Here is a 60,731-nt window from a genome sequence, read left to right on the forward strand (position 1 = left end):
GAGCCCTTACATTCTCAGTTGGCAAAATTCCATCCAGCGAATGTCTGGGTGGAGGTCAACTGCGCCAGTTTAATTTATTCAGCTCGACGTGCCGCCGCCCGTCCGCTGCGTTCATTTAATTCAACCTGTCTTTCTCCTCGTCTTTCACACAAACAAAAGCAGATTATTTATTACATTTTCTACTATTATTTGTTATCTGATTACAAAAATTATAATAATTTATATAGGTATTATAAGAAAATTGTTTCGTACATATTACATATTGTTTTTTTCCCCACGACTTAGAAGCGAAATACTCGTATTTGCGTTCATGTTCTTGCAAGGATTCTTAGGTAAAGTACTGACAAATAGTTTATTTTTCTAAAACTACAAGGCATTTTTTAAATTGTCATAGCGCTGAATCTAGCCCACATAACCCACAATTGTATTTATGGCCTGAGGTATAGGATTGAAATTATCTTATATAACTTTGCTCAAGTTAAATAATTTCAATAACACTAAGTTTTTCATCAGTAAAAAATACAAGATGTAATAACCAAGAACGATAATCCGATAACGGGCACTTTGTTACGGCAAGTCAAAGCCACTCAGAAAATTAAAGGGAATAAGCACTTGTAGGGAGACTGTCACCTGACTGAACTGTGAGCGACTGAAGGCTTCGGCCTGTCGCCCGAGTTACAATGTTACAGTTACGTCCATCAAATTATTTGAAGCTTTCATCATCTAGAATTTGTAGGCAATCAGTATTCGCTATTTGATGATTACAATTGCAAAATTGAGGTACCCAGAACTAATATAAAAAGAATAGGACCACTCGATTTCTTTTCCATGGGCGTCGTAAAAGGCGACTAAGGGATAGGTTTTTAAAACTAAGGATTCTTCTTTTAGGCGATGGACTTACAACATGTCAATATTTGAATCTCAATTCTTCTTTAAGCCTATCAGCTGAACGTGGAATCTGTCTTTCAAGACAGCAGTCTTGACAGACTGATAGGCCACGTTCATTCACGACAGAGCTAGCAAGCTCTGTTTACCCCGCAAGGGATATAGACGGTTACTATATGTATGTATATAAATGTAAAATTACAAAACAGGCGGTACAAAATGATTTGGTGTTTCCATTACTTATTTAAATAACTGTAAATTTACAAACAATTTTTAATTTAAAAAATTACAAATGTTGTTCCATAAATATAAAAATTAATCTACACACAAGTTGGATACATTCTTTGGAACTAGTTTTAGTTCCTTATCTCCGTATGACCTCGCATGAGGTCAGAGGTCACGGGAGGTGTCCGAATGTCCACAAGGATGTGGTGACGAGGGTCGCCGTGTCGTTAGCACTTGTTGCCGGGATAATCTGTGGGATATTGGAAAGAACTAAATTTATGCGGCGGAAAAGCTTTGCTAGTATAAGATTGCGTTAATCGAAGATGTTTTTGTGTAGTGTTATACATGAAGAATTTGAACAAAACAGTGCCGTGTGGTTCCCAGTACTTTATATAGAATAAAAACACTTCATATGTCGACTAAGGCGACTATTTAAATCTCAATTCCATAAAGCCATACAGCTGAACATGGCTTTTCAGTCTTTTCAAGAATGTTGTCTCTGTCTGCCCCGCAAGGGATATAGACGTGACTATATGTATATATGTATGTAGAGTACCCTGATTTTACCGTATGTTAAATCTCACGTAAAATAAACCCACTTTTTGCTAAATAATAAAACGTATAAATAGGTTGTAACTCGTAGCAGATGTGCTACGAAAGCTCGTAGCAAAGTTCGTAGCTTTAATATTTATGTTAAAATAGCAAGAACTACGTTCAACCATTAAATACGAGTTTAAAGTTAGTTTTGTTTTTGACGCGACAAACAACAGATTTACTTTGTACAAATTATGCTGTTACTATTGTTTTTAGATTCAATTATATTGTGGATTGGCAATATTTTCAATTAAACTCGTAGATTTCTTGTTAACCAATGTTTTATTTATTCACTTTTTGCATTACACTTTACAAAAAAAAAACAGAGAGCAGAGACAAGGAAGGTAGCGCACCTAGTGGCGGAAAAAGGAAATATGTACGTTTACAAAGACAGTTGGTAACGAAATGTTTATAGATACACCTATGAACCACTTTATAAATTTATAATCATTCAACAAATTATTTCATCTTTAACAACTAACTTCTGTGGGAAGATAAATTATATTAATTCACAGATAACAGCGTCGGATATCTTATGACTAAGGCATGATATTATTCAGATCGTCACTATTAACGAGTAATAACAATTCGTTGAAAGAAATTGCTTTCAACTATTGAGACGTCTTAATCGTAATGTTGCCCCGGCTGTTCATGGTTTATCTGGTCCATCAACTATTTTCCTATGTTAAGTGGGAATTATTTATTTAGACAATGAGTGAGTCACCTGTCATTACTTGATTCTCATGTATCTTTACAAGTATTTACTATAAAATATATTATCGTTGGGTTAGTATCTCGTAAAACAAGTCTTGAACTTAGAGGCTAACTTAATGTTTGTACTCCATCCCGTATATATTTATTTATCCTTCATTAATACAGCCATCTAGCTGAACGCGGCCATTCTATCGTTTAGAAACTATTGGCCTTGTCTATCCAATAAGGAAGAAGACTTGATATATGTACGAGTATGTACGTAGTAGGGATTTATGGGTTTATTTTCAGTAATTTCAAACAACAGCTGTACTTGAGTATTTTAAGATTTCATTTTGAGTATCATATAGTATTTAATCTACAACAGAAAATTGGTTCCATAGAGTTCGGCTCCTGTTCGCTCCGTCTCGGTATGTAATTACGCGAGGCAATTAACCAATACTATAAATCTTATATTAACATAGAGTAATAACAATTTGTATCGAGATGCTAGGTATTTTGTCGACTACGGAGGTCGACAAAATACGCAGCATTAAAGCGAGGATCTTGGATTCCATTACAATAGAAGAAAAGTTTTTTTCTTCTATTGTATTTAAAGTTTCTTAGCTAACTTGTTTGTCCACGATTTGTTCACGTTTCGCTGAACTAATTTTGATGCGGTTTGGGGTTAGACTGGAACGCGAGCAGGAATTTATTATTACCTTCCAAAATTTTTTAAATGAAATTAGTAAACATTTATTATTAGTTGCCTGCCGAGAACCCTAATTGAGACAGAATGTTTTATCAAATACATTCACATATTTTTCTTCCATTAATCCGCGGAGGTGAGCGCGGCTCTTTGAACAAACAATTGCTACCTGAATTTGAAACTAATTAATTACCGAAATTAATTACAGAGTTGAGGTATTGCGGAAATTGTACCCTGGAGCAGTTTCCAAGTTAAAGGTGTTGTAATACAGCGTGGATGTTCAATAAATAGTATTCAAAGTTCCCCGTTGAGTTTGATTATGATTAATTATAACACTTTCCAATCTATCTGGTAGTGGTGTTTCGGTGAGGATCGCGAATATTTGGTAAAGTGGCGAGAGTTTGGGATTCCGTTCATATCTAGAGTAACTTCATTCGTTTGCAGGTTTTCCAGAAAATCTACCGATACAAGCCTTCTGGTCTCATGTAACTTTAGTCGTTCATATGCAATAGGAGTTCCGATTACGTCACAGAGGAAAAATTTAATGTCTGAATCAGACGATAGAACCGATGACATATATATTTATACACCGCAATCTTGAAAGAGAACCTAACTTGCCTGAATTTGTTTGTTTTCTGTTATCGTCAGAATATCGTTTAACAATGTAACTGATATACATAATTCTGCCAAGAGTTTAACCCTAATTTCTGCGTATATGTAAAGTATTGAAACTTGTACATCAGTCTTTCTTTAGTCGGGTACCAATTGGATTTTATCCTAAATCCTAGGCTACAATAAATATAAATTATTAAAAAAAACATTTACGCACTCTTCATATATAAAAGAATTCGTAAACACCACAAAATATAAAGGTTCCGAGTACAATTACGTTCGCTTCGTCATGAATATATAAAGTAATCCGGGCTTTGATCTCGGGATTCATAATTCCAGCATCTCTCATCTCCTGGAGATGTGTGTTCGTATCCGACGAAAGCAATCGCAAAGATTTACGAGTATTCTCGCACCTGTGTCGACCAAAAATTCAACAAAGTTTCAACAACTGATATCTGAATTCGAAGTCGAAACAACTCAAATATTTAGGTATGTGCAATGTTTTGTGAATCTTCCTTATTTATGTTATTTTCGTGAGCTTACTTGATCAAATTCTCTCATTACTCGATATTGTTTCAGTACTTTCTCACATACTTAATACCAATAGAAAAAAGAAAAGGACCACTCAGTCTCTTTTCCATGCATGTCGTAAAAGGCAACTAAGGGATAGGCTTATAAACTTGGGATTCTTCTTTTCGGCGATGGGTTAGCAACCTGACACTATTTGAATCTCGAATCTATCATTGAGCCAAAAAGCTAAACGTGGCCTATAAGTCATTACAGACTGTTTTGCTTTGTCCACCTGCAAGGGATATAGACATGATTATATGAATGTATGTAGTAAATATCCCAAACCGGAAAACTTGCATGAAAAAACAAATGTCGATTAATCGAAAGAAATCCGCAGGGAGCGTGCTAAGTGGAAACATATAGATACAGTCTTGGTATGTGATGTTATAAAATGTATATAAGCATCTGAATGTAAATGGGCACTTATCTCTGAAACACGTGTGTGGCCGATTGTATTTGATTCCATCACGGATGTTCTTTACGATCCTTACCGTGGTAATTTGGTATATCATTACTTTTATTACAATGATTTGTCGTGTATTAGAAATAGCTCATCCTACGGGTTCCACTATAGAATATTTTTTTTACACTTCATAATTAAAATGGATACGATCAAATCTATCATTCGTTGCTTATATGGAGTTAGGGAAATTAGTAAATTAAAAACAATTGTTACGCTCATTGTTGTAATTATTAGTTTTTTTGCATGTAAAAAGGAATTCTCGAGCACACAATGTTAAAAAGTTTCTGATGAGTTCATCCTTCTTCCTTTTGCTGCATTTTATTTTAAGTTTATTATGTTTCTTTATTGTTTCTTTACTGATTATAATTTATTGTCCATCATACAAGACTTTGCCTAGTTAAATATTTTCAGACAGATAGTTCCCGTTAAACATACATCAATAGGTATCCTCGTGTGAGCCCCGAGGACCCTCGTCTCCACCAACGTCAAGTTATTGTCCACCGGATATGAGATATCTGTGTAACAATCTGAAAATCCGTATAAAACAGTTTTACATAGCTGGGTTATCGTTAGTTCCTTGATTTTCTTTTCACAAACAGACCGACTAGGCGACAATATTCAAGAATTTGATAAACTTCTATTAGGTCTCCCAGTTCTTAAAAAAATTCCTTAGTACTTACGTCGTCAAAACTATCGACATTTAGCCAAGTTTCATCAGTATCCATTAGATGGTGGCGACTTTGGTGTTACTATGCAAATGGGTGCAAATGTCGCTTTTATACTGAACTAACAGCTTAATAAAATTATTAAACAATGCAAATGTTTTGAACACGAAATTACGGATGTATTTCCCACAGCTGTGGCGGCCCACATACGAGTAAATAATATTTGTTTACCATTAAGCGTGCGCATTATAAGCATTTATTGAGACGAGTACACAACGTTTTAACGTAATGTTGAAATAATAATTAACGCATAAAACGTTCATTTGTCAACTCAATTAAACAGTATACAGTACGTTGTCTAATTGCTATTCAGCCCGAACAACCGGCGAATTACGCGAAATATTCAAGAAGTTTTAAATTATTCGTGTCGTGGCCGGCTGCTGCGGGCGGGTCTCGGAGTCTTACAAACTGTATAAATGGATACACCAAATCTCAATAAAACTATTAAGCCAAGAAAATAAAGTGCCGTGAGGTTCCCGGCACCAATACAAAAAAGAATAGGACCACTCCATCTCTTTCTCATGGATGTCGTAAAAGGCGACTAAGGGATAGGCTTATAAAATTGCGATCCTATTTTTAGGCGATGGGCTAACAACCTGTCACTATTTGGATCTCAATTCCATCATTAAGTCGAGCAGCTGAACGTGGCCATTCAGTTTTTCGGGACTATTGGCTCTGCCTACCCCGTAAGGGATATAGACGTGACTATATGTATGTATGTATGTACTAAGAAAATAAACACGAGCGATTAACCCACGCTATACGTCATGAAGCTATACTTTTTATTTGCAATCTAAAGGAACTACAAAACTAATATTGTTTTTATTGAAGCAGACTAGAACAGAAAAGAACCCCTTCATAACCATGAATGGGAAAGATCGGCATGGACATGGAATTATTAATGGAAAAATGATAAGAGGGAGACCAAAAACAAAATATATTAATCGGAGTAAAACTAGATGTTCAGACTTACAGAACAAAATAAGAAAAGTATGAATAAAGGTCTACTAAACTCCACGCTGGATTCCTAAATCTCATAAAAACTAATCACTTGTAGGTAATAAATAAAAGAAAGACAAAATTATAATAAGGCAATATTCGATAGATATTTTTCTTCACGTTTAGATTTGTGAAAAATACAACATCGCTTCAAACAATGCCATTTGTCATACAGCGTGCGACTGCCGCGGACAGAACTACGATTCCCGGCTGATTGATGAGCGCTGTCCGTCTATTGTTATCGTTTCTGATAAGTATTATGTTTCAGCGGCTAATGAACCGGCGGCAATGGACGGATTGTTATACATATACATACTTAGTATCGTACCACGTGGTTTTCGACACTTACGAATATAGAACCATTTCAAATATTTCCCATGAATGTCGTAAAAGGCGATTAAGGGATAGGCTAATAGACTTGGGATTCCTCTTGTAGGCGATTGGCTAGCGACATGTCAATATTTGAAACTCAATTCCATCATAAAGCCCTACAGCTGAACATGGTCTTGAATGGTCTGAACATGGACGTGACTAAATGTATGTATACTTAGTACTACGCCTCTTTAGGCAGAGATAGGCTGACTACATCTTCCAATTTGCCATGATCCCCGCATAATTTTATCGCTTCATTCACATAAATCTCTTTCTTTAATCGTTTTTGACCTGACCTTTTGCTAGGACGTTCTCGATATAATTAAAATACATTTAAAGGCTTTCTTTTGCTAGGCCTTTCCATTCACACTCACCTTGTAAACCTAATTTTTGTTTAAAGATAAGCTGCTTTCGTTCATCATCGCCACGTGACCAAACCTTCTAAGCATTCTCTTACAGAACTCTCTATTCATGTTACTGTATCTTCTTTCATATTTATAACTTACCAGAGGCCGCCCGCGACTTCGTCCGCGTGGAATCATTCCCGTGGAGACTCCGGGTTAAAAAGTAGCCTATACCTGTATACCTACATAACAAATTTCATCGTAATCGGTTCAGTCGTTTTTGCGTGAAAGAGTAACAAACATCCATACTGACATGCTCACAAACTTTCGCATTTATAATATTAATATAAATAGTAACCACGTTATATCTCTTTTCAGTTAAAATTAAAATTTTAACGAAAGTTAATCCAATGTCGCATCTATATTGCTACAATGTTTATTAAAAATCCGTTTTGTGGTGAAGAGTAATAAACATACAAGCATCCTTTTAAAAAATATTTTTAGCTTTTTTTTACAAAATTCTTTCTAACGGAGAAGTAAGCGACGACCAAATGAAAATGTAATTCCCAACAAGGATTAACATAATTACGGTTTATTTAAATAAAGGTAATCATCCTGAATTGAAATGGGCTTCATTAGAAGAAAGGAAATCTTTAAATGCTCTATGGACGTTTTAAAATACTAATGGAATCTGCCATTTGGTGACAACAGATAATTCACAAATACATATGTAGATCTTCTCTATCCCCACACATCTCTGGAGAGAATCCCGTTGTGCACCTTTACGACCTCTGACCCTGGATTGAGTGAGTCAGGTTTACACACGAACTAACTCCCATCCAACCCCAGCAACAATTGCCTGAAATCTAACGCATTTTGAATCATGCTGCAAAATGTAATTAGATGAATATGCCTATTTCCTTAGTCGCCTTTTACAACTTCAATAAGAAAGAGATGGAAAGACTTTATAAAGTGAGCCACGTGGCGCATAGTTTTAGATCTACATATACCATTTGAATTATATGACGATGATGCGATTAAATCTTTAACGTGAGCGAAACCGCATGATTAAACGAGCATTTAAGAAATAACAGTTATTTCTGACAGTCGTAATAACTGCGCGGAAATATCTCTGCAGACGTGGTCCGATGCGAGCTGGGAATTCTGACGTCATCCCGAATTATTACCCCACTTTTATGTTCAAGTGGGTTTTGGAATATTTTTGAAAGTAAACAGAGACATCAAGACTTGCGCAATCGTTATAATTTTAGTAAAGAACTTAGCATGTGTTCGTGCCGTGTGGTTTACGGCATTACCTTATTTAAAAAAGAATAGGTCCACTGTATCTCTTTCTTATTTTCGATATTGTAAAAGGCGACTTATGAACTTGGGATTTTTTTTTTAGGCGATGGGCTGGTAATCTGTCACTATTTGAATCTGAATTCTATCATTAAGCCCAACAGCTGAACGTGGCCTATTAGTTTTTTAAAACCGCTGGCTCTGTCTACCCCGCAAGGGATAAACATGTGATTATATGTATGAGACCAGTTGTGTCGATTACAATGTAAACTTACAACAGTTACAACTCAACAGCATAATTTATTTTCTTTTTACTAACAACAAAATATAACAATCATTCTTCTATCACGTATCGCCGTGAGAGCAAATCGGTGTCACCGTGCATTTACACTGAGTGCATGCGATCGACTGCGTTTAGCCACAGAGCCTGGCAGCCCGCGCGCGCTGCGGTGTTCAGTGCTCTGTGCTAGCAGCGGCGAGCGCCTCGGAGAATACATTAAGAGCTTTAATAGCTCGCTTGGGTGCTGTTGCACATTGTAGTGGCGAGTGTAGATTTAAGCGGACCCTAGGCCCGCTCGCACTGTGGACTGTGTGTTCAAGTAAGTATACTTCACTTCACTTTTTAATATTAAGGCTTCGTCGTTCAACAAAACGATGATTTTGGCAATATTAAGGTTGAAAAATACACGATGAACCTGACAAGTGACGATATCGTTGATCCGTATGTAACCTTATATACATATATATGTACATGGACATCATTATAAGGACAGGTGGACAATATTAACGACAGAGTTCTATAACATCAGAGAAGAATAGAGGGGAGGAAAAGCAGAACAAAGTAGAGGTGAAAACAGGCTAATCGTGAAAGGGGACTTATAAGAATATATTAATAAATTTTGCAAGGATAGATACAAACGGGGTAAAGACTAGTGTAAGTAGGAACGGCACATTAACAGGACGAGATAAAATTGGCGCCTTATCTAGTATTCTCAAATGTCAGTGTCACTGCACTGTTTGTAATTGTCGATATTACTTCCGTTTCAATTATTGAACATTCATCTTGTTCGTTAAACATAGTACTCTCTCAATAGATTGTTAAGATGCAGTTTGTACGACTTCTGCATTAAATAGAAGCAATATATGCCGTGTGGTTCCCGGTATCAATAGAAAAAAAGAATAGGGCCACTCCCTAAGGATAGGCTTATAATTTTCTTTTAGGCGATGGGCTAGCAACTTGTCACTATTTAAATCTCAATTCCATCATGAAGACATACAGCTGAACGTGATCCTTTAGTATTTTTGAGACTGCTGGCTCTATCTGCCCCGCAAGGGATATGATGTTATCTAATATATAATACAATATTAACATACATTAAACATAGAAGCTGCAACTATTACGAGCGAAGAAATAATGGAAAATGTGAAAAAAATCTGGGAAGGAGCATCCTTGAGGGCTTCAATGATGCCCAAAATAACTATTCCACGCGGACGAAGTCGCGGGCACAACTAATTGAACATATGAATAGAAGTATCCACTAAGAGTAGTTTCGTAAGTACCTTATTTATATTAATATTAGAATTTAAATTAGTTAGTCCAACACAACCACAGACATTTCCGGCTGTCGGTCATCACTCACCACTCATCCGCTCGGACCTTGATTTCTGCCAATAATAATGCACGCACCACGATTTATGAACTTTTATTTATATAAAATCTTCAATGGACTGAAATTTATAGTTGATTAATTCAAAGATAGAAAAAGGTACATTTATTTTGAACTTTATTTCTTATCTATTTACGAAATATTCTCGTAAGAGTCAAATTGTAATTGTTTCTATTATCATTTTTAAAACTTTATAACACATAGCAATGGACTCAGTTTTCAAAGGGAATACATAAATAACGCCTGTTTCCCGGAGGGGTAGGCAGAGACTACATCTTTCCACTCGTCACGATCCCTGCATACTTCTTTCGCTTCGTCCACATTCATAACTCTCATCATGCAAGCTCGAAGGTTTCGGGTTCTTTGACCTGATCTTTTGATTCGTTCCTCTGGACCTTCTCATTATCATTGATAAATCATCATTTTCATTTATAAATTATAACATACAGCTTCATTGTATGTAGTTAAACAAAGTTTGTTGTAAGCCTGTGTCACTGTACCTTATGATCAATAGAACCTCTCTGACTCACAAACAATCAGAGTTTGCAGCCGGCCTTATCCGGCGATAATCATTAAATCTCTGAGTGCTGAATTACTCTAAAAGCTTCTTAATGTAGGCAAGGTCTTCTGAAAACAATTTTCTTTTATTTGACACTGTCCTTTTTCGCTTTGCGTACCTAAATATAATCAAATAGTTATCATATTTTTTGTAAGAACGTTTTTAAGAATTGTCAGAATTGTTCAAGGATTGATTTTCAAAGATGTTGTCAGTCCCAATTATTAAGTACAACAAATCAACCTTCAATATAAAAAAAACCTTCATCGTAAAATTCAATGCTTACATTTAGCTTATTAGAGAAAATGTTCAGATATATTTTCAAAATGTAAAAAAAGCCGAATTCCTGAATATTTTCAGGTGTAGAAAATGCCGTGTGATTCCCGGCACCAATAGAAAAAAGAATTGTCGTTAAACGCGACTAAGGAACAGGCTTATAATACTTGGGATTCTTCGTTTAGGCGACGGGCTAGCAACCTTTCGCTATATGAATCTCAATTCTATCATAAAGCCAAACAGCTGAAAGTGGCCTATCTATCTTATGAGAACTGTTGGCTCTGTCTACCCCGCAAGGGATATAGACGTGATTTTGTGTATGTACAATGTATGCAAACCTGTTATACTATATTAGGGTATTTCGGTGGGTATTTCTTTTTTTTCAGACCGCCCAAACTGAGGTCAAACAGTTTGACATTCAAGGTAAGAATAGTAGGAAAATAATGATTTTTAATTTAAACGCAATGAATACGTGTTGCATTATGTTGTTTCTATTATTAAGACTGCGATAACTCTGTGATACTCTGCAGCTCGCGTAGCATCGCTAGATAACACGCGCGACGTCGTTTTCATCGCGCGAAAAACTATCGCTGTCCCATTTCATGTCATAACAAAAAGAGAAACAGTGTACAATAACAGATAACAACGGCGTCGCGCGTGTAATACTCCAGGAGCTAGTGTCATAAAAATATGAATGTAATAGCTAGTGAGCAATATTTAAAGTGTAAATGTGTAAAAGAGTATTAAATAATGTACATTGGGCTTAAAACTCGACCCTCGATACAATAACGCAATACGATCTTTTAAAGGTTTTGTAGACATTTTGTTAGATATTTTGTTTTAAGTACGTATTAAGTAAGTACGATTATCTTAAAATTAAAGCTAGATTTTTATACGTTTTTTTCGACTATATGCTAAAACACTCATTGTTCCAAGTCTCCGCCATCTTTTGGCGTTTGTCCAAGTGGCGTCATCCCCCGGAAGCCCACAGTGTGAACTATCCAGGAGCAGATGACTCAGATATTATAGTCAATCAATGATTGAATACTTATAGGATTATACCCTAAGTCAGATATAGGGTTGTCTTATTGAAAGTGTCACAAACCACACGGCCATAATAGTTAAATATGCTATCCATCCATATCCACACTATAATAGAGAGAAAAGTTGTCATATTCATAACGAATAAATCAAAAACTGCTGAACCGATTTTGATGAAATTTGGTACACAGATAGAATAGACTAGATAAGATTAGTATAGTAATCCTATAATATAATGTTGAGCGGAGACAAATTTAGTACAGTTTTTAAAAATTTAATTCGAATTTGTACTGAATTTTACACAAGATATCGCTTGTACAAAATAAACTATTTCTTTCTTTCTTTCTTACTAGTACATGGGTGCAAAGGTGGTATATATATGAAAAGCAGATATGACATACGAGCTTGGTGCTTTTTGTGGAGCTTTCTGCCGGCGGTTCGTGACAAATGTAGCCTCGGAGCGAGAGCCGCATTACCATACCGACTTCAAGTCATTTTGACGAATCATTATTATAATTTATTGTTGTTAATTCAAATTATATAACGGAAATAAAAAAAAATAATACTGCTTAGTTTTTATTTATTTACTAGTTTCCGCCCGTGGCATTGTTGCCTATATATTGTTTTGATATATTCTATTTAACTCAATCAGTGTAATTTGTCTCTAAAAAAACATATATCTGCAAAGTTTCGTTCAAATCCATTACGTAGATTCGCATTTTTAATATCTCTCCAATTAATTCCACTTTATAAATACTTTATTTTGTATAAAACGTGCCAATGCACAAACGGAAAAATTCGAAATTGGATATTTATTATGTGCCTTATGAAATGTAGGGCGAGCACTCAGAGTTTCGAAATAATGAAAACTTGAGTACACCTTGACGAAACAAAAACATTACGTAGGAATGAAAAAAAATATTCACCTATCCCTTTCGAGAAATCACTGTGATATGTATGTAACATTAAACCACAATGTAAGAAATTAACGACGTAGCTCGTAGACCGTGCTACGCCGTAGCACTCACTGGCTGCATAATACACCGAGCTACGCCGTAGCACTCGAGGGCTGCTCAGCTATGTATGAATAGCTCAACTATTTATTGTGACTTTGAAAGCTATAACGTGCTGGTTGATATACACATACACATACTGTTAATGCAATAATTATTACAGTTGGTTTCTAAAAATGTTTTTCATTTTTCTAAACAAAAAAAGACTTGGAATGTAGACTAAGGAAGGTAAGGTGGAATATGTTTTCCATATTATTTTTTTTCAATTTTGCAACATAACATACATACGGTATCACATTTAGCCTCGTCTCGAATTGCATTCTTGTTTTTTCTGGGATTAGACTGTTAGGCAAAAAAAGATAGAAAATATAATTTATTATGACATCACACACAGAATTGACACAAATATACACAAAAAGGCAAGTAATTAATTTTTAACATGTGTTAACATACTTAAAAACCTAATGACATAAGTATATAAAGGGAGAAATACCTAGAGCAAGCTCAAAGGGACAAGTAAATAAGGCCTTAGATGTCTAGGACCTGATCCCCGCCAGCGTCCATTAAAAACGTTTACGTTCCAAAAACAATAAACTCCATCATTAAACGTTCAGCTCGTAAACTACGCCGCTAATCACCGTTTTTAATTAATAAGACCACCGTTAAAGTTAGTGTTTTAAGTTAATTAAGAAGTCAGGATTACTGGAAAGACTTTATGGACGGTGAGACAATTGCTCTATGGGGTTTTGAATACCTTTTTTCTTAACATTGCGTATTTTCAAAAGCACTTCAGATTTTTGTTTTTAAATCTATGGATCTACTGAAGAGATAAAGACGTGAATATATGTATGTATCTATAGAAAAATCCTTTTTCATTCTGCCAGTATCCAACTTAATAATATTAAAAACTATTAGCCAACATTTTCTTTTCAAGACTTTTTCTCTCCATAACTCCGAACGGCGAAGTCAGTTGTTAATATCCGACGAGTACCGGATTGTATTGCTTCTATTATATTGGTATTTCCCCGTCGACATTCTTCAAGGAACTGGAGGCACTGAGAGGAAAAGCCAATAAATTTGTTTATAGCCGGCTTTCGTCGTGATTGATTCCGTTGTGTTTGAATGAATTATTATCCTTGGAACATTATTAGCTGACTGAATAAAAATGTTTGTATTTTTGTGTTTAAATTTAATAATGAAAAAATCTAATCTGGTAAAGTTAGTTCACTTGTATGAAGAATATAAAATTGTGTTTCTCTTGATTTTCTCTCTATTTACTTCTTCTTCTTAAATTCAAGAGCTAACTTCTTGTCGGCGGAGTTAAGTGGAGCTTCCTCCATTCATCTCTTTTCTTTATAATTTTACTTGCTGGTATTTTGTAACATTTACTCTTTGCTTTATTTGATCAAACTATTTTATTCCGGGGTTTCCTTTTCACACTTCCCATAAATTTATTCTTATTATTAAAAAAAAATTCGTCAATGCGGATTAAATGGCCTTTCATTTACTTATTTACCACTAATTATAAAATTATTACGTTTTAAGTAAAAGTTGATTATCCATCAACTGAAAATTCGACAACTTATTATTCAGATGAACTAGTTTAACTTAGTACCTTCAATTTAGTACCTAGCTGATGAAAAATTATGAAAATAAAATAAAATCGTTATTTAGATTTGAAAATATTACTCCTTCTACGTGAACAGTTTTCCAAACAACGTGTGTCACTTCACCACGTTAGTTCTCTTATTAATTCTGTGTCACTAGCTACATTATAAAAAACTACTCAGTATGTCTGTCTGTACATAGCACTGTACACCGCCAACAAATTGGTCAAAGGCAGTAATGTGCAGCGCAGTGGAAAATCAGGCTTCATTGTCAAAGCCTAACCTAAAGTTGTTATGTGTAACTTCGAACCAATAACTAACTACATTGGGTACGTTGCTGGTGTCGCAATGATTACAAGTGGAGTTACAACTCTACTAAGATATTTCAAATTTATGGACGAGTTTTTCGTTTCACGTGAAAAGAGCGCCAGGAACAAGCTATATGCTTTTGCCCACGGCTTTGTTCGGGCACGTAGTCGTTTAACGCAGATACTTTTTCCTATGCTGGGATGTCCTAAAGATGAGTCCTTCTAATGGGTAAAAAGCTATTTACAAAGTTCGCTTTAAGTGCTTTGTAAAACGTTTGTATGCGCAATAACACGTTTAGAATTGCAGGAAATCTAAGTAGGTAGTAGTATTTAACACTGTCTAGCAAACATCATGCCATATTTATTTAAAAACGCATTCATCTTTGGCTATATTAAGTATCTTCTATTAATAATTCTGTGGTTTAATACAAATTACAACAAATCAATTAAAAGTTCCCCGCAGAAGCTCGCGGATTATGGCTAAGATTAATTTGTGTAAAGTTCGCAAGATATTTCAGGTATGTTTTAATCTCCCTGGAAGATCCACGCTGTAATTACATTATCCACGGGATGTTTAGAAATCTCAACTTATATTATAAATGCGAAAGTAAGTTTGTCTGTTGTCTCTTCACACGTTTGCTACTGAACTAATCCTCTTTAAATTTTGCGTAGGTTTGTATAATTAGGAGTCTGGAGAAGGCATAATTCCCGTGGGATTGTGTGTGTGTGTTCAGTGGGATTCAGTATTTTCGAAAATGTAAGCTCTGTGCATCCCATAAAGTATAATGACGTGATATATCAAAAATTCATAAAAATCGGTGAACTCGCGGGTAAAAACTAGTCAATGCAGTGAACCAATGAAATGGTAGTCCCGAACATATTTGCTCAATCGGTCTCTATCAATACAGCCATGCCGGACGCGACACTACAAATAGATTACCGTGTTTGTCCTTTACTGCTATCCAGAATCTGTGCTCATTAACTTGTGGAGCGGTGACCCGTGCAGACTCCCGGCCCCCGGACGCGCCCCGGTCCGGCCCGGACGCGGCAAACGGATGCGAACGCAGGAACAAACATAGATAATGTCATGACATTTTGCTATTGTGCTGCTAACGAGCAAAATCATGTTTATCTATACTTATAATAAATCTGTAGAGAGGTCAATTCTGTACATGGAATATATTTTCAAAATAACTATCAGGGGGTGATTACTGATCTATACTGATGCCAAAAATTCAATCAGTAAATTTTTTGTCTGTCTGTCTGTCTGTCTGTCTGTCTGTCTGTCTGTCTGTCTGTCTGTCTGTCTGTCTGTATGTTCTTTATAGAAACAAAAACTACTTGACGGATTTTAACAAAACTTGGTACAGTTATTCTTCGTACTCCTGAGCAGGTTATAGTATACTTTTCATTACGATACAATTAGTAGGAGCAGAGCAGTGAAAGGAAATGTTGGGAAAACGGGAGAAGTTACTTGATTTTTTAAGCTTCCGTCGCGTGTGCAGCCTTAATGGTTAAAGCTACAGCGAAACCATGTATTACGAAAATATTCTACATAAAATTATTAAAAAAATATCCCAAGACAGCATAAGTCTATCTTTTATGGTTGACTCACAATAACTCCTAATAGCTTAGCAGTTCGGAGATTTCTGATTATATTTCTTTACTCTGACGTTTATAATACCAATAACACTCACACTCATTCGTAATTCTTAAAAATAAATAGTACCTATTCAATAAAAAAAGAATCATCGAAGTCGGTATAGAAACACCAAACTTATACATGAAATTAAAAACGCTAACAAGCCATCGCGTAAATGTAAATGCTGAATTATGCTATAAGGTTTATTTTTGCGCAACGGTTGCCGCGCTCGACGCGGCTCGCGGCGGCAGGGTAGAAAAGAGGCGGGAGGCGAGCGCAAGCTTCATCCATGCGCTCGCTGTACGCTGTTAAGAGGCTGCAGCCCAAACTGGATGCTCTACCGGGCTGGCTCTCCAAATGGAGGCTCTCGGTAAACGTCGGCAAGACTCAAGCAATCGTGACGGGGACAAGACCCCAGCCGCCTCCTCTGCGACTGCTCGGCGAATCGGTGCCGTGGCGGCCGCACGACAAATACCTGGGAGTGACCATCAACCGGCGTCTCACTTTCAAGCAACATGTTGGAGACGTCGTGGCGAATTCCAAGGCAGCCAGGGGGAGACTTTACGCAGTTCTCTCCTCCAGCCTCCCCCCGAGGACGAAGCTCGGGATCTACCAAACGTACTTCAGATCCTGTCTCACGTACGCGGCCCCGGCGTGGTACGCATACTGCTCTGAGAAGACTCAGAGCCCAAGAGAACCAAAGTCTCAGAGCAGTCGTCGGAGCTCCGCGCTACGTGAGGAACTCGACGATCCTCAGGGACCTGAAGTGGGAGAGCCTAGACGACTTCGTGGCCCGGCTGGCCACGAAGATGTTTGAGAGCGCAAGGTCATCATGCAGTCACGTACCGTACCCACCGCCGCCGATGGGAACTCCCAGTGAAGTCGTGAAGACCCAGGCCGCCACGGCCGCCCCATCGACCTGCCTACAGTCGTAGGCAGCGATGATGCCATTGAAGAAGGCCAAAAGCCCTGACTAATCTACTCCGACTTCCCCCAGGGAGTATGGGAAGACCCGAAGATGATGCAAGCTTCATTCAATATTTGGCTGTTGATGCGTTCAGAGTGTTCGACTTTATTGACAGATAATAATTGATATTATTATTATAAACCGTGCTTATCAGCGCGACTTTTAGTCTTTAAATACATACATACATAAAATCACGCCTCTTTTCCGGAGGGGTGGACAGAGACTACCTCTTTCTGTCTTTAAATATATTAGGGAATATTGATGATTTGATCAAGAGTATTCTTAGCTTAACCCTCGATGCAAAAAAAGAGATGAATAAGTAAAATTTTTATCGGGGTTTTTCTAAAATTTTAAATCTTTACTGATATTATAAAGCTGAAGAGTTTCAATGATGCCCAAAATAACTATTCCACGCGGACGAAGTTGCGGGCACAGCTAGTAGTCCATAATAGTACATTTCTCTCTTTTAAATTTTATTACTTTGTTACAGCTTTATCTTAATGTAACCCCTTAGGATCTTAAACAAGAAGCGTACATTTCAAAGAGTTTTGAATATTGTCCACTAAAATTAAATTGAATTCATAAATACATTTTAAAATTAGGTATTTACTATAAGCATAAATTACAAAGAGGTTTGAACAGTAACCACAAAAATAAACTTTTTCAATAACGTAATTTAAAAATTTAAAAAAACATTTTGCAGTGTATAAGTGTAACTATATGTCGAGGGAGGAAAGGCAGGTGTCTGTTTACACACGAGTCCTGCTTGTTGAGATAACTTGTAATAAACGAACGTAGGCACGTCATTGTCTCCGCTCGGAGATAATCCGAGGACGTTAAGCAAAACAATTAAGAATTTGTTTTTGTTCCTCAAATGTATGGCACTTTTGTTTTATATACACTGAAGCATATACTATACATATATACAAATATACATACAATCACATCTGTATCCCTAGCGGTGTATGCAGAGCCTAGTCTTGAAATGACTGATCACGTTCAGCTGTTTGGCTTAGTAAAGTAAAAAAGGCTGACAATTAAAAAGAACATCTTCACAATAATATTAGTCGTCATCATAGATCTAATGCGAATATAGTTATAATTTACAACGCGACGCTCTCCTCTGTTTACGTAAAATGGAAGAACATTATTTATTACACCTCAAGTTACCACAACTTTCCCGGTCTGATCATGACATATACAAACCGACCAAGTTCAAACTACAGTTACCACCTCGATGCTGACTACTTGCGAACTACTTCTTAAACTGGTCACGTCACTTGAGAAACTTTTAAGATCAAAATACACTTTTGTTACAATTCCAGAGTTCTGAGTTTGTAGCAACTTTGTGCTACCTTAATAGCATGTTGTAATTATCCTAATGCACAACAGCACTTACTGAAATGAGAACGTAAAATGGCAATATGAATTAAAACTTGTACGGAGAACTCGTAACTTTTCGTGATTTTCTTTCGTGTATTGGGTTTTTATTTTGGCCGCGCTGGAAACATTTGGGATTTTCTTCTAAGCAATTAAATAATTCAGCTGATTATTGAGTATTGTGTTACTAAAAAAGCGTGAAGAGTTGATAAACAAACACACTTACCAATATCGTACCTTCATATTATAGCCTGGATATTAGAAATTGTAGGATGAACTATGAGAAGATAAAGTAAGGGTCTGTCATTTTATCTTCTAGTTTTACTTCCCCATAAATGATGCTTACCAGTAAGAATTGCCAACAATTCATCTTTGGCAAATTTCTATAGTGTAAGTTTCGGTTTACATAAAAAAATATATAAAAATGAATGAAAAATATGAAAATGATCAAATGGAAAGTTTAACAATACTTTCACCGTTCAAACACAAAAAGAATAGCTTTGTACGAAAAATGTGGAGCGTAGCGTTGTTCCAAGTTATTACAAAGGATGGAATTTGCCTGTTTATGTGCCGAGGTAAGCCTTTGCTTCCCACACTCATTGAGTGTTGTAAAGGTAGAGTATAACCAACACATTCTATGGGATATAAAGCCAAAAATAAGTTTATTTTGATGAACCAATTGAACAGCAATAATTTAGACACTATGTTTTACTGCTAGATAATGTTTATAGCAGTAAGTCCGCTTATTGTGCTATATATACCTGTATTTTCTATATGTATACATACATATAGTCACATCGTTTTCCCTTGCGGGATAGACCTACATTTTGAAGCATTTATTTTTTATTGTAATATTGGGTAAACTTTATGCCTACCTGAAAACAAAAACGATATTCTAAAAACCATTAAACCACAGGTTTATACTTCGCATTGCATTATTAAAATATGACAAAAGAAAATTGTCTCGAATGCTAACTGGCGACCATAACTTTATTCGTACATCAAACACGGCGGTGTGTCCGCACCCTTACAACCGTTTAGGAACCTTATCAAACCTTTTCCGCTCGGTGATTTCATATTAGACATTCTCTTAAGAATATTGATGTAAGGGTTCAGTTTCTTTGCGTTCTGTTGGTATTCCAATTACAATTGTTTACTTTCTCCGTGTTTTTATTGATCAGGGATTTCCGAAGGTTGCGGAAGTAATTTCGTTTTACCTTGTTAATTACGAGTATCCTCGTAATTAAGATGCGCACATGCTGACACGGACATTTCTCGCCGGAGTCAAGATGCAGAAGCAAGTGAACCTTGAGGTGATACTATGATAGACTTAGCAAAGTCAGTAAATCATTTATGGGGAACTGTATACGATTTTATAATAGGTTGCCGGAGTCTGGTCTTGATATGCCCAACCGAAAATTCAAAGAGTATGTAAAGAAAGTACTTTGTGAGAAGGCTTATTATAGGACTGATTACCTTAATGATTACCTTAATGATAAAAACATCTGGCACGAGTTTGGCACAGGAACCTCGTAATTAATTGTAGTTTAATTTGAACTTAAATCAAAATTCAGTACACTCTGTACATAAATCTTTTTAAAATTGGCAATCCATAAAATATATATATATTTTTCTTTTTTCAATATTAAATCTCATAAATATATAAATCTGAACAATGTATTCTCTCGTCCACATTCTATTCTAAGTATAATTAATATTGTGAAGTTGACGTTGTTGAAGAAAATGCTGCAGTGCAGTCTGTTACCGCTTCTTCTGCACTGACGCCTTGGAAGCGGCAGTAAACTTAGTTTTTAAGTAATTTATTTGACGTCAACCAATGTTGTTAAACCATACGTTTTGACAATTATTAAGCGATATATAGTATCCTATAATAATGAATAAAAATTTTGAATTTAAATTTTTTTGAATTATGAGACTATAAATGTCATATAAGTAAATCAAATTTGTTATTCAATACTTAATCAATATATTTTTCGTCGAATCGTTATTCTATCATTAAGGCAAATTGCTGAACGTGGCCTTTCAGTCTTTTCAAGACTTTTAGCTCTGTCTACTTTATATGTTTGTGTGTATTTTTGTCGAAAATGTAAAGAAATAAATGCACAGCAAGGAATATGTTATAGACTAGATGCGTTCGGGGCTTCGCTACCGTTTGTAACTTGGAGGTTTTTCTATTTCTCTATCAAATATCAACAAAATCTAATAAATAGGCTTTAAAATTATTCGATACAAAATACAAAGAATCTAGATCCAACAACGACGCAACTGAACAATTTAGCTTTAACAACATATTTTACGTGTTTTGCGTTGGTGGCAAAAATGTAAAAACTATGATATGAAATTATGTACATTAGTTTGAATGCTAACCGATGCTCTTGTGAAAACATCGTGAGCAAACCTGCACATTCAAGCAACTGGATGTGTAACCGTGATCGATCCAATACGGGTCCGGTTCCCCTGCAAAGTTTGCGGAGGTCAGATGGTAGACGCTTCGTGTAAAAACCTGACTCACCCAATACAGGATCCATGGTCAAAGGCATACGCCAGGCTCCTGTCCAGAGAGGTGACGACTCAGCCGGGACTAAAGCCAGGAGAAAGTCACACAAACCTTGTGCAACTCTAAATCAAACACAAAATATTTGGAGTCTCATTACAGTCTACAAATCTAAGTTATCAGTACAGCATTTATCAAAAGCCTGCGCTGCCGACTGCTCTCCGCCGCCTCACGCGCGACACTCGCCGCCATTACACGTTTCGCTGGTTACTTTGTCAATTTCAAACGCTTTGTACATTTTGTGAAGCGTTTGGCAGTTGCTTGTGCAGGTACTACGTCGGGTGTGTTCTCAAAATATTGAATTTCAGCTAATATTGCCACATATCGGAAGTTACTTTGAATCTCGTGAACATACAAAATACCTAGTTACTTTTTGACTCATACATACATATAATCACATCCATATCCCTTGCGGGGTAGACAGAGCCAAGAGTCTTAATAAGACTGATAGGCCACGTTTAACTGTTTTGCTTTATGATAGAATTGAGATTCAAATAGTGACATCTTGCTAGTCTGTCGCCTAAAAGAAGAATCCCAAGTTTATAAGCCTATCCCTTAGCTTATACCTTTTTGACTCATGTGCCCCTTTAATGCAGTTGTTCAATCAATCTATTCCCACTACTCCATGCACACCCTATTAAGTAGGATGAACACCGGTACGACAGATGCCACCCAATCATAATTTGCGGTAGTGAAGTTAGTCTGACCTAGAAACATTATCTCGAATGCAGATAGTACGTTCCTTAGGTCACCTGGCCTCTGGAAGATCTATAAGGCATCTTGTGAAGCGACTGAAATCACTCTAATATATGCTACTTTTGTGTGGTGTATTTATTCAAATTAAAATTTTTTGTTCATTATTATGGGACACTTCATATCACTTAATAATTGCCATATCTTTTGGATTCACATTATTGGTTGATGTAAAATAAATTATTTAAACTAAGATTACTTCCGTTTCCAAATCGTCAGTGCAGAAGATGAGGTAACAAACTGCACTGCAGCATTTTCTTCAATATCGTCAACTTCAAAATTATCAAAACTTAGAATAGAAATGTGGACGAAAGAATACAATGATTCATTCATTTAATTGAAATTGAAATAATGAAAAATCGAAATTAGGTTGATACCTACCTACCCTCGATTTCAGAAATTATGTGGCAAATTTATTTCCAGAAATTTTATTATCATGAAAATTGCCGATTTATTTTCTTTACAATATTATTACGAACTCTACCTCTGTACCTTCGATCGTTCGTGACTTGTGACCCTCGTCACCGCTAATACGCCATTACAACCGTGGAAAGTGACGTCACACGCACGTCACCACACCTCAATGTCTTCTTGAATCGGAACTAGTGCCACAACACGTGTATATTAGCTTAGATCACAGAAACTTTCAGACAAAATCAATTAAGACCGCTTTCAGTGAACTGAGATTGTAAAACGATTTTATTGAAATACAAGAAAATTATAATAAACTTTTGCCACAGGCTTAGCTTTGAGTACCAGAGAGAGCTAATGAATACCATAGGTATTTCTATGTATTGATAGAATTTTGTCAACTACAAACATTAGATTTTCTTATAATACATTCATATTTTATATGATTAGATACAATAAGAATCCTAACATAAATGATACTTTTAACATTACGATATAGTTTAACATGCATGTTAACTACTACCCCCCCGGAAATAATATAACGATAAATAACAATAAAACGGAAAAATAAACTTATATATCGCCTTATTTCCCTGATCTACTCCACACGATCCTATTCAGTCTGAATACAATCCAAGTGATTCAATACAAACTCCAAGTCATTGTGGTCGATTGACGCCACTTTGTTGCTTCAAAATTCCGTAGTCTTGTTTCCTGATGTAGCATTATTCAAATATTACAAATAGTTTATTTATTGTCTATATTTTATCTCATTGTGTGTAGCAATTTGTATCCACTGTTTCTATTTAGGTTATCTAAACTATATTTTTTTATTATATATTGTAAAATATTTTGTACCCACGTATACCTGTGGTTAAAACGGACAAATCCAAAACGCAAATTTTATTGTGCCTGTTGAAGGCATAGTTTATTCCTGGAAATTAATAATATAAAGCTCATCAGTGCCTCGGATTTTATTGTATCCCCACATCTATTTGTTAACAAACGTCTATTATAAATTAATTACAGTTTTTGCCTCTGTATAGTTGATTCCCAGCTGTCTGCGAGGACCGCCTGTGTTTGTAATCGCTTCAGCTCGCTTAGTTGCACTAAATTAGGTGTTTAACTTCACTTTAGCAACAAAGTTGAAAATTTGCTTTCCGAGATCAACGACCTATCAGAACCACACGGGTAAACAGTCGACTGCGAGCTCGCTACAACAAAACTCGCAACTTTAAAGTTAATAAGCACATAATGTGAGGTAGATTTGTGCTTCGTATTTGCATTATAATGCTTGTACATTTATTAATAGGTTTAAAAGATAACTTAAAATTACGAATAATTTCTGTCTTAAAATAGAAATGCGTCAGTAGTAAGTAGCGTCGTTCACAACATTTTAAAAGAAAAGGTTTTTTTCAGAACTTGAGTAACAATAGACGGGTTTCAAAGTTGTCGGCGCGAGCTTCGTGAACTTACTCGGCGTAAATAGGATGTTGTCACATAAAGACACTACTAAGTTTTTCAATTTACACAGCGTTGAAGATAAAAATAAATATTGTAATACTGTTAAACTCATAATATATATACAAAAGTAACGACGTATCTTATTTTCCGTCTCTTTTTTACTTTAAGTTTACCTCGAAAAATAAAGATGAGAACAGGAGGCTTAGACAATGTAGTATCGCTTCTTAACGAAACGATGTCGAAGTTCTTCTTCGTCGTAGAGATAACGATAAACATTTCCTAGCCAATGTAACGCAATTGTCGCGATCGTTGTGTCGAACGGATCGTTCGATAAACAAACGAATATTGGCTATGGTAACGAAAATTTAGCTGTCAGTTTCAAATTGGAACAAACAAAGCGGGATTATTCTAAAGTTTAAGTGAGTGTTTACTGTGAGTGTGGTGAGTCGTTTTTAATTGATATTATTAATTCTTGACGCTTTTTAATAATCTTATAGCAAAACTTTGATAGTGTTAAATTATTAGAGTGTTTTTACATAGTTTTTACGTAGATTTCTTCAAAATTAAATAGAATCATCGTGATTGTAACTGTTCAAAATAAATATAGTTATTTTTTTTATTTTTAGTGTTAAAGAATGGATTCTAGGGTAAGGGCAAGTCCCGAACAACTCTCAACTCTACTGGAGTATATGGAAAGGTAGGTAAATCCAAGTTATTTTCCATTTCTTTTAAATTCAATCGTACAAAACTTTGGTACCACTTCAATCGCTAATGTAAACAATGACGCGATAATAACAATGAAGCATTTGTGTATTGAACCGTTGCTTATGTTACAGTCATGGGGACCTGGCTAGGCCTGTTGCAGGGGCACAAGGTCGAGTACGGTCAGACCAATTATGGTCTGATCTTACTAATATATTAAATTCCGTTGGTGGTGGTGTCAACAAAACAACAGACAAGTGGCAAAAAGTAAGTAATGACTAGCAATTCTATTCCAATAGCCGTATTTGAAGAGTCTTTGTGATTATAAGTTCTTTCTATGGAAATTACTCAGATATTTAGTTATATTTAATAATCTTTTCTACATATTACATGCCAAGCAATTTGGATGTGGATCTGGTATAGATAAAGTCACAAGTTACAATCTGCTTTGATGTGCAAATCAAGCACCTAGAATATCATATATTATTATCACATATGTGCAAGAAGAGGTAACAGGGATGTTAGGAATTTTTCGGTCCAGTGGAGTTACCAATTTTCAACTTATGTGGTTGTATGCATACTTATGACTGATAATTCCAAAAAGGTATGGGCCGATTTAAAATCCAAGACTAAGAAAAAAGGTCTGACCTTGTGGCAACATGCCAGAGGGACTGGAGGTGGACCGGCTAGCCAGAAATCCTTGTCGCATTTGGAGGAAAGGGTTCTGGCTATTATCGGCCCAACAGCAGTGGAAGGACAAGACTATACAAGAGCTTGGATTTAGTGTATGTATTAACCTTATTTTCCAGTACCTCATGTAACAAAATTATTAGCTAAAAATCAATACTAACTAGGTAAATCTTGTTGAATAAATATTGTACTTGAATATTAGAAATTAAAAATTTTAGCCATTACACATATATAATTAGATAAAACAGTATACTATTTAATTAAGTATCTACATATTCAATAAATATCACCATAATAACTTTTTCAGAGACCTCAATCTTCTGCACCTGCACCCTCTCAATCATCTGCAGTTGTTGCCCAAGAAGATGATCCAGTATATGTGGACTATGGTGGTGGTGTGGTTAAATATTAAAATAAGTAGATAAGTATATTGATAAGTTAAAAGACTGGATACTTATTAAAATTGTTATATTATTATTATTATTTTCTTTTTCATTTGATACTAACTTAAAAAAATATACTTAAGCTTAAATAAAATGAAACTATAAATTATATACAGACAGAATTATCTAGTCAGTAGAATGCTGCATTCTACTGACTAGATAATTTCACATAGCCCTTCCTCGAATTAACTCGTTTTGATTAGTGTTGGTTGTAGAGGTGTTATGCTGTATACTTTGATCTTCACTACCATCAAGAGCCTCAGCTGGCATATCTGTTGGAGCAGGTAGTTTAGCATGTATTGCAATATTATGCAATACACAACATGCGTTAATAATTCTGCTAGCCACGTAAGGCTGATAGTGAAGAACACGGTGTCAAAGCATACACCTCCAACGAGCCTTCAGTAATCCAAAACATCGTTCTATGCGAGATCTGGCTTGCACATGACGTCTGGTATATATTTCTTCTTGGGACCCTTGTTCAGCATCTAGTATAAGCGTCATCAACCAAGGTCGCTGTGGATATCCAGAATCCCCTGAAATTACATACTCAATAAATATTTTATCCTACTACTATTATAAAGGCGAAAGTTTGTATGGATGTTTGTTACTCTTTCACGCAAAAACTACTGAACCGATTACCATGAAATTTGGTATGTAGGTAGCTGAAGACCCAGAATAACACATAGGCTACTTTTTATCCCAGAATTCCCGCGGGATTGATAGGGTTTCCATGCGGACGAAGTCGCGGGCGGCCTCTAGTTCAAAATAAATTGAAGAACTATAATGTATACTTGGGTGGCAAACAATGAATACTAATTTAATTTAGTTGATTTCCAATAGTTTATAGAAGTTGATGTATGATTTAAATGAAATACTTTACATATGTTTATTCCATATAAGTTTTTTATCTATTATGGTTTGCAATGAAATATAAGAAAAAATGTCTTACATACCTAATAACCAAACATGTTCACCACTTTCATGAAGCCCTCGCATGAAAGTCTCTACATGACTAGCGGACCATATGTGGGAGTCATGTGTAGCACCACCAAATTTTGAATTGACATTAACTATTTTTAAATCGAAATCGCATATCTGGGGAAAAAATATACAAAACAATTTGTTTTGGGGATATAACAATTGATAAAAAGTTATATAATACTCAATCTGTGTGATTTGTCCCTATATATTTATTTACATGTGATACCTTTGACAGGTATATTCAGGCCATTTGAATTGAATTAACACTTTATTGCACAACATATAAAGAGTAGTATATTTAGGTCTTTTGATAATAAAAATTAAGTCTAGTTTCTTACCACTTGAACATTTAATTAATGATATCCTTTTCTATTAAAAAATGAATATTCATCCTCCTCTGGTCTTACTATAGCTATATGGGTACAATTAATGCACCCAATAATTCCAGGCAAATTATGTCTTATATGGAATCTGGAAATGTTAACAATTTTATAACAAATACTGGCTGTAGGCCTAGGTGACAAATATTAAGAAAGGTTTTATATCTTTATAATTACTTCTCTTTGATTAAAGATCTCTCATGTGGTGTTTGTGGAAACACTATCCACCTGCTGACCATCCAATTGTGATTTAAAGAATTCACAACCTCCCTGACACAGCGACTTGTAGTCCGCTGTGTCATATATTGTCCCACACCTACAATTGTCTGGTATGACCCTGTGGCTAAAAAGCTTAGAGTACACAGCACCTGAAAAACAGTAATGTCTCTGCATACTCGTGTGGTTTTCTTTATAGGATTAGACTATAGAAATTTCTATAAGTATTCTAAGTTTAGAGATGAGAAGTATACTTATTTCCCTATGAGGTTAATCCTTATGAAAGTTCTTACCTTCACTTCCAGGAAAATTTCATTGGATCCTTTCAATCCAGTATATCTTTTTAGTTCGTCGCATAATCGTCGAAAAGTTTTTTTATCAAGCCTGAAATGTTGTTTAAACAACAATTCCGGCATATCTTCAATCGTTTCCATATGTCTTCTTGATGAAAATCGCCTTTGACGCCTCACCCAGGTATTCTCATTATGTGCAGCCCACAATAAACGTAAAGAATGCATTTTTATATAAATAAAACTGTATTAACGCAACGTAGCCCTTGTACACAAATCACAGCTGACTGTAATTTTCGGCCATTTTGTAGCGATATCGACAGCCCCCAAGCTTTCGTTATTATGGCGAACACATGTCGAATCGAATGATCGCTCCCGAAGAGAAAGCGAACGTCAAAAGTGCCTCTTGGCTACGCATTTGTATTGAAATAGGCGAATAAACAATTCGCTAATTGACGATTTCGTTTCGTTTTCGACATGAATGTAAACATTGTCTACCAATTTTGTTATCGATCTCGATCGATCACGTGATTTAGCGAAGGCTTATGTCATCCCATACATTTTTTTATTGCCGAACTTCGTCATCGTTTTCAAAATGTTACTTTGTCTAAGCCCCCAGGTAAGACACAAACAGAACTCGTCGCAATAAAGATCAAAAAAATTCAGTAGGCGCCACAATTTTGGGAAATCCAATCTTAGTTACTCCTAGATCATCTAAGTAACATATAATGCTAAATTTCAAATCTCCTGACTGTGCGTTAGTATGTCAGCCAATCAGACAGCTGGCTGTACAGTATCGGGTCGTCTAACGCCCACTCGATAAAAAGGAGGAAGGATATCCACAAAAATCGACATAACATTTCCACGAAATCGACAATGTGTATTGATCTATCTATCTATACTCCTTTCAAAAACCAACCAATTACGAGGAAATTTATCGAGTTTGTAATCAAGAATTCATATCGAATTAGCCTGTTTGAAAATAGTTCCGGTCCACACTACACGGCTAATGACGCGGTGAACGGTGAATACGTGATGAGAAGCACGTTTCGGGGATTAACCCCCGGGATTATTACGTATCTTTCAATGCGAACGGCGAAACACGATTGTTCAGGCTGGAGTGGACATTAAGGTTGCTGTACAACACCGGATTAAGTAAGGGTCGTAAAAATGTGTGGACAAATCCCTTATGTGAAAAGTTTACACCATTCAATAACATTTTCTTCTTTCTATGGCCTTGTAATAGCAAATCTGTAAATCTCAAAATTACATTATTATATTTTGAGTTTGCCAGCTATAAGGCCGGTTCCACATAACAGCCACGCGTTAGATCAGCGTCGACCACACGCGCGATTTTCAATAGATATAACCCCGATTGATAATAACGCAGTCCCTAGTAAGATACGCGGCGTCGGCTAGCGCTATCAAAGCAGATATTGTGCATATACATATATACTTTCACTCGTCAGCGGCGCGTCTCGCCAGCGTCGCCCTAAAACTTATATGTGACCTCTCTAGTCACAAACTAAACTTTAAATTATAAAGCGTGCAATAATTACATGCTAACTTGTAATTGCTCTCATTACGGAATCAACCTGCGGCTACATCAGGATTCGGCCAACCGGAGTAATCCGGGCCCTTTAAATATTAAACGGGACTCCAGTCTATTACACATTTATCATCCTTTTTACCCAATTAAGGCATGTTTCGGAAAAGATTAATTACTTTAGCACCCTAATTCTTCATCGAAATTTCAAATTCAGATACATCATGAAATGCCTCCTTCCGGAGGTGTAGGCAGAGACGACATTACGAGTATTATCCACCTGTGCCTACATACTTTTTTGTTCGAACTCTTATTTTTTTATTGTTTTCAACATTCAATTCAAAAAGTCATTTTTCTTGAAGTCTAGAATGTTCGTTATGACGCAAAGAAATCGTTTATAGAACTCTCGAGAGCCATAAAACGATACAAGACGCAGTCTGCATTATGTAAAATTTATTTTAACCTGCTGTGACTAAGAATAGGAGATATGAGGCCCTCGGGTGTGAGAATGCTACGAGGAGCGGCCGTAGTGGGCGGGCCCCGGGTCCCGGGACGATGGAGCTTATCATTTAAACATTTTACGACCACGCGCCCTTCATGCGGGAAGCCACGTGAAGGGTACGCTATGCATAGGTTTCCTGGTAATTGCAGACTAAATAATGCTCAAAGCCGGGTATGCCGAATGATCCCATTCACAAATTAACGTGTACATACATTCAAAACTAAAAGTAAAACTATAAGAATCCGTAGAAATAAGTCATACATATTGTGTTTTTCACCCTTAAGTGTTCCATGTGTAAAAACAAACATATAAATGCCGGGTATTTAATTATTTTTTTCTTTGTTTTCTTCGTTGGAGCAATCAAACTTCTTCATAAACTTATTCTGCCTGTGTCAAGTTTTTTGGTCACAACAAGCTTGTGCCGTGTGGTTCCCGGCACCAATATAAAAAGAATAAGACCACTCCATCTCTTCCATGGATGTCGTATAAGGCGACTAAGGGATAGGCTTATAAACTTGGGATTCTTCTTTTAGGCGATGGGCTAGCAACCTATCGCTATTTGAATCTCAATTCGAACATTCAGTCTTTTCAAGACTATTGGCTCTGTCTACCCCGCAAGTGATAAAGACGTGACCATATGTATGAATGTATGTTGACGTTATTGAATAAAATGTTGCAATGCAGTTTGTTGCCGCTTCTAAAGCGGCACTGAATTTAAGCAATGTGAACCAATGTTGTGAATCCAAATGATATGACAATAATTAACTGATGTTCCAGATGTCTCATAACAATGAATAACAATTTTGAATTTGAATCATCACAAACTGTACCTATTTCCATTCATAAAATCCGGAGCAAAAAAGAGGGTAGGATTAACATCCAGGGCGCATTATCATTTTAATTTGGCGGTCGGGCCCGGCGTAATTAACGCTGCTTGCCTTGGAGTCGCTACCCTTGATAAAAATGTTTTATTTGTAGTTAAGACACGTTTAACAATAGCTATGCAAAAAAGGAAAAGAATTCTCCGGCCAGCATTTTAAGTGTCTTTATATTGTCAATCGTTTCAGCTACTACTATAAAAAAATCCTTTACTATGATGTATTGTCGGTTTCGCGAACTTAGCAATTGTGAATACATCCTTAGGGTGCTAAGTTAGAATACCATTAATTAGTAATGAAACCATGTAATATTATTAATTACCGTCGGTTGAGGTGCCTTTTTTTATAAAATAAAAAAAATATAGGTATATATATTTATATAGTTTCACTCTTAACCTTTACGGAGCGCTGGGGTCCGCTTTCCTCTTTCCACTTTGTCCAATGTAAAATCTGCAGCATTTTCACTTTTAAAACTATTGATACGCGTTTTTTTATCGACGTTAGGCCAAGTATTTTTCTGTCTACACTTTTCTATATGCGCCCAGCAGAAACGGCCTGGACAGCTCACTGTCATCCCTGTCAGTAATTCTTAGTTATAAGCTTCAAACCTCAAGAGCCGGCGGGAAAAATACTATTGTAAATATAGTGCAGCTTTGAGATAACTTTGTGACCATCCGTGAAATTCCATACATGGTGTTTACCTATTAGAAAGTTGACAGATGTCCTTATAGCACAGTGTGACTAAGTCGGGTGGTCGTACCGTGCTCTGTGTGTACCGGCCACTTGAAATTGATTGGGGTGCGACCAATAAACGTCAATGGGCTCTCGTCCGCATATTTTCGAGCTGTCGCGCGCAACCTCACTGCCCGTGTTGACATTCAATGGCTGCCTCGTCTCTGTCACATGTTTAATTGAACGTAATGAACTAGATCGTTTACGAGCGAAAATCTAATTATTCAGTTGATGACCTTTAGGTACTCTCAAATTAACATCTTTTATTGTATTTGGAATTATATTGACAAAATGTGACTATTATATTTCTAAACTAAAGTAATTATAAATCTATGTATCTAATTAAAATAAAGTAAAATTCCAAAACTACATTGGTGTCTACAGTGGTCCCACCACGCAGGCAGAATTCCCGCGCTGTATTGCAATACGCTGCTATACGCTGTGCAAGAAAGCCGCGACAGTCACCCGTCGCCTCTCATTTTTTATCACGAGATAGCAATACGATAACGTATTAAAATATAATACTAGGCCAACAACATAGGCATAAGACACGTCAGGTAATTTATCGTGGTTTTTAAAACACCAGTAACAATTAACAAAATATCAAAATGCAAGCAATAGATCCCATGAAAAAATAGAAATGTAATTAACCGAAAAATGGAAGAATTATAGACGCGAAACCTTTCCTCAATAATATTTCTACGACTGAGCCTAAGCTTGTCACTGACATAGTCGCACAATAAATTAAGTATAATTCTACCCGCAACCACAATTACCCCCACTCCCGCCGCCGGCCATCAATTGATCAGCTACAATTAGTCAGACGTCGCCGCGGCGCACTCGGGGGCGGACGTCATTGCATTACAGACCCTAATGACTGAAGTGGACTGCTGATGCCAATAAATTTACATTTGTGTCGGACGGATACGAAGAAGATCAAATACAATTTCAAGTGTATGGACCGACACAAATGAATCTATTGGTATCTGCAGTCCACTTGATTTTACTTCGATATTTTATTTGGTTTGTCGTGTTGCTCTCAAAAGAATTTCAATCTTAAATCTATTATGCCATATTGATTTATTTGCCTACTAAATGTAAGTACCATTGGTCTTTAAAATTAGGAATCCATCCAGCCAAACATGGCTTTCAAGTTTTTCGAGACTCAAGATTTGTCTATCATATATACCAGCAAACTTATCATACGAATACTCTAATATATTGCAGCACATTAATTACCAAGCGGGGGTCGAGGCTCGTCTCTCAGGTAACTCGAGTGTGAGAGTCGGAAATTGACTGCTTCCGACGTGATGGCATTTCATATCGTTGAATACGCTTCATAAAATATAATTGTAAACATTTTATGTTTTGGTAGGAGTGATTTTTTTTAATGTCATTAAAAAAACGGTTCTAATACAAGTAAAGAGATATTTATTGTAATTCCCAATTTCTTTTTTCAAAAAAATTTTTAACACCGGTCAAGTGGGTGTCGGGCCATGCGCATTGTAGGGTTCCGTTGTTGCGAATACCAATTTTGAGTTCGCACTCATAAACATTTAAAAAGAGCTCACCAGAAAGGGATAAAACCGGGATAAACGAGGTGGAGGAATATGGTAGAATTATAATATCGTTGAGTGAGAAGTGTTAGGTGAATTTCAGTAATTTGTCACGTACATATATATTCGTCAAGCATTTAGCCCGGCCAATTCTGCACTTCGAAGCCAGCTCCGGAATGCGTTGATGAAGAAAATAAAGACAAGTAAACATGCAAACAGACAAGTGTACATTAAGTTGTTGTCCCTCAGGAACACCGCAGGGGGATTACGGATGTAGCAATAAGTTCTCGCAATTAAAGCTGTCGTGTAGGAGTAGAACATAAATGGACATTCCTTGAGCTTTGAACAGTGTTTGAAAAGTTACAAACTTACGCAATATAGCTCGGTCCAGGCAGGCAAATACTAAGTTTGCGGCTAGGTAATGCGCACGAGATTTGCAGGTAACTGTAAGAGCGGAAATAGTTGTTTGTTGAATTTACAGGGTATTTAACCGTCTTGTATGCATATTTTTATGAATGTATGTTTGACGAACGTATCTTGATCAAATTAAGGACGTCCTGGTAAAGGGTCAGGTCAAAAGTACCCGAAACCGCCGAGCTTGCATGAAGAGAGTTATGAATGTGGATGAAGCGAAGGAAATATGCAGAGATCGTGGCAAGTGGAAAGAGGTAGTCTCTGCCTACCCCTCCGGGAAAGAGGCGTGATTTTATGTATGTATGTATGTTTGTACGTTTGAATGTTTGACCGCGATTATCCCGCGTTTCGCTGAACCGATTTTGATGCGGTTTTCAGGAAAGTGTTTGTTACACTTAGGAGAAGGGTTTTGAACTATTGCCGACTTCAAAATAGGAGGATATCAGGCGGTTCTCTTTTTACAAAAGTTATCGAACTGTATCTACATATTTATGAGTCATGAACGCAGTGCGCAACGCAACTCGTGAGAGTATTGCATGAGACGGAAACACGAGACAAAAGAAGAAAATGATACCAGCTGCTTCTTTTTCCGCACCAATTGTAAAAGTGCCGTGCCGTGCCGTGTGGTTCCAGCACCAATAAAAAAAAGAATAGGACCACTCCATCTCGTTCCCATGGATGTCGTAAAAGGCGACTAAGGGATTAGGCCTATAAACTTGGGATTCTTCTTTTAGGCGATGGGCTAGCAACCTGTCACTATTTGAATCTCAATTCCGTCATAAAGACAAACAGCTGAACGTGGCCTATCAGTCTTTTCAAGACTGTTGGCTCTGTCTACCCCGCAAGGGATATAGACGTGATTATGTGTATTGTAAAAGTCACTCTGGTTGGTGGTGTCGTGTGGTGAGTTCTTCTTGTTCAGGAGGCGACGGGCTAGCAACCTATCACTATTTCAATTACAACTTCATCATTCATGATAACGCGATTAGGAGACGGGCGTCAAAATGTACTATACAGTTGAACGTGACCTTTCAGTCTTTTCAAGACTGTTGGCTGTTTACTCCGTACAACAAACATACATATAGTCACGTCTTTATCCCTTGCGGGGTAGACAGAGTCAATAGACGTAAAAAGACTGATAGCCTACGTTCAGCTGCTTGGCTTAACGATGGAATTGAGATTCAAAAAGTGACAGGTTGCTAGCTCATCGCCTAAAAAGAATCTCAAGTTTTTAAGCCTGTTCCTTAGTCGCCATTAACGACATCCAAAGCAACGAGATGGACTGGTCGTATTTTTTTTTTTTATTGACGTTTATTTTATGAACGTATTGTAAAATTCAATCAAGATGAAGGCTTATAAACTTAGGATTAGTATTTTCTATGCAAAACTGAAACTCGGTCAAAAAACGCCGAGAATCACCAGACTCGTGACAAGAAAATAGACAGTACGGCATACATAAATGAACATTTATCAGTACAACAAACAATAAAAGGCTTCAATGAAAACACCATCTATCATTTGATGAAGAACTTTTACAAAGCTGAATAAACTTTCATCTCAGTAGCCATTACATGCTTCCGTCGAGGTTATCGATCAATCAATATAATGTCTCATTGTATTTCCGGAGAGATATGACCAAAAAGTAATGCTTTATTGCTCTACTAGTTGTTGCCCGCGACATCGTTCACCATAAATGTGTGGCGAAATATAAATGCCGCAAGTCACAAAAATAAAAAATAGAATCACGCGACGCTATCAGTCATAAACAGCGAAAAACCTAAATCGCGCAAGCAAAGATTTCATGGATTGGAGCTATATATACTCGTACAACCTCCGACACAACATCGTAGAAGCCGCGGTTCCCCAGGCATAACACCTAGCCTGGCGGAAGATCTTGCCTTTGGTGGCGGTCAAGCCGAATCATCGCTCCCGCTACAAATGTGCACTGACAGTCCTTAATACATAAAGCTGACCCCCATTTTAAAATAACAGTATTTAAGTTGGACAAAGCCTTAAAAGCGTTAACATACCTGAAAATACAGCATTCAAATCGTAGCAGTAGTTTTCGCGTGATACGACTACAAACATACAGACAGACAGGAATTCAAAAAATGTCCCCGACATTGATTTATGACATTATCTTTTAACTACAGACATCGGCCGGTTGCAATTTTTTTTATGTATAGATTATTATACTGACTTAAACATGACTCGCTTAATTACCCAAAACCGACGAGCTTGCATGAAAAGAGTGTCGAATATAAATACCGCAGAATGTAGGAATGCAGGGATCAAAGTATGTGTATGTTTTGGCAATATCACATTATATTGGAAATACAAATAAATATTTTGCATGCAAGATCACACGCAGGATCATGTATCTGTGCTCATTCGAGAAATAGGAGTGATTTCGTCTGTATATTTTGAGAAGTCCTTATCCCATCAATGGGCCATTCAGCTAAAAAATTCTTTAAGTCTTTTAAGACTATCGCTTCTGTCGGCTCGGTGAGGGATCAAGATGTAATATGTAGGTTAGTATATAAGAATACTCTTTTTTACCCAATTCAGAGTGACAAAAATGAACAGCCGACGATACGAGGATGATTTGTCAACGCCGGCGCGACGGTGTTTTGTGGGTCGAGAAAAATAAGACGCATTAGAGCCATCGTATTAAAATATGTTAATACGTCGACCTCGCCGGGTCCATATCGGGCGCAGTCACTTTGAGACTAATTTTCTCTTACAAACGCTGAAGTGGGGGCACTGAGTTTCTTAGATAATTCATAAAACATACAGACAGACATAAAATAACATCTCTTCTATTCGGGTTTATGCTATAATTCCTCCACTTACTACGATCTCCCATATTTGTTTTACTTGATTTACACTCACAAGCAAGTTAATCGATTCAGGGTTGGATACCTTTGGTCAAAAAGGTGTCTTAATAGAATTTGGTATCCATGATTATGACAGCAAATAAGACGCGAATTAATATAATATATGTACCCAATTGCATTGACTTTACGTAACGATCTCATACCATTCTGTAATATTACGACTGTCAAGTCAAAAGTCGTAGAGGCTCGTAAACATATGCTACGAAAACAAAGCTACGCCGTAGCACGAGCTACGAGAGTTTCCTACTACAGATAGTCGAAAGATTTTAGTGACAAAGTACACGAGGTACGATTTGTTTAAAGTAAACTAGTGTTTTATTTTACTTTATGATTTAACGCCCCTGTAAATATACTGAACATTTACAAGAGTGTGAATAAATTTGTAAAGGCTTTATTGCTCATATTTATATTTTAGATCTTTCAATGTTGAAATATTTTTGTATACATCTGACGTCAGATATCAATTTTTTGTGAAATACTCGTATAATACCAGCATCACCATCAACCAACAATACTAATATATACAATTGAAAATTCAATCCATGAATTTGTATGCGTGATAATGTTACAGAGATCAATCGTCTAACTAAACTTTCACGCAACGGTAGAATCATTTGAATTGTATTGGCTATGTCGGACAAGCAATGAATCAACTAGCCAGGGACGGGGGGTCGGTGGTGAGGGGTGAGGGGTGAGGGGTGAGGGGGGGGGGGGACAATTAACAAAACAATATAACTTGATGAGCGGCCGCAAGCCGGCCTGATGACAGCTTTATTGGTTTATTTTAATCTCTTTGTTTTAAACTTTGTGAGAAATATCAAGAGAAATAGATCACAAAGAAGTATTTAAAAGTTTGTTTTTATGATTCCTTAGACTGTACAATAGGAACATTATAAATCTCTTTACACTTCAATTTGGATATACCCAACGCACGCAGTATTCAAAACTGAAACAGTTTCACCTTAAAATTGTTATCATGAGTTCTATTCCAGGTTAGGTTACGAAATAGTTTTTGTTTCTGTGGCACGTGACGGGACCGGGACCTTGCAACTAATAATGTAATTTGATAAGAGGTCGTCACGTCGGCAATATTGTACGATAGGATATTGACGACATCAGAGTGAGGCCTAGGCTTTTAGGACGTTTCGCGAGGTCTGTGGTTACCTAGCTTTAGTCAACTAATTGTCGACAACCTAATTAAGTTTTCAGTTACTATGTATTGAAATTATTTATTTACCTATATAATTTTTTTCATAAGTAAGTGCATCACTACACAATTTTACATAAATACTTATTTATAATTGTGAAAGTGTTTCTATTTACCTTTTATCTCATTAATCAATCGTAACAAAATTTTCTATAAATAATTAACAGGGCCGCGGCTTCGCCCTCGTAATATTCCGTTAAAGGGAATCTTCCATTCCCATGGGCATACCGAGATATTCTCTCTTAGGGGTGCACCTAATTTAAATTCTCTAGACACAGCTGTCTGGGCTGTACGTTGATATGTCAGTCAAACAGTCAGTCAAGAGGATAATATACAATACATCACTTACATGAGATCACTGGTCACATGTATTGGTATTACTCGTCGTCCGCATATCGAAGCCCGCACTAAACTTAACACATTTGCACACATTTCGTCTGTCTACACATCTGCAGCTGCACTAAACCAAACTTCATAATATTTTACGATGTTCTGTGCACGTTTTGCAATGAATGCTTTACGTATAAGATTCAATATTTTTTATTTGCGGGTAGGTGATTTAAAGTTATGCGTTATATTATTATTGTTTTTCCCGTAGTTGATATAAATTGGTACTAACTTCAATTTGGCTATGCCACTGAAATAAACTAGACTTAATAATGTTCATACGAATCGTGTGCTGTGGTCAATGTGAGCGGCCCGCCATTGCCCAAAGAAGGCATAACTTATCTGGCAAATCCTGAAGAGTTAGCATTTTTAATGTGCTAAATATAGACATTTATACCACTTCCAACCATTTATTTTAATTCTGGCAGTAAATGAGCTGACAAAATTAAAATAACTGGTTAGACAAGGCATGGATAGTTCACTAAGTTCTTACATATGTTTGCGATTAAGTAGAATTAATACATTTGTATTTACCACTTATTTATAGCGACATTAGAAAAAACTATATTTGTTTCATGTGTAGTCACGCCTTGTTTTATCTATAGGTACGATATCTATGGTAAGATCTCTACCGATAGGCTGTAACTGCCCACAGTATCGTTACTACTAATCAATAGGTCTATCGATGAGGTCTATCGAGCGGCAATTCCAACCGTTAGCTTTAAGTAAGATATGATAAAATAACAATGACGTATTACTCTAGGTAGACAATAACTTACAAAAACGAATTATGTTCTTATTTAAATAATCCTTTAATTAAAATGGAGCAGACGGCCATCTTTGTGAGCTCAGCTGTTAATGAACGGGCTTTATGTTAGCACTTTAGTTCGCGATCATTTCACAAGACTATGAAAGTAACTCGTTGACAGAATTAATTCAAATGGGATTACATCTGAATAACAAAAGAGCATATTTTTGTTGTGTTTTAGTTAAAACACCCCGTGTCGGAGTGTCTCAGACGTGATTCTAATTAAGACTAACAACCCCGTAACAAAAACAGAAACTCGGTTCATTAGTGAAGAACGAAATAAAAATGGCGGGATGAATGCTGAGAGTCGGATTAACCAAATTAATTTGAACTTCTCACAGTTTCAGAGGCTTAAGAATCATTTGTACAAACTCTGTCTCGAGATAATTTTAATCTCTCAACTTGATTGCACTGAACAGATAATGAATTTCATAAAGTCGCCCAACCAATGCCGACCCACAAATCTCACAGTCCAAAATGCCTGCAGTTGATGATTTATTTTTTTGTACTCTGTAAGACTTTCATTGAGATTTAGAAATCCTATACTTTTAAATGAGCAATTTTGTTATATATGTATATTGATATATTTTTATATTAACGCGTTTATATACACGCGTTCTCGAAAACGGCTTTAACGATTTCGTTAAAATTTGAAATATTCTCTAGCGATTTTGACCTAAAAATTGCTAGGTTCCATGTGTATGAAAATTCGTTTTCCTTATATTTTCACTCAAATTATTTTCCAATATAAGTTATTATATATTTTTTTATTATTTTTTTGAGGTTCTTTGTGGTTTTTTTTTTTTATTTAACTAAGTTTTATGATGTTTCTGACGTCTACCGAGCACATCTCGATCACCCAGGTACTGTATATTTTAATGCGGATTCTTTTATATTTAATTTTCACGAAAAACCTTCTGAATTAAATAGTTTGAAAATATGCTGTTTTAGCTTTCAACCTCCAAATAAAACGTAACAGGTATGCTCCGTTTACATGCGAGCACAGCCAATGTAGATTTTAAAAGAAGGAAGAGGAATTTAATAAAAAAAAATCACAGTTAAAAATTAATATTTTATTTTATTTACGACGAAACGCGCAGATATCGAATGTCAACGACTAAGTGACAAGTGATTCTGATTTTTTATTCATTATTTACTGTACGAAATGTCTACCGTCCAAATATTCCTAGTAGAGTAACGAGAAAATGCTGTACGTCGACTTTACAATCTGCAACGAAATTAACACAATGTTATACATTTTTATTAACATTTAGCAACAATGTGGTGTCATAGGTGGTGGTAAATAAAATAGTACTTACCGAAACAAAGGATTCATAAGACATCGGTATTAGACGCAGTGCCCATAAAATTTCAGGTTTCTGAAATTGAAACCATGTTATTGTTTATTCGCTTTGGAAGCGGAAGTAAATTAAGTCTTTAAACGTCATTATGTGACACACTGTCCTGTATCCTGTTTTGTATACATACATACATATAATCACGTCTATATCCCTTGCGGGGTAGACAGAGCCAACAGTCTTGTATTTGGCTTTCAGATAGAATTGAGATTCAAATAGTGACAGGTTGCTAGCCCATCGCCTAAAAAAAGAATCCAAAATATGTAAGCCTATCCCTTAGTCGCCTTTTACGACATCCATGGGAAAGAGATGGAGTGGTCTTATTCTTTTTTGTATTGGTGCCGGGAACCACACGGCACAGCTCAGTTCCTGTTTTGTAAATAAATCTATTTCTATTAATTGGTAGATACCTGTCCCTTCATCATGGCGCAGACCAGCAACTTGCGGACCCTGGGAGAGGAACCGGCGCAGTTCTCCCAGCCGGAGTGGTATATCGCGGTCGAAATCTCTCGAGCCTGGCGATTGACAAAGGAAAAGGGTGAAAATTACAAAAAATCACATACAACTGACAACGCATAGGCCAAATCGCTTTGTCTTAAGATGTAAAATTTGGTATCCAAAACAATACAATACAAATCATCTTTATTGCCCATAAAAAATACATATGTAGTAGAAACGTACATTATGAATATGTTGAGCAAAGGCGAACTTATCGCTAAGCAATCTCTTCCAGCCAACCTTTGGGTATATAGGGTGCTTAGGAAGAACTTCCCAAAATTCCCGCAAGATATAAACGGGATTTTTCGCTTTATGCATGTGGAGTCGCGGGCGCAATTTTTGTAACATATAACTCACTTGGTCAACTGGCGGACATAGTATATGAGCCTGCTCGTAATCATTTTGTTTGTAGAAGTTAATAAACAGTTATGATTTATACTCGTAACTACAGCAACTTGATCACGGAGTGTATTTTCAAGAGAGATGCAACTTAGCTAGTGAAATTACAAAACTATAGTAATGATTTTCAGTACCTAACATACTCGCAGACCAGACATATGCAGATCAATTGCATGTTGTACCCGTGGTCTGTCTGTCCACTGATGGTACCACGACTACAGTGTAGTTTGGTAAATACTGCAGTGTAGTTTGTTCCTCCGTATCTACTACACATGCATTTTGGAAGTGGTAGTAGTTATAATTAGATTTAATTGATGTTATGTCAATTAGTGATCCCTTGTATCCGATTTTGAAAACAAATCTTTTCTGTTCTATTCTGTATCTACTCTACTACGGGATATTACCACGTAAAGGCGTATTTTCACTACATAGGCTGACCGAGAATTCGCTTGACTTGAGGGCTTCTTGCAAGTATTATCATTGCCATTCAAGGTGGTATAATGCTATAGCCTCGAAGTTTTGTTTGTGGGAAATTATTCATGCACAATAAATAAATACCTACTGCGTAAATACCAAGATGTTCTACCTCTACAGTGACGTCTCCCGCGTTCAGCATGAGCAGGCCGGTGCTAGACAGGATCGTGCCAATCGTGAAGAGGCTGGCGATCAGCGACGCCAAAGACCGCTCCTGAAAGATGCATTCACTAAATATAATATTACATACATACATACATACATGGTCACGTCTATATACATTGCGTAGACAGAGCCAATAGCCTTGAAAAGACTGAATGACCACGTTCAGCTATTTGGCTTAATGATAGAATTGAGATTCAAATAGTGACAGGTTGCTAGCCCATCGCCTAAAGAAGAATCGCCTTAGTCTTAGTCGCCTTTTACTACCTACATCCATGGGAAAGAGATGGAGTGGTCCAATTCTTTTTTGCATTGGTGCCGGGAACCACACGGCACAATATAATATTACTGGCATTCATTCCAGTTAATTTAAAGACGAGCATTTGCTATCCGTATTATGGATCATGATCGGTAGTCGTCTCCTTCAGTTAGATCAAAACGAATAAACTAAAGACACGGATCATCATATTGACGGTGTAGCTAAAGCTAGTTATGGTCCCTCGGATTACAGTCACTTTATATATGATAAACAAAGTCAAAGTCGCTGGAGTGCTTTTAAAAAAGTTCCCAGATCGACGAAATTTTTCACAAACACTGAGACGACTGGGTAACAGAGTTAGTCATATTATTACTTTACGTTCTATCATCAAGCTTTTATTACAACTTGGTAATATAACGATCATTGACAGTATAACAGGTATTAATGTTATAAAAGATATAAAAGAATCTCTATTTGTTTACCATATTTGATGCCTAAGTGACATACATACAATCATGTCTTTCCCATAACGGGGTAGACAGAGCCAACAGTCTCGAAAAGGCTACGTTTAGCTGTATGGCATTCAGATTCAAGCAACAACAAGGTTACAGCCCCTCTAACAACATGCCTGACCATGCTCTGCCAAGAATACTGTAAAATTATCCCTAAACCTGCACTAGCACCTAGGTCATAACTGAAAATCAGCGTATTGCTCTACAGCAATAAATTCGTTGAGTTGTGACCTTTTTGTATTGCTGCAACTCACACCCTATTAATTTGTATTCCATATGAAATTGTAAATCGTGTGTAGCAAATCAAATAAATGAATTATCTATCTATCTAATGGCCGTGTGGTTCCCGGCACCATTACAAAAGAATAGGACCACTCCATCTCTTTCCCACGGATGTCGTAAGAGCCGACTAAGGGATAGACTTGGGATTCCTCTTTAATGTAAATCCCTGCCAATCTAAGGTCTGCCGCGCCGATGGATGCATGGCTAGGGGCGAGCCTAGTCTCGAGCGTGCCACTTCCGCCATGGGGTTGGGCGACCCCCAGGTAATGGCTAGCCTTACCCTGGCATGCGGGGCTCTGCTGGGGCGGACAAAATTTTTCCCTAGCGTCTCGTGGGAATCGCATTATGAACCTTAAAAAGCATATAAATGGCGGCGATGGTGTCCGCACCCCATCACGTCTCGTTCCCGGCGGGAGCGGTATGCGGTCTGCTGAAAGCCGCTTTGCGACGATGAATGTAAGAGGAGGAATGAAGGATAAGATTGAGGAAGTATGCCAGATGATGGATGAAAGACGTTTGGATGTGTTGTGCGTGAATGAAACGAAGCGGAAAGGATGCGACGCGACGCAGCACGGCCCTTACACGGCGTATTGGTCTGGAATATCCAGTACCAGCCGAGGCTGTCAAGGGGTCGGTCTAATTCTTTCTGCACGAATGGCTGAGTGCGTGAATGAGTATGAGTGTGTCAGCCCTCGTCTTCTATGGATTAGGCTGAAAGTTGGAATCACTCGGATCTTCGTTCTAGGTGTTTATGCACCTTGGGATGTGGGTTCGAGGGGTACAACATCAGCAAAAAGCGAAAACGAGGAGTTCTGGAATAGTGTAAGAGAAGTATTGAAAGTTACCAAGCCAAATGAGAAGATTATTATGTTAGGTGATTTTAATGGATGGGTGGGTGTAAAGCGTGATGGATATGAAAAGGTGCTTGGTGCGTTTGGTGACGAAAAGGTGAATGATAATGGAAGAAGTGTATTAGAAATTTGTCTAGAGTGGGATCTTTTTGTGTCAAACTCAATGTTTCAACATAAAGAGATCCACACCTACACAAGAGTGGAAGGTATTTTAAAAAGTATGATAGACTTTGTGATTGTAGATGAAAGATTGAAGAACAAAGTGCTGGATACCCGTGCATATCGCGGTGCTGGCATTGACTCGGACCATTTACTGGTGATATCCCGGATAAGGGGTATCTTCAATCGCTGGCGGCACAGGGTAAGGGAGCAAACCAGCGCTTTGGAAAGAGTAAAAGTGGAAAATTTGCAAGATATGGATGTAGGTAAGAAGTATATTAATAGACTGAAGGATGAATTTGAAGATTTAGATGAAATGAGCGATATTGAAGATGGATGGAAGGAACTTAAAGAAAGAATTGTGAAAGTAGCTGTTGAAGTGTGTGGTGTAAGTAGAAGAAGGAAAGGAAAAAATCACAAAAATGCGTGGATGAGTAAAGATGTGCAAGAACTTGTGCGATTAAAGAAGAAAGCATGGCTGGATTTGTTAGCAGCAAAAGCTAACTTAAGAATGCAAGAGGTTATAGATGAAGATGTGAATGAAGCACGTAAGGAATATAAGAAAATGAAAGATTTGGTTAAGAAAGCTGTGATTAGAAAGAAAGAAGAGTATAAAGAGGATTTTGATAAAAGGCTATCAGAAGACTTTCAGTCAAATCTGAAAGTATTCTGGAAATCCGTAAGGTCAGCCCGAGGAAATACTATAACCAGAGAGCTGACTAGGATCAGATGCCAGGATGGTAGCGTTGAGAAAGGAGAAGAATGTGTACTAAAGATATGGAAGGACTATTTTGAAAGTTTATGTGAAAAAAAGGAAGGAAATAAGAAAGATTTCTGCTATAGCGAAGAAAAAGAGAATGAGATGGAAGGCGAAATTGAAATGTTCGAAATTGTGGAAGCACTTAAGAGTATGAAAGCGGGAAAGGCTGCTGGGTGTGATAGAGTGTCGGTCGAGATGCTTAAAGCAGGAAAAGGCGTAGTAGCTAGTCAGTTGTACTGCCTTTTCAATTTGTGTTGGAGAAGCGGCCGAGTACCAAAAGATTGGTGTAAGGCTGTTATCGTGCCACTTTACAAAGGAAAAGGGTCACAGCTGGACTGCAAAAATTATCGTGGTATAAGCCTGCTTAGCGTCGTCGGCAAATTGTATGCTAAGGTATTGATTAATAGAGTCAGGAATGAAACTGATGACAAAATATGGGATGCTCAAGCGGGATTTCGAAAGGGAATGGGATGTACTGATCAGGTCTTTTCCTTGCGGTGCATAGCCGAAAAGTTTTTGGCCAAGAGTCAAAAAGTCTATTGCACATTCGTAGATCTGGAAAAGGCCTATGACAGAGTTGAGAGGAATGAATTGTGGTCAGCACTTTCTATGCATGGGGTGAGCAGTCTCTTAATACGAGCACTGAAATCCTTATATGAGGATTCGAGTGCTTGTGTCAGGATAAACGGAGCGCACACTGAGTGGTTTAAGATTGAGAAAGGCGTTAGGCAAGGATGTGTTGCGTCACCGTGGCTGTTCAACCTATTTATGGATAGCTGTTTGACAGATTTGAAAGAGTCTAAAAGTGGATTAAGGATGAATGAGTTACTCGTCAAATGTCTGCTCTATGCCGACGACCAAGTTATACTGGCGTCATCAGCGGAGGAGTTACAGGACATGGTAAACTGTATGCACGAAGCTTTAAAAGAGAAAGGAATGAAAGTGAACGTAAGTAAAACTAAAACACTGGTTTTTGAAATGGAGAAAGAAATGACAGCATGTAATATTTTGATTGGAGGAGAAAAAGTGGAGCAAGTGAAAGAGTTTGTATATCTAGGATCAAAGTTTACATCAGATGGCAAGTATGATAGTGATATTGAAAGGAGAGTGAACGCGGGGAACATGGTGAATGGAGCTTTGCATGCCTTTATGAGCAGTCAGAAACTATCCAAAAAGGCTCGACTGGCTGTGCACAGGGGCGTGTTGGTCCCGACATTAATGTATGGGAGTGAAAGTTGGGTATGGCAAAAGAAGCATGAAAGCAGAATAAATGCAGTGGAAATGAGAGCGTTAAGGAGTATGATGGGTGTGAAATTGAGTGACAGGATAAGGAACAGCGTGATAAGGGAATGTTGTGATGTGAAAGAAGATGTAGTTACAGGAATAGAAAAGGGTATGTTAAGATGGTTCGGTCATGTGGAGAGGATGAATGAAAGCAGGTTGACTAAGCAGATATACAAGGAGAGTGTGGAGGGAAAGGTCGGAGTGGGAAGACCTAGACGAACGTATCTTGATCAAATTAAGGACGTCCTGGTAAAGGGTCAGGTCAAAAGTACCCGAAACCGCCGAGCTTGTATGAAGAGAGTTATGAATGTGGACGAAGCGAAAGAAGTATGCAGAGATCGTGGCAAGTGGAAAGAGGTAGTCTCTGCCTACCCCTCCGGGAAAGAGGCGTGATTTTATGTATGTATGTATGTATCTAATGGAAGGTTGAGCTGAACCACCTCGCTCAGGACGAGCTGCGCCAGCATGAGGATGAGGATGCCGATGTTGAGCACGACCTGGAAGCTGAAGATCACGTTGCAGATAGCCTGCCACTCTTGTTTGCACCTGGAGCATTTGTTATACCATATGTAGAAATGGAAAATTCATAATTTAGTTAGTTCCTTTTCTTCGAGTTTCTTCAACTCTAATTGATACTTTTTATCAAACTATATAAAGCACTGACTGTTTTATCAACGAACAGCTGTAAACGCTGGATCGAGAGATTTTAATTTTGGCATGTACGTTATGACCTTTTGGTCTAAGGGAGTCAATAATGGAGATTCTCAGGCGGGCAGTGTGACGTGCGTACTAACATATTAACGTAAAATAATAAAGGAATAAGATAGTATAAGTAAAAAGAAAGGACGGATAATACATAACTGTAGACATCACTCGAAGAGTAACTAGAGCTGGAACATAGAAAATAAAACCACATAACAAAACCAACCATGACGTCTTTGCGTGCAATCTGATACCCAGTTTGAAATTTTCTTCATATTTGCTTTCTTTCTGCTCCTGAGTCATATTATCCTCTTTAAATAAATCCGCCAACTTGTAGAAGTAACTCTGCAAACATTTGACTTTTTAAGAACTCTAGAATGATATTTGGATATTGGTATATAAAGAAACAAGATATGTGATGCAATTTACGAATATAATATCTCATATCTGGCCCTAATGGCTGCTCTTAATAAATTTTCCTTCATTTGTATATAGGTATATAAACTTATGGACAATTAAATTTCTAAATTGACGTTATGAATTATATCTTTAACCTGCATGTTTTTAAACTGGCTGCTGAGACAGATGGTGATAGAGATGTTGACCATGTAGGTGATGCCCAGGAGAAGCATGAAGTTCAGGAAGATGAGGTAGAAGAAGACGCGGGCGAGGTCGGCGGCGGGCGACCGGTGGTGCGTCTGCGGCCACGCCAGGATCACTGTGGTGAACGTCGCGCCTTCGGCAAACAAACATATGGAATTCACTTCATGTGGTACAAAGCTCACCCGTTTTATGATGAGATTTCGTCAAAGTGGACCGTAAACTTTCATTCCTCAATTTTACAGAATAAATCTCCTAACGACAGTTATCAAATTTACTGCTTATTATTGACAAGACTACACCCAAATTATTCTGCCAGGCTTTTAAGCTCGGATGTTAATTAGCTTAATTGACTTCGGTTATTCTGTATCATAATTTCTAAATATATCATCTTCAACCGCTTACCGTACCAAACTACATTCACCAGCGCATCGACTCCATAGAAAAATATAGCGGTCGCGAAAATCCAGACGAACGCCCGTGACAACACCTTCATCTTCTGCACCGTCACCGCCTCGATATCCTCGTCGTTGTAAACCGATTTCAGCCCCACAGCGAGGTCGTACAACAAGCGTTTGGTTCTCTTCTCGAAATATAACGAATTCATTATGAAGATTATCACTAAAGGGTGACAGAGCACGAAAAGGACCATGTTCGCGTGCTGGCGATCCGACAACTCCTGCTCAGTAAATAATGCTCCATATTCGAAGACTACTAGTAATGAAATTAGAATGACACACGTATAGCAATACGCGTCATGTATTCGGACAATTCTCTTTGGTCTGGCCACTTCTTGTATCCAAATATCAGGCATTCCCAGCCAGTAGGCGAATTGAGCTAGATTGATGAAATACTGCGCTGTTTTGTTCGGGGTGTCCGCCATTTTGATGTTAATTTCTGTTCTTTACATGAACGATTAGCGATTGTGTAATGCCGAGCTTTACTGCTTAATTGTTCCGTGTCGAGTGAGCATTCATTTATAATGAGCACACTGGGCTACAGGTTCGCATTCAGTACCTAATTATGTAAGTTGTTATTATTGTTTCAAAAAGTAATGTCTGAGGTGGAAAAATAGTCATTATAGAAAGTACCTAGGTATTTAAACAGATATAATTCTTAATTAATAATCATAATTTTTATTAATATTTTTTATTTTCAAATTTAAGATTCCGTGTGGTTTCAGGCACTATAGAATAGAACCACTCCATATCTTCCCCATGGATGTCGTAAAAGACTACTAAGGGAAACTTGGGATTCCTCTTGTAGGCGATGGGCTGGCAATCTGTCACTATTTGAATCCCAATTCCATCATAAAGCCATACCACTGAAAGTGGCTTTTCAGTCTTTTTAAGACTGTTGGCTCGGCATAACTCGCAAGGGATATAGATGAGACTATATGTATATGTGGATACAGATAATTATTAGGAACTAAGCTTCGGCCAAAATTTAGCAGCATTAATTATTGAGTGGAATGTTTTGTAAAGTAATAATTAGTTGAAATCCTATTAGGGGGCTGCTGAATCCGACCCCAATTAATTGCGTCAATTTGTTTCATTAATTATACTTTGTTAATGACTGTGTATCATAGAAACGAAATAATAGGTAATATCTTCAAAAAAGTAGATAATAGTCACGTTTTAAATTTTAATTTATGAATGTTACGAGATACTAACTCAACAAAACTATATTTTATCATAAATACTTAGATAGATGAACATTCAAGACCCAGAACAATCAGAGAAAGTTCGTTTCTCATCATGCCCTGACCGGGATTCGAACCTGTACTAAAAAGCATGTTGCAATGATCTCAACTATATTTTTATTAAAAGACAACGTTTTTTTCTTTAATAAAATTATTGATTGTTACATTTTAAATTAAAATTTAACGTAGGTTTTATAGATAGAAGCAAAATTTACGAAAGTGTTTCAGGAAACATACAATTAAGATTCTACATTTCACAGCGAGAGGACGTCACACTAATTGTACCGTGAAATCATGTTAAAATGAAAGACGGAGATTCGTTAAAGCCGCGGAATGCCCATCCATAATTAGCCCTCCGCCGGCGTAATCCGCTAAATACCGGACGTTTTGCCGAATTGTATGGATTATCAACGGAAACTGAATGTCCCAGCTGTAGTCCTCAATTTAGATACATGCAGACTATCTATCCATTGCAGCCATGATAATACCCTGAGGTAGTTCCCTTCCATGATCTTTCATTTTTATTTCTCCTTATAAAATATTACACCACATCCACATTTCCACACATTTATATTCTTAGTTAGGATAGTTGTAAAGTAGACGTTGCTGAAGTAAATGCTGCAGTGCAGTTTGTTGCCGCTTCTTCTGCACTGACGCTTTGGAAGCGGCAGTAAACTTAGTTTTAAGTAAGTATATTTGACATCAACCAATGTTGTGAACATAAAAGATATGACAATTATTAAGTGATGTTGAATTGTCCTACTCGTATAATGAAGAATAAAAATTTGGAATTTTTTGAATAACTTTCATATTTATTTATAATGTAATTGGTATATAATGCTTTGAGAATATTTTAAAAAAGCATACGTAAACAGCCTTTAAAAAACATGGCGGACTGCCTTGGGCTTCTGATCAAATTATAAATAAGCTTTCTCGTCTCAGTAGAGATCAAAGCGCCATTATTTTATGAATTCACGGAGCTTTCCACGCGAGTAATTGATATGCTCGTACGACATCTCGTTTCATGTTCCATTACCTGCCTTCGCGTACTTTTGCAAGTCACGAACCAAAAAAATGGGTGTTATTAGATCGATGTGTAATTGAGCACCATATTTGTCATTGCAATAAAGTAAGTGGGTTAACTGTTTTAAATTAGTAGTATTTTTTACCGCTAACTTAAAATGTTTCTTGGTGACGGGTCTATTTTGATGGTACAAAAACACAGCTGAGGCCTTATTGCATTCCAATAGCTTTGGAATATCATAAAAAATAAAAAGCTAAAAATAACAGTATATTTATCTTAAGAACACACCGTACAGAGCAGAGGCATAAAAAATAATAAAAGATAAACACAATTTGTATGACAATGGTGACCTAAAAAGGTCCCAACTCAACATAAAGCTAGCTGTAAACAGCCAACCCGTCCGCTATTTAACGCTACGAATATACAAACAAAATGAATAATAATATGAATGAAGACCCTGTTTACATCCGAAGTCAACAGTGACTACCATGAAAATTGTGAAATGCGCTACGAGTGCTACAACTCTCAATAGTGGCTTTTTAAGCTGTCTCTTCCAACAGAAATTCGGCAACTCTCTCGCCGACTGCCAAGGCAGAGGCTTCAGTGTTCCCGCGGACCAGCCCCGGCAGCACCCCGAGGTCGGCCACCCGCAGCCGCTGCACGCCGAGCACGCGCAGCCTCTCGTCCACCACGCGCCCGATCGCCGTCGTGCCCACCGCGTGGTAAATCAACTGCGTCATATGCCTCGCGTAACATTCCCAGTAATCCGCACCGTCAGAACAACCCTTCAATCGAAAACGCACTATAGAAGCATTGTTTCTTTTGAACGGTCTCGTCTCCATCAGATCTTCCACGATACGAATCGCACGAATCATCTCCTCTAAATCTTCATCCCTTGATAACAGATTCGGGAAAATAGCCGGCGTGTCCAGCGGGTCATTACTCGCCAGCCTGACGTTACCTGCCGACAAGGGCTGGAGAACAAGAGGAGACACCACAAGTAAATCGTGATTTGCGTTAGCTTCCGCCAGTTGTTTATATACTTCATCGTTAACATTCAAATTGTGTTGAGCAACAGTAAAAATAGTAAGTGCAGCTTTGGGTATAAAAGAATGAATCACTTGCATCGTCGGTAGATCGCATTCAGAACTATTATGTAGAAGTTGACGATTTTCATAATCATAGCATAAAGTGTTTGCGAAAACACTCACGTCGAGTACACCCATGGATGCTAGCGGTCCGGTTCTTGACGTGACAAATTTAATTAATGAATCAACCGAATCTATCACATTTGTTAAAGTAGCCGCTACACCACTTTCACTGTCTACTTGGACAAAAATCAACGGTAACATATGATCGGTCATGTCATCGCCAACGGACAAATCTTTGACGACCGGTATTTTCATTTCATTCAAGTGGTCGGCATGCCCTATACCTGACATCATGAGTATCTGAGGTGTCGCTATTGCTCCAGCACTTAAAATGACTTCACGAGTTGCAAATAATTTCAATTTAGTTTTGAACAAGCCGGTTACGACGGTGATTCCCTTGGCGACGTTATTGTCATCTATGATTACCCCTGTGCATCTCGTCAACTTGGCTATTTTCAATGACTTCTTCACGTCACTCCTGCTGAGGTAACCTCGCGCGGTGCTCATTCGCTCACCGCCATACATGTAGCCGACAATCTGCGTCACGCCGATCTGAGACGCAGCGTTCACATCTGGATTGTAAGGGAAATTCAGCAGTAGATATCCTTCGACAATCCTCGAATGCCAAGGATTACCAGATTCGCCTAAAAGTTGAACCTTCATTGTTCCGCTTGTGTTGTGATACGGTATTGACGAAACTGGTAACAAATCCAGATCTTTGAATCCTTCGTATCGCAAAAAGAAGGGCCTTACATCATTCCATGCCCACCCAGAGATGTTGAAGGAGTCCCAGTCGTGAGGACTTCCTCTGGTGTAGATCATGTCGTTGATGCTAGTGGAGCCTCCGAGACACCGCCCGCGGCTGGCCCGGCACTGCTCCCCGCGGAAGGATAGACAGGATTTGTGGTTAGGGATAGTTTCGTACTGCCAGTCTGTGGGCGTTCCCTGCAGAAACACTGACGCGATGGGCACCTGAAAGTTGACACTAGATTAAACTATCATTACAAATATTGATAACAGTTTATTACATTTAAAGTTATTATTATTAAACGGTTTTATTTAGCTCACCCCGTTTGTTTTATTTATTCTTGGGTCAAATTTAGTAATTCAAATTTCACCCCCTTCCTGTCAACCGATTAATCTGAAATTTTGTATACACTTTGGATTTTGGTGACAATATAATTATGTTTATTCATTATCATTATAAATTCAAGATGGCCGCCGTTACAAAATGGCGGATATTTTAGGTTTCATTAATCCCATCAATATGGGTATCAAATGAAAGGGCTCAACAAGCAGAATACAATATACTATAAAAAATTGAAATCCAAGATGGCGGCCTCTACAAAATGGCGGATAACTTAGGTTTTATCAATCCCATCAACATGGGTATCAAATGAAAGGTCTCAACAAGTAGAATACAATTTACTATTCAAAATTAAAATCTAAGCAGTGGGATAAAATGTAGCCTATGTAACTCCTGAAGGTTAAGTCTATCCCTGTGCCAAATTTCATTCAAATCGGTCCAGTAGTTTTTGAGTTTATTCGTTACAAAAACAAAAAACTAGAAAATAAAAATAGGTAAAAAAATTTTTTAAGTTAAACGGTTTTATGTTAAACATACATTGCAATGTTTAATATAAATGTACTAAAAACCAAAAAATAATAAAATAGATACAGTCGTGGGAATTATAAACATATGCATAGACTAGACTAAAATAAAACCGTGGGGCACGTCAATTATCTACAATCGTTGATTAAAATGTTTGTTTTGTAATGTTACACTATAATTAGGCAGTTGTTCAACCGACAACGATGGACGTGTGATAAGTAGGGCTAGAATGTGGAAACAAGTTAGCAAGCTCGATTAAGCGAGTTTTAGGGTTTCATAATAGAGCGAGTAGTACTTTTATCATAAGTTTTGTCGATTAAAGACAAACTACGAGCAGTGAAACGATTCCTCGCTAGCCAGCAAAATAGTAAGTAATTTGCGCACCGTCTGCGGGCCAACTGCCTAACGACGAATTAAACGATTCTTCTATCGCACATTAAGTCTATAATTTGTAGACAATTGACGTGCCCCACGGTTTTATTTTAGTCTAGTCTATGCATATGTTTATAATTCCCACGACTGTATCTATTTTATTATTTTTTGGTTTTTAGTACATTTATATTAAACATTGCAATGTATGTTTAACATAAAACCGTTTAACTTAAAAAGTTTTTTTACCTATTTTTTTTTTCTTATTTAGATAACTTCGGAAATATTAACTAACTCATATAGAGATATAATTCAGTCACGTCCTCCTTTGGACTTATAAATTTGATTTTAATTATAGGTTTATTGGATTTTTCTTTAAGATTCCTAACATCAATACACAATATTCACAGAATTACCCAGGACAGCGGGTCGGGATCCGCGCCGGCCTCCACCAGCAGCACGGAGGCGCCGGCCAGCGCGAGCCGCGCCGCCGCCGCAGACCCGCCTGCGCCTGCGCCCACTACTATGTACTCGAACTCCTGCCCGTCTAAAAATTATAAATGTAACTCATAACTTATTTAAAATATCATGAAACATAAAACTTGACAGTAAAATAAAACTTTAATTGTAAAATTCCATACTGGTCTGGTAGCCAAGAAAAAAAGGAAAACGTAGCATAGTGTGAGCCAGCTTCTTCTCTTCCCGTTTCGATTGCAAAAGTCAATCAAGGGAAAGGCTTAATTAACTAGCTAGCACTAGGCTAGCAACCTGTCACTATTTCAATCGCATTTCCATCTTGTGACATACAGTTGAACGTGACCTTTTCAATTTTTTTTTCACTAGTGTAAAACGACGTACATTTTTCATACAATTTTATGGTTTTATTAGAGACTTACGATGCCATGCGACCGATAAGAAACTGATATTTGAAAAGACTGGTTGGCTCTGACTTCCCTTCACGGGATAAAGACGTGATAATATGTATGTATGTATAATAATAAGTTCACCTTTAAGAGTCACTCCTTTAGGAAGGTCATGCTGACTGCTCTTCTGAAATATTGCATCAACAGGTACCCCACCAGTTAAGGTTAGGAATAGCAGAAGCGGTGAGGAAACCCTGCAAATTTAAAACAAGTAACAAGCATTGAATTACTCTTAGATCGATAGCTGCAGAAGTAGGAGACAGTACAGAGAGACAGAGAGTTAAAACCTTGCATAGGTGCTTTTCCTTTAACACTGAAATAAAAATTAGAAAAGAAATATTCAGACTAATTCTAATATACTCTGAATATTTATTTTCAAGTTTTTATTTCTTTGCCTGTTTTTTACTTTCCGAACGCGAGACTGTAACTTTTAATGCATTAGCGTTACTTATTTTGTATTAATACTAATTTTGTAGGTAAGGAATGTAAAAATGTAATCGTAGTAAGGTCTTTTTGTGCATTTTAATAAAAGAATTCTTGACGGGTTAAATACAATGTTGGAAATATAAGTGAAAAACCGACAAAAGTTAGTTAATGAACTGGTCCGGCCGAGATAGGGCCGCTTCAGGGCTGCCAGCACTCGTGTTTTTTTTTTTTCAATTTATAAGAAACCACTAAAAGATGAACTAGAATAGAACTAGACACATAAGAAGAATGTAGAGATAGTAACAGGTGGCAATAAAGACGTGGAGTGTGCGTATCCCACCGATAAAAAGACATGAATGAAGGATGTCTTTCCTCTTTTTGTTAATGCTAACTACTGCTCTAATGTTAGGCAGATACTACATGTTTCCACCTACCAAGATCCTGGCATAAGGCCTGGTTTCCATCAAAGCGAAGAGAGAAGAGATGGGGAGGGAACCGTTTCCACCGAAGCTAAGCAGTAAAGATATGTGGAATTTTCGAAAACTGTGTGTGATTCGAAACACATCACATCGCGTCTCCTCTCCCGTCCACTTTAGTGGAAACCGAGCCTAAATCCTTATCTCTTTTCATTCAGATCAGTTTAGGACACTTTCGACTTAACCTTACCAGAACATCCCAGGTTTGATCATGATGTGTTTTATTGACAAGAAATTTCAAACAAAACAAGATCGTCGTCCAGATATATTCTGCGTTCAGATTATTCTGATAATTCTGCGTTATATTTCAGTAAGTTTCGGGTCAACCCTTTGAAAGTGAAAGCCAAGCGCCGAGTCTGATCTCGGGAGACAAGAGTTATCGAAGTGTAGGAAAGTTGGGAACTCTGCGGGCGTCCGCGGGGACGTCGCGCGTCTATTATGTTGTGAAAAGCGCCGATTGATTGATAGACAACTTGAAACTCATCTATAATGCTTATCTTTATAAAAAACCAAGTTTGTTAAATTCAAAATGTTTCTTCATTATTAAGGGACATTTCAGACATCTTTTTATAATTGTAAAGTTAAAGTAAAAAGAATTTATACATAAAACACCATAACAAAAAGACAAAAATGGAAACAATAATATGTACAAAAATAGACATGTAGTATGGTGCTCCCGAAAGGGTACCCCCTCAGCATAATGCTGGCTGTAAACAATATGCTACACGGCCAGCGCTGATCTTCCGGGGGTGCCCGGGTAGGCATCACGGACATACGTACAATGAAAACAAAAAAAGAAATATGTATATCGTCATATCTTTTGGTTTCACAACATTGGTTGTCGTCGAATAAATTGCTTAAAATTTAGTTGACTGCCGCTTCCAGTGCAGAAGAAGCGGTAACAAACAGCACTGTAGCATTTTCTTCTATTAAGTCAACTTAACAATTATCCCAACTTATAATAGAAATTTGGATGAGAGAATAAATTGTAACGATTAATTGATTTATACGAAATTTAAATAATAAAGAATATAATTTAAAATGTAATGTCAAACTGTTTTAAGTTTTTCCGGCCCACGGACCCAACTAAATCGTTTTTTTTGTGCCCCTGTGCACGCGCCCATTTCGAAATTGCGAGTAAAAATACCTACTTCTTATATAGGTAGACCAATATTGCTCGTTTAATATTAAAGGGTAGGATAACCGAACCCGGTAGGTTCCCGGCACCAATAAAAAAAAAAGAAAAGGACCACTCCTTCTCTTTCCCATGGATGTCGTAAAAGGCGACTAAGGGATAGGCTTATAAACTTGGGATTCTTCTTTAACGCGATGGGCTAGCAACCTGTCACTATTTGAATCTCAATTCTATTATCAAGCCAAAAAGCTGAGCTTGATCAATCAGTCTTTTCAAGACAGTTGGCTCTGTCTAGCTCGTTAGGGATATAGACGTGACTATGTTTGTATGTATAGCGCCGAACCCACCCCAGGCGCTCTATACTTGAGGCGATACCCGAAAGGATGATTATGATAAAACGTATTGGGATTCTTCAGTAAAATTTATGGAGGTTTGTTAGAATAAATAAGTTAAAATAAAACTAAATTAAATCTTACCTGGACAACATATTCTTCGGCAGCATCTTCAGCAGACTGAAGATGACAAAGTTTTTGTACCGGCCAGCAAGGTTTATAGATAGGTATGTTAAAATATACAAAACTTACAATAACGAAAAAAAATTGATAAAATATAATAAGATAGGGTCCGTTGTAATTGAAGACAACGCACCTACTCTTTGCTGAATGCTAAAATTGAGCACAAAAATTAACTTATCGAATTGACATACATTTTTACATGTGTGAATCAAGAATCAGAATAAATAAAATAAAATTTTAGGAACAATTGGATAACTGTTCCGTTTTTGTGTATAGAAATGCATGCGCGGAAGTCGTTCCTCCCGTGATAGATTCGGCGGACGAGTAATTTTAATATGTATTTTTGACAAGAAAAAAGGCTTGAATACTAATTTATTTCGTCCATATTTAGGTAATATCCTTTTTCGTCTACTCTTTCTCTGACTAGACAAAAAAATTTACCTTGATACTAATTCGACGATTTTCGTATGTATCTATTTGTTTTTTTTTTTTAATTTAATGGTTTTTACAATCATGCAACTTAATCACTTTTTCTCTTACGAGACGCGAGGTAGTCAGAGCCAAACGTCTCTAAAAGACTGAAAAAACACTTTTAGTAAGAAGGTTAAGTGATGGAATTAAAATTCAGAGGGAGACAAGTTGCTATCCTACAGCCTAAAATAATCCAGAATTTACAAGCCTTTCGCTTCCATAACCTTTTTTTTAATTTGCGCGGTAAGAAAAGCAGCAATTTCTTCTGTTTTATATCCTTAGAGCATCTTCGTTGCAAGCTGTCTGTCGGCGTTTTATAGGATCAATTTTAGAGAGTGTGCAAATGCACTCTTTGAACTGATAGAACCTTATCATTCCTCCATCGGACGAGACGCAAAGATTTTAACCTTTTGTCGGTGAAATACCAAATAGTCGCACTCAACGGTTCGTTAGTTCTTTTTTGGTTCTACAAGCTAAGGTGTGGAATGAACTTCTTGCGTCTAAAATCCCAGACAGGTACTGTCCGCGACCATTGAAAAGTAGAATAAATGGGTATCTCTTGGATCATTGTAACATCTCCGTCTTCATTGTCACTTACCACCAGGTGAGATGGAAGACAAATGCCTAAACCAATAGTGAGTACCTACTACTGAAAACTATTTTACTAGCTCAATTTGAAGGGACCTTATATCTGTCAAGTGGTCATGAGTGATAACTACCTATTGACTTTTCTATCAACCCATTAAATTTGAACAGATGTCTTCACCACAATGAACTTACATGACGATGACGTCGTTAGTTTGGTGACTAATGTCACCTTAAATTTACAGATGTAAATATTGATAGATACTGCAAATTCCCTATCTGTATGAAAGTCGAATAAAGCGTCGCAGATGTGTGATGAACAAAAAATTTTAAGAATAATGACTATCTTAATGCGGACTAAGTAGTTTTACAAGTTAAGAGAGGTCGTGGGTTTAGCTATAAACAAGAGATCCAGCTAGTAGCCACTAGAGGATAGGGAGTTACTTTATTTGGTGAATGCTAGTAGTCCAAAGGTGAAAATGATATAGGCCTCCCGGGCTGTGAAGAGGCGCGCCGGGGAGACCGAAGAGGCACGACCTTACATTACATTTACATTCAAACTGCAAACTTTTTGGCAGATTCATACAGGTCTGCATATTAGGAACTAAGCTAGCTAAGCGACTTTTGGTAGGTACGGCGAGTACAGCATAATAACACATTTTTAACTTCGGTTAATGACTATCACAACTGATACCTACTGGTTTTTTGGGTGCCATTTTGTCAAAATGTTGGGGTATTTAGGTACCCTTTATAAGATCTTCCACTCGACATAAATAAATTTTATTTTAAGTATGTGCACTTATCTAACATTTAATTTTAAATTTGTGCAATCTTTTAGGGTCTATTTAGAGCTATGTCTTTTAGGCCGCCAAATGTTTATCCCAAAAAACTTAAATACAGTTCTCTTAAACATCTACTATTCAGAATAACAAATTTAAATAAATATTGGTATTAGTTAATCGTTGTTTAATAAGCGGTAGGTATTTACTTTTAGATCATTTTTTCGGTCGCGGTTATAAGAAATTTGCATAATTATAGGTAGAACCCTTATGTAACTGAAGAAACCTAAGACAAAGAATAAATAGCTTACTACTACCTGCTAAAATATATAGTATATTTTAGCAGGTAGTCGATTTTTCGACTTGCGTCTACCATGCACCTCATTATAATATTTTGATCAATCAGTCCGATTGGTCGTGTGATTTCCGGAACCTTATTATATAGGTTACTAGAGGCCGCCCGCGACTTCGTCCGCACGGAAACCCTATCAATCCCGCGGGAACTCTGGGATAAAAAGTAGCCTATGTGTTATTCTGGGTCTTCAGCTACCTACATACCAAATTTCATGGTAATCGGTTCAGTAGTTTTTGCGTGAAAGAGTAACAAACATCCATACAAACTTTCGCCTTTATAAGAGTAGTAGGATATAGTTATTATATAGTTTAGTACTAGAAATTTAGTACACAAAAAATACATTGAGTGCGATGTCGCTTGATGCCTTTTTTTATCTCCGAAGGGGAAATCCTTTTAACGGACTGCCTCCCGGGTCTTCACCCGGGAGAGTGTGGGACTCCTGGCATCTACCTAATGCGCCAGCCTACCCACTAAAACCCCTCCGGTGCGCAATTTTCGCCATTTTGAGGACATCATGGGATCGCATGGCATTTCACCACAATGCCCTCCGGCTCCCCTGTGCGACTTGCCAGGGACTCTTACTGTTTAGGCGACCAGTAAGTTGCTGGCCGCCCTTTTTACTTCAGGGTCAAAATTTGCCCCTAATGAGGCAGTAAGCGCGCGCGATATCGCGAACGCCTTCTGCCCCAACCTAGGTAGGTGGCGCTAAATTGGCATTGGCGTAGCTGCGGGTAAAATCTAGATCAAATAAAAAAAACACATTTTTTTTAAATATAGCTTCTGCGTTCTTAGACATTGACAAATTGTTCCCGCCATTTCTTCTGAGAATCATATCAAAAGTCACGATTCATCGTTCATCAACCTGGAATTTCGGTAAAAAAGGACTTTAAATAAAGAACAAATTCGTGTCTACATTTATTGTATGTCACAACATATAAAACATAGATTAACAATGATGCAACAGGCGCGGCCGGCCGCACGAACTCTATATATTATTATGCTCAATAAATACTATAAACTACTCGTATTTCATCTTATTACAACGTGGAACAGGCAATGTTTCAATTTGGTGACTCGCCCGATCGATTCAAATGCAAAATAACGTAATTTTCATAAATTTAAAGATGCATTCAAAGATTCCGTGTGGTTCCCGGCACCAATAGAAAAAAGAATAGAACCACTCCATCTCTCCCCTATGGATGTCGTAATAAGCGACTTAGGGGTAGGCTTATAAACTTGGGATTCTTGTTTTAGGCGATGGGCTAGAAACCTGACACTATTTGAATCTCAATTCTATCTTAAAGCCAAATAGCTGAACGTGGCCTATCAGTCTTTACAAGAATGTAGGATCTGTCTACCCCGCAAGAAATATAGTCGTGATTATATGTATCTATTTATGTATGTATGTTTAAAGACGCACATACTTCCAATACCGAAACGTCAGCAATATATCGCACGTAGGCCTTTTTTTACATACTGAAATAAAGATTTAGAAATCTATGTACATATATACTTATACATATTTTTTGTTAAAAAATACATTTCAAAAGTAAAGTATGGATATTAGAAATATTATTTCATCTTGATACATACATACAAATAATTCCGTCTTTATCCCTTACGGGTTAGACAGAGCCAACAGTCTCACAAGGACTGAAAACTTACGTTCAGGGGTATGGCTTAAAACTAGAATAAAGATTTAAATAGTGACAGGTTGCTAGCCCACCACCTAAAAGTAGCATCCCAAGTTTATTAGCTTTAGAGTTTCGCCTTTTACTACATTCATGGCAAAGAGATGGAGTGATTCTATTTTTAAGTGCCAGGAACCACGCGGCAATACATCTTGATATTTCATCTAAATAATTAATTTCAAAATTTAAATTTCACCAAAAATACGTATCGAGATTTTTTAACTCTATTTAGTACCAAAAGAAAAAGGCTTTACGCACGCTTCACTACGTCACTGTCTCATAGATATCGAGTCACCAATAGAAAAATAGCTCCCGGAACATCTCTGCTCTATCAGTACATACTTTGTGACACATTCGATTTAAAAATAAAACATATATTTATATAAATATTGCTTCCAAGTATAAACGATAATGTCACTTCTATTTAAAAACTTTACA

The 60,731-nt window shown here is 37.2% G+C and overlaps 3 protein-coding genes and 1 long non-coding RNA gene across 4 annotated transcripts; 1 reads left to right on the top strand and 3 right to left on the bottom strand.

Moving 5' to 3' along the window:
• Positions 1-25,117: 25,117 nt before the first annotated feature.
• Positions 25,118-26,022, top strand: LOC106136667 (uncharacterized). Its single transcript, XR_009657127.1, has 2 exons — positions 25,118-25,634; positions 25,847-26,022. It is a non-coding gene; the product is annotated as an uncharacterized LOC106136667 (long non-coding RNA).
• LOC106140827 (putative nuclease HARBI1) lies at positions 25,991-28,461 on the bottom strand. The gene is made up of 5 exons (XM_060947513.1): positions 27,856-28,461; positions 27,524-27,714; positions 27,305-27,437; positions 26,939-27,080; positions 25,991-26,518 (listed from the first exon to the last, which is right to left on the bottom strand). Exons 1-3 carry the CDS (start codon positions 28,078-28,080, stop codon positions 27,320-27,322), a joined length of 534 nt encoding a protein of 177 aa, XP_060803496.1. The 5' UTR covers positions 28,081-28,461; the 3' UTR covers positions 25,991-26,518; positions 26,939-27,080; positions 27,305-27,319.
• An 11,504-nt stretch (positions 28,462-39,965) lies between these two features.
• LOC106142318 (uncharacterized) lies at positions 39,966-47,962 on the bottom strand. The gene is made up of 8 exons (XM_060947376.1): positions 47,485-47,962; positions 47,034-47,215; positions 46,706-46,824; positions 46,218-46,323; positions 41,621-41,722; positions 40,548-40,652; positions 40,099-40,158; positions 39,966-40,007 (listed from the first exon to the last, which is right to left on the bottom strand). The coding sequence occupies exons 1-8, from the start codon at positions 47,960-47,962 to the stop codon at positions 39,966-39,968; spliced, it is 1,194 nt and encodes a 397-aa protein (XP_060803359.1).
• A 2,369-nt stretch (positions 47,963-50,331) lies between these two features.
• LOC106142319 (ecdysone oxidase) lies at positions 50,332-56,399 on the bottom strand. Its single transcript, XM_060947377.1, has 4 exons — positions 56,374-56,399; positions 53,945-54,054; positions 53,354-53,484; positions 50,332-51,928 (listed from the first exon to the last, which is right to left on the bottom strand). Exons 1-4 carry the CDS (start codon positions 56,397-56,399, stop codon positions 50,345-50,347), a joined length of 1,851 nt encoding a protein of 616 aa, XP_060803360.1. The 3' UTR covers positions 50,332-50,344.
• Positions 56,400-60,731: the final 4,332 nt, after the last annotated feature.

Source organism: Amyelois transitella, chromosome 13, assembly GCF_032362555.1.
Source record: "Amyelois transitella isolate CPQ chromosome 13, ilAmyTran1.1, whole genome shotgun sequence".
Lineage (NCBI taxonomy): Eukaryota > Metazoa > Arthropoda > Insecta > Lepidoptera > Pyralidae > Amyelois > Amyelois transitella.

Excerpts from the sequence above, each read along its gene's own strand:
- LOC106140827 (XM_060947513.1), bottom strand. The coding sequence starts at position 28,080 with ATGCATTCTTTACGTTTATTGTGGGCTGCACATAATGAGAATACCTGG. Across the intron at positions 27,715-27,855 it reads AAATTTTCCTGGAAGTGAAG|GTGCTGTGTACTCTAAGCTT; the intron begins GTAAGAACTTTC and ends ACTGTTTTTCAG. Across the intron at positions 27,438-27,523 it reads AGATCTTTAATCAAAGAGAA|ATTCCATATAAGACATAATT; the intron begins GTAATTATAAAG and ends TAACATTTCCAG.
- LOC106142318 (XM_060947376.1), bottom strand. The coding sequence starts at position 47,962 with ATGGCGGACACCCCGAACAAAACAGCGCAGTATTTCATCAATCTAGCT. Across the intron at positions 46,825-47,033 it reads GCCAGTTTAAAAACATGCAG|AGTTACTTCTACAAGTTGGC; the intron begins GTTAAAGATATA and ends AAATGTTTGCAG. Across the intron at positions 40,008-40,098 it reads CTTATGAATCCTTTGTTTCG|ATTGTAAAGTCGACGTACAG; the intron begins GTAAGTACTATT and ends ATTTCGTTGCAG.
- LOC106142319 (XM_060947377.1), bottom strand. The coding sequence starts at position 56,399 with ATGCTGCCGAAGAATATGTTGTCCAG. Across the intron at positions 54,055-56,373 it reads CCGAAGAATATGTTGTCCAG|GGTTTCCTCACCGCTTCTGC; the intron begins GTAAGATTTAAT and ends TTAAATTTGCAG. Across the intron at positions 51,929-53,353 it reads ATCCCGACCCGCTGTCCTGG|GTGCCCATCGCGTCAGTGTT; the intron begins GTAATTCTGTGA and ends GTCAACTTTCAG.